Raw genomic sequence first — 72089 nt, 5'->3', positions numbered from 1 at the left:
TTTAAATATATGGTGTCTACATATTTCATCTAGCCTGCAGTTTCTGCTGAAAAATTAGTTGATACTTTATGGAAGTTCTTTTGCATATTATTGCTTGTTTTCCCTTGTTTCTTTTAGAATTGTCTCTTTGTCTTGATTTTTTTTAAATTTTCACCAATCTTTTATTTTATTTTAAATTTTTATTGAGTATAGTTGATTTACAATGCTATGTTAGTTTAAGGTGTACAGCAAAATGAATCAGTTATACATATACATATATCCACTGTTTTTTAAAGATTCTTATCCCAAAAAGGCCATTACAGAGTACGGAGTAGAGTTTCCTGTGCTATACAGTAGGTCCTGAGTAGTTATCTACTTTATATATAGCAGTATGTATATGTCAATCACAATCTTCCAATTTATCCCCCCCTCCTATCCCTTGGTAACCATAAGTTTGTTTTCTACATCTGTGACTCTACTTCTGTTTTGTAGATGAGTTCATTTGTAGCCTTTTTGTAGATTCCACAAATAAGAGATATCATATGATATTTGTCTTCCTGTGTCTGACTTCACTTAGTAATGACAATCTCCAGATCCATCCATGTTGCTGCAAATGGTATTAGTTTGCTCTTTTTATGGTTGAGTGACATTCCGTTGTGTATATGTACCACATCTTCTGTATCTGGTCCTCTGTTGAGGGACATTTAGGTTGCTTCCATGTCCTGGCTATAGTAAATAGTGCTGCAATGAAAACTGGGGTGCATGTATCTTTTTGAATTATGGTTTTCTCTGGGTATATGCCTAGGAGTGCAATTGTTGGGTCATATGGTAGTTCTCTTTTTAGTTTTTTAAGGAACATCCATACTGTTCTCCATAGTGGCTATGCTGCACTGTGCTCAGTTGTGTCTGACTCTTTTTCGACCCCATAGACTAGCCCACCAGGATCCTCTGTCCATGGAATTTTCTAGGCATGAATACAGGAGTGGGTTACCATTTCCTTTCCCAGGGGGTCTTCCCCAGCCAGGGATCGAACCCTAGTCTCTTTTGTCTCCTGCACTGGCAGGTGGATTCTTTACCCCTGAGCCACCCAGGAAGCCCCATAGTGGCTGTACTAATTTATATCTATTTTATTTCATTTTGTTTTTTAGTTTATTTATTTTAATTGGAGGCTAATTACTTTACTATATTGTAGTGGTTTTTGCCATACATTGACATGAATCAGCCATGGGTATACATGAGTTCCCCATCCTGAACCCCCTCCCACCTCTCTCCCCATCCCATCCCTCAGGGTCATCCCAGTGCACCAGCCCTGAGCACCCTGTCTCATGCATCGAACCTGGACTGGCAATCTATTTCACATGATAATATACATGTTTCAATGCTATTCTCTCAAATCATCCCACCCTCGCCCTCTCCCACAGAGTCCAAAAGACTGTTCTATACATCTGTGTCTCTTTTGCTGTCTCACATATAGGGTCATCGTTACCATCTTTCTAAATTCCATATATATGCGTTAATATATTGTACTGATGTCTTCTTTCTGACTTCACTCAGTATAATAGGCTCCAGTTTCATCCACTTAATTAGAACTGATTCAAATGCATTCCTTTTAATAGCGGGTAATATTTCACTGTGTATATGTACCACATCTTTCTTATCCATTCATCTGCTGGTGGACACCTAGATTGCTTCCATATCCGAGCTATTGTAAACAATGCTGCAATGAGCATTGGGGTACATGTGTCTCTTTCAATTCTGGTTTCCTCGGTGTGTACGCCCAGAAGTGGGATTGCTGGGTCATATGGCAGTTCTATTTCCAGTTTTTAAGGAATCTCCACACTGTTCTCCATAGTGGCTGACTAGTTTGCACTCCCACCAATAGTGTAAGAGGGTTCCTTTTTCTTCACACCCTCTCCAGCATTTATTGTTTGTAGACTTTTGGATAGCAGCCATTCTGACCGGCATGAGATGGTACCTTATTGTGGTTTTGATTTGCATCTCTCTGATAATAAGTGATGTTGAACATCTTTTCATGTGTTTGTTAGCCATCTGTATGTCTTCTTTGGAGAAATGTCTGTTAGTTATTTGGCCCATTTTTTGATTGGGTTGTTTATTTTTCTGGAATTGAGCTGCATGTGCTGCTTGTATGTTTTTGAGATTAATTCTTTGTCAGTTGCTTCATTTGTTATTATTTTCTCCCATTCTGAAGGCTGTCTTTTCACCTTGCTATAGCTTCTTTCATTGTTCAAAAGCTTTTAAGTTTAATTAGGTCCCATTTGTTTAGTTTTGCTTTTACTTCCATTACTCTGGGAGGTGGGTCATAGAGGATCTTTCTGTGATTTATGTCAGAGAGTGTTTTGCCTATGTTTTCCTCTAGTTTTATAGTTTCTGGTTGTCTTTTTAATTATAATATATCTTGGTGTGTTGCCCTGGATTCATGTTATGTGAAACACTCTCCACTTCCTAGACTCCAGTGTCTGTTTCCTTTTCCAGGTTAGGGAGGTTTTCAGCTATGATGTCTTCAGTTATATTCTCATCCCCCTACCTGTCTCTCTTCTCCTTCTGGGACCCCTATACTACAATGAAAATGTGTCAGCTTAATGGCATAGGGTCTTTTAAATTGTTTTCAGCCTTTTGGGTAGGGACAGATCTTGGCACTAAAGAGTCAATAGGGCAGCTGCCAAGAGTGTTCATGTGGTTCAAAGTTCCTCAGTATGGTTGCCACCCAGAATCTGTGTCTCCAGGGTGATCTACAATCACCACTTCACCTCTCCAGGAGACTCCAAAATTAGCCAGTAGGGCTGGCCCAGGCTCCTTCCAAATTGCTGCTTTTTCTCTGGATCCTCATGTGAGTGAAATTTTATGTGTGCCCTTTTAGACTGAGTCTCTATTTCCCAAAGTTCTGTGGGATTCCTGAAACTATGCCCTATTGGCCTTCAAAGTTAGGTGCTCTGGGGCTCATCTTTCTGGTACTGGAGTCCTGTGTTCAAGAGCCTGAAGTGGGGCTCTCACTCCTGAAGGAGAATCTCTGCAAGATGATTATTCTCTAGTTTGACAGTTCCCTCACTCACGGTGTATGGGATCTGACGATATTGTGATTTTGCCCCTCCTACCAATCTCCTTGTCTTTCTCTCCTTATGTCTTTAATTATAGAAGACCTATTCCGGTATTTTCCCATCTTTTTCATTGATTGTTTCTCTGCAAGTAGTTTTGGTTTGGTGTGCTCATAAGTGGAAGAAAGCTCAGGGTCTTTCTAAAATTCCATCTTGGCTGTTCTCAAAAGTTATTTCTTTTTTTTTGTTCTTTGTTGGAATATATTATTCCCTTCCAATAGTATCTTTCTTTCTTTCTTTTTTTAAATTTATTTTTACTTTATTTTACTTTACAATACTGTATTGGTTTTGCCAAACATTAACAAGAATCTACCACGGGTGTACATGAGTTCCCAATCATGAACCCCCCTCCTACCTCCCTCTCCATATCATCTCTCTGGATCATCCCTGTGCACCAGCCCCAAGCATTCTGTGTCCTGTATCGAACATAGACTGATGATTCGTTTCTTACATGATAGTATACATGTTTCAATGCCATTCTCCCAAATCGTCCCACCCTCTCCCTCTCCCTCAGAGTCCAAAAGTCCGTTCTATACATCTGTGTCTCTTTTGCTGTCTTGCATACAGGGATATCATTACCATCTTTCTAAATTCCATATATATGTGTTAGTATATTATATTGGTGTTTTTCTTTCTGGCTTACTTCTCTCTGTATAATTGGCTCCAGTTTCATCCATCTCATTAGAATTGATTCAAATGTATTCTTTTTAATGGCTGAGTAATACTCCATTGTGTATATGTACCACAGCTTTCTTATCCATTCATCTGCTGATGGACATCTAGGTTGTTTCCATGCCCTGGCTATTGTAAACAGTGCTGTGATGAACATTGGGGTACACGTGTCTCTTTCAATTCTGGTTTCCTCGGTGTGTACGCCCAGCAGTGGGATTGCTGGGTCATAAGGCAGTTCTATTTAAAATTTTTTAAGGAATCTCCACACCGTTCTCCATAGTGGCTGTACTAGTTTGCATTCCCACCAACAGTGTAGGAGGGTTCCCTTTTCTCCACACCCTCTCCAGCATTTATTGCTTGTAGACTTTTGGATCACAGCCATTCTGACTGGTGTGAAATGGTACCTCATTGTGGTCTTGATTTGCATTTCTCTGATAATGTGTGATGTTGAGCATCTTTTCATGTGTTTGTTAGCCATTCATATGTCTTCTTTGGAGAAATGTCTATTTAGTTCTTTGGCCCATTTTTTGATTGGGTCGTTTATTTTTCTGGAGTTGAATTGCATAAGTTGCTTGTATATTTTTGAGATTAGTTGTTTGTCAGTTGCTTCATTTGCTATTATTTTCTCCCATTCAGAAGGCTGTCTTTTCACCTTGCTTATAGTTTCCTTTGTTGTGCAGAAGCTTTTAATTTTAATTAGGTCCCATTTGTTTATTTTTGCTTTTATTTCCAGTATTCTGGGAGGTGGGTCATAGAGGATCCTGCTGTGATTTATGTTGGAGAGTGTTTTGCCTATGTTCTCTTGTAGGAGTTTTATAGTTTCTGGTCTTACATTTAGATCTTTAATCCATTTTGAGTTTATTTTTGTGTATGGTGTTAGAAAGTGATCTAGTTTCATTTTTTACAAGTGGTTGACCAGTTTTCCCAGCACCACTTGTTAAAGACATTGTCTTTACTCCATTGTATATTCTTGCCTCCTTTGTAGAAGATAAGGGGTCCATAGGTGTGTGGCTTTATCTCTAGACTTTCTATTTTGTTCCATTGATCTGTATTTCTGTCTTTGTGCCAGTACCATACCGTCTTGATGACTGTGGCTTTGTAGTAGAGCGTGAAGTCAGGCAACTTGATTCCTCCAGTTCCATTCTTCTTTCTCAAGATTGCTTTGGCTATTTGAGGTTTTTTGTATTTCCATACAAATTGTGAAATTATTTGTTCTAGTTCTGTGAAAAATACCGCTGGTAGCTTGATAGAGATTGCATTGAATCTGTAGATTGCTTTGGGTACTATACTCATTTTCCCTATATTGATTCTTCCGATCCATGAACATGGTATATTTCTCCATCTATTAGTGTCCTCTTTGATTTCTTTCATCAGTGTTTAATAGTTTTCTGTATATAGGTCTTTAGTTTCTTTAGGTAGATATATTCCTAAGTATTTTATTCTTTTGATTGCAATGGTGAATTTAATTGTTTCCTTAATTTCTTTTTCTGCTTTCTCATTATTAGTGTATAGGAATGAAAGGGATTTCTGTGTGTTGATTTTATATCCTGCAACTTTACTATATTCATTGATTAGGTCTAGTAATTTTCTGGTGGAGTCTTAAGGGTTTTCTATGTAGAGGACCATGTTATCTGCAAACAGTGAGAGTTTTATTTCTTCTTTTCCAATTTGGATTCCTTTTATTTCTTTTTCTGCTCTGATTACTGTGGCCAAAACTTCCAGAACTATGTTGAATAGTAGCGGTGAAAGTGGACACCCTTGTCTTGTTCCTGACTTTAAGGGAAATGCTTTCAACTTTTCACCATTGAGGATAATGTTTGCTGTGGGTTTGTCATATATAGCTTTTATTATGTTGAGGTATGTTCCTTCTCTTCCTGCTTTCTGGAGAGTTTTTATCATAAATGGATGTTGAATTTTGTCAAAGGCTTTCTCTGCATCTATTGAGACAATCATATGGCTTTTATTTTTCAATTTGTTAGTGTGGTGAATTACATTGATTGATTTGTGGATACTGAAGACTCCTTGCATCCCTGGGATAAAGCCCACTTGGTCATGGTGTATGATCTTTTTCATGTGTTGTTGGATTCTGATTGCTAGATTTTTGTTGAGGATTTTTGCATCTATGTTCATCAGTGATATTGGCCTGTAGTCTTCTTTTTTTTTGTGACATCTTTGTTGGGTTTTGGTATTAGGGTGATGGTGGCCTCATAGAATGAGCTTGGAAGTTTACCTTCCTCTGCAATTTTCTGGACGAGTTTGAGTAGGATAGGTGTTAACTCTTCTCAAAATTTTTGGTAGAATTCAGCTGTGAAGCCGTCTGGACCTGGGCTTTTGTTTGCTAGAAGATTTCTGATTACAGTTTCAATTTCCATGCTTGTGATTGGTCAGAACTCTCACTGCTGCAGGAGGACCTCTGCAATATGGTTATTCTCTAGTTTGAGGGTTCCCTCACCCACGGTGTATGGGATCTGATGATATTGCGATTTTGCCCCTCCTACCAATCTCCTTGTCATTCCCTCTTTATGTCTTTAATTATAGAAGACCTTTTCTGGTATTTTCCCATCTTTTTCATTGATTGTTTCTCTGCAGGTAGTTTTGGTTTGGTGTGCTCATAAATGGAAGAAAGCTCAGGGTCTTCCTAAAATTCCATCTTGGCTGTTCTCAAAAGTTATTTCTTAACTAAGCTTTCAAGAAATTGGTGTCAGGTTCTCGAATGACATGTCCGTGTGTCCATAGAGTTTAAGGCTGTATTTAAGTCTAATCTGAGAAAATTTGGGCAACAATGCATGAATTCTGCCTGTCTCCTCCCTTGTTTCCTTTCTTGCTTTGTTTGATTAATATTTAGTAAATGATAAGTTCTAAAGTTTCTCTCCACCCTTCTTCATGAATGCAAAGTGCTGGTGTCAATTTTAGGACAAAATGTGGAGTACAGTTTATGGTTAATAGAAGTGAAATTGAAAATGAAAGTAGGGCAGGATTACTTTGGAATAGGTCTAATGCTAGGAATCCAGCTTCTTATTTTGATTAAAAGAAAAAAAATGTACTGTTTACGTGGGAAACAAACCAAAACGTTGATACCAGGGACAATTGAAACTTTTTGTAAATTGCATATTATATCAAGGTAAATGACGGTCAATTCTTTAAGTTTATAACCTGAAGAAAGTTCATTTTCCCATCTCTCTTTTAGAGTGTCTCTTTCGAGATAGTTGGGCAAATGTACTTTCTCTATTTATAAAACTATTTATGTTTCATGTGTACATCACTATAATTTGACCTCTGTATATAGAAATAAATGATCACTACCACAAATACACTTGTCATTCATCACTATACAGTTGATTCTCTTCACCGGTTTTGTCTACCCCCGGCACCCTTTCCTGTTGTAATTGCCAATTGTTCACTGTATCTATGAGTTCATTTTGTTTTGCTTTGTTTGCTTATTTGCTTTTTCTTTTTTGTCTCCTCATACGAGTGAAATAATATGGTATTTGTCTTTGTCCACTTGATCTATTTCATTCAGCATAATAGTGTCAAGGTCCATCAGTGTTGCAAATGTCAGAATTTCATTCTAGTTTATGGCTGAGTAGTATTTATTGTATTTATATATAAAACATCTTTTTTGTCCATTTATTCATTGACAGGCACTTAGGTTGTTTCCATATCTTGACTATTGCAAATACAACTGCAAAGAATATAAGGGTGCCTGTATCTTTTTGAGGTATTCCCTGGTGGCTCAGATGGTAAAGAGTCTGCCTGTAATGTGGGAGGCCTGAGTCAATCCCTGGGTCCAGAAGATGCCCTGGAGAAGGAAATGGCAACCCACTCCAGTATTCTTGCCTGGAAAATCCCATGGATGGAGGAGCCTGACAGGATCATAGAGTGATCACATGACTGAGTGACTATATTTTTATATCCTTTTTGTTACTTTTCCTATTCTTTGGGTAAATAATCAGAAGTGGAATAGCTGGGATATATGGGGTAATGCTTAGGATTCTTCAAGCTAGGATTCAATAGTACATGAACTGAGAACTTCCAGATGTACAGATTTAGAAAAAGCAGAGGAACCAGAGATCAAATTGCCAACATCTGTTGGATTATAGAAAAAGCAAGGGAATTCCAACAAAACATCTACTTTTGCTTCACTGACTATGCTAAAGCCTTTGAGTGTGTGGATCACAACAAATTTTGGAAAAATCTTAAAGTAATGGGAATACCAGACCACCTTATCTGCCTCCTGAGAAACCTGTATGCAGGTAAAGAAGCAACAGTTAGAACCAGACATGGAACAATAGACTGGTTCAAAATTGGGAAAGGAGTACATCAAGGCTGAATATTGTCACCCTGGTTATTTAACATACATGCTGAGTACGTCATATGAAATACTGGATTGGATGACTCACAAGCTGGAATCAAGATTGCTGGGAGAAATATCAATACTCTCTGATATATGAATGACACCACTCTAATGGAAGAAAGCAAAAAGGAACTAAAGAACCTCTTGATGAAGGTAAAAGAGGAGAGTGAAAAAGCTGGCTTAGAACTCAATGTTCAAAAACCGAAGATCATGGCATCCAGTCCCATCTCTTTATGGCAAATAGATCGAAAAAACTTGGAAATACTGACAGGCTTATTTTCTTGGGCTCCAAAATTAGTGTAGACAGTGACTGCAGCCATGAAATTAAAAGATGATTGCTCCTTGGGAGGAAAACTATGACCAAACTAGACAGCATTTTATAGAGACATCACTTTTACATATAGTCAAAGCTATAGTTTTTCCAGTAGTCAACTACAGATGTGAGAGTTGGACCCTAAAGAAGGCTGAGCACCAAAGAATTGATGCTTTCAAATTGTGGTGCTGGAGAAGACTGTCGAGAGTCCCTTGGACAGCATGGAGATCAAATCAGTAAATCCTAAAGGAAATCAATCCTGAACACTCATTGCAAAGACTGATGCTGAAACTGAAGCTCCAATTCTTTGGCCACATGATGTGAAGAGCCAACTCACTCTGGAAAAGACCCTGGGAAAGACTGAAGGAAGGAGGAGAAAGGGGCAACAGAGGATAAGATGGTTCTATGGCACCACAGACTCAGTGGACATGAGTTTGAGCAAACTTTGGGCGATACTGAAGGACAGGGAAGCCTGGCAAGCTGCAGTTCATGGGGTTGTAATGAGTCAGACATGCCTGAGTGACTGAACAACAACAATGGTAGTTTTATTTCCAGGCTCCCTGACATCTCGGTGGTTTAACCTATGTTCAATTCTGGCTGTAATCATTTCTTCTCAGGGAGCTAAGATGTAAAATTATTCTTCCCCATGAGGGCAATTAGCCTAACAACGGATTACTCAGTTTCCATTTTAGCATGAATTGAACACTGTGAAGTAAGGCTCAGAAAGTTCAGCACGTAATAGCAAATTTTTGCAGTTTTCGTCATCTTATGGGAAAACAAGATTCTCCAGAGGACCATCCTGACCCAGAGATCGAATCCATGTCTCCTGTGTTGAGGGCAGGTTCTTTACCATCTGATTACAGTCTACCTATATATATGTTCTAGTGTTACTTGCTTAGTTGTGTCCAACTCCTTGCAACTCCATGGACTATGGCCCGCCAGGCTCCTCAGTCCTTGGGATTCTCCAGGCAAGAATACTGGAGTGGGTTGCCATGCCCTTCTCCAGGGGATCTTCCCGACCCAGGGATTGAACCCAGGTCTCTGTCATTGGAGGCAGATTCTTTACTGTTTGAGCCATGAGGGAACCCCATGCATGTACTAGGCCTGCTTATTCAATGACATAAAAATGTCCTCTTTTTAAACTGTTCTAAAGAGGAATTTCTTTAAGAGTTTTAGTTCATCAGTAATATGAAGGAATGGAATTTCCCCCTACATTTCATACCTCTTTTCAGATGGCCAAGGTTACTCTCTGTAGAGAAATTTTGGCATGTTGATTGTGAATAACTCAATTCATAATAGGTACAAAACTGTTCTTTTATGAAAACATTTATACATCAATAATAAACACCTGAGAATCTTGAAAATTATGTATTCCATTATAACCAGCATTTCTAGCTCACTGTTAGAATTATAGTTTATTATTTTTATACTTTTGTGTCCATAGTGAATATTTTTCAATATTTTTGAATTCCTTTATAATCATAGTAGAATCGTAGAAGAACACACACAACTGGAAAGTAAGTACTTCTCCTTTGAAAAAGAGAAATCATTTATTTCGAAAGAAAATTTTCTGCTAGGTGATGGGTATTGGAATCCATTGTCACATATTTGCTGCTACTGCTGCTAAGTGTCTGTGCTTTCATCCACTGTTAGTCTCATTCTGTGTTGTCCATTGTTCTGAATTTTTAGGATCCACATGTACTTTACCAGGAATGGTTACCTTCTCACTCATTTCCACTACTTTTTAAGAATATTGGAGCCAATAGTCATATCACAATTGTATTATAATGTAATTGTATTTGTATTGTACAATGTAATTGTATTACATATTATAGTTGTATTTATATATAATACATATATGTAACACATATATTCAGAAAACTAAGATCATGGCATCTGGTCCCATTGCTTCATGGGAAATAGATGGGGAAACAGGGGAAACAGTGTCAGACTTTATTTTTGGGGGCTCCAAAATCACTGCAGATGGTGACTGCAGCCATGAAATTAAAAGATGCTTACTCCTTGGAAGAAAAGTTATGACCAACCTAGATAGCATATTGAAAAGCAGAGACATTACATTGCCAACAAAAGCAGAGACATTACATTGCCAACAAAGGTCCATCTAGTCAAGGCTATGGTTTTTCCAGGGGTCATGTATGGATGTGAGAGCTGGACTGTGAAGAAAGCTGAGCACCGAAGAATTGATGCTTTTGAACTGTGGTGTTGGAGAAGACTCTTGAGAGTCCCTTGGACTGCAAGGAAATCCAACCGCTCCATTCTAAAGGAGATCAGCCATGGGTGTTCTTTGGAAGGAATGATGCTAAAGCTGAAACTCCAGTACTTTGGCCACCTCACGTGAAGAGTTGACTCATTGAAAAAGACTCTGATGCTGGGAGGGATTGGGGGCAGGAGGAAAAGGGGATGGCAGAGGATGAGATGGCTGGATGGCATCACTGACTCGATGGACATGAGTCTGAGAGAACTCTGGGAGTTGGTGATGGACAGGGAGTCCTGGCGTGCAGAGTCAGACACAACTGAGTGACTGAACTGAACAAGTCCTAAGGGCATATATGTGCCTTTGCAGACCTTGTTTTCTTGGGAGCAGAATAAAAGCACTGTTGTTGTTGTTGTTATTCAGTCACTAAGTCGTGTCCAGTGCTCTTGCCTGGAGAATCCCATGGACAGAGGAGTGTGGCAGGCTACAGTCCATAGGGTCTCAAAGAGTTGGATTTTCTATTTGCATTTCTAATGAGTTCTGACAATCTATCTGCAACACTAAAGAATTTCCTTAATAAATACATTCTGTGAGGACTGTGTAATACCCAGTCAACAGGGAAGGACCCTCGTGAGCACACCATACACAAGTCTAAGGAGAAGTGGAAAGGAATGTAGTAATGTCCAGAGAAGCTCACTCTTCCTGTACTATGTGAAAAAATGTTTGTCCTGCTGTCTTCCTCCAGAATTGTTCAGCAAGTACTTGTGTAGAAGTTTGATTCTATCAGTAATTTAACAAATATTTATTAATTATAAAGTCGGGAAGAGGCCTGGAGCCTTGTCTTAAGATGTGTATACTTTATTCCAACAGACGACCACTTGGGACTGAACATCAGAGCAGTGCAGGTTCCTTTCTCTCTGCTTGAACAGTCCTTTCCCTCACTCCTGACCCCTTCCTTTCTCTAAGTCACGATCACTTCATGGCACAAATGTGCGTGCCTGTTTCTTGTTTGCATTACTTGTCATGTGTGTCGGGAAGATTTGATGGGGAAACAGAACTTCTCACTGCCCCCTCACCCCCTTTACCAGACCATCCAGACTTCCGGTGTTCAGGATATTCCTCTGATGACACCAGAGGGTCTTTGGGGACTGGACCAGCTGAAGGCTTTTCCAGAGACTTTGGTCAGAGAAGTGGCAATTGAGCATTAACCCTGAACCCTTAATAAAGCAGAATCATCCTATAGACTCCGCAGTTTGTCAGCATATGGGTGGCCTGTTCAGTGAGAAATGGATCCTCCTCACATCGAAAGCACAGTTTTATTTCAATAGACATTCCTTGAACTGGTAACAGTTATGGTGACAACATGAATTTTGCCAATTACTGGCTCTTTTTTTTTTTTTTTTTTCTCTATTTTAAACAATATTATTGTTCTGTGAGCCAAATGTGGTGGCTTCATTGCTGGGCAAGTCTCCTGGGAGAGAAACTGGAGGAACTCAGAGCACATGGGTTGTTCAGTCTCTCCCAGAGAGAAGTGGCAGGTTCAAATGGGTGTGTGTGTACTTTCTGCCTGAATTCTTTCAGTACCAGTTCCTAAAATTGTGCCCTTTATTTTGAGAACCCTAAGCAGCAATTAATGTAGTAAGGAAGTGGTAATTTGGGCCCCTGATGGGTGGAAGCTTATGTATTTATTCGTGTGTATTGTTTGAACACCTGAAGCTTCAGTGGTGGTCTTTGTGGTGGGAGCGAAGTATACAGTGACGATCATCTAGTAGACACGATCATGAGGTGGTAGAGGAGATAAAATGTAAACAGGTCATTTCAATGTCAAAATTATATAAAAATCCTGTGCTCTGAGTGAAACATGGTACAATGGGGGCACAGAGAAGGGACACCATGCCCAGTTAATTTTAAGCACAAGGTCTAGCATTAGACAGCTGAGAAAGATTCTTAAATGTTGTGTTGAAATTGAAGAAAACCTCTTCTTTGAACACACTGTCTTCATAAGGTGTAGCAGGAATTAGGAGGTCATAACATTCCAGCAGATATTATACCTAAAAATAACTTAGGGACTAGAAGTTCAAAACCTTAATGACAACAACAGTATGATACACATCTGGTGCTTTGTGCTTCCTGCTCTAATAAGTAGATTCCTCCTGTGGAGTTGACTTTTTATTTCTCACAGTATTCAACACTTGCATCTTGTCATAAGAACTATTCCATCCCATGTATTATTATTTCTTATTTAATGTTAATAATTCTATTTATGTTTGAATAGCTGATAAATCATACAAAATATAAAACCCACAGAAGAATATGTCATGTTATTTTTGGTCTCAAATATGCAGGTCCATTCCTATTTTGCTCATGGATACCAATTTCTTTCGTATTTCCAGAGATAGAAGATAATATATTCATATATTGATTATGTTTTAAATCAGTAATGCAACTCACACACTTTCGGCATCTTTATTTTTATTTTATTTTTTTACTTATGATACATCTTGGAGATTTTCTCACATTACCACAAATAGAGTTTCCCTTTTCACTTTAGTGATATAGAGCATTCCTGGGTAATTGCATCTCAGGATTTACCTCACTAGCATGTGATAAGGGAACTTTGAAGATGTTTCCAGTCTTTTGGAATTACAATCCTTCAATAAATGTACCACCATACATTCCATATTCAGCTTGGGTTCATAAATGTTTAAGATCAATCCCTAAGTGAGAACTTGCTGAATCAACAGTATTTACATTTAAATTTTGGTATACATCTGTAACAATCTGCACTCTTCCTAGCAAATATCAGGCTGCCAATTTCCTGTAACCCTTGCCAGTGTCCTGTCAAAACTATACTTCTTGGCCCACTGAGAGTGACACAGTTATCTCCTAATTATACTTTGCATATCTTTTATAATCAGCAAAGTCAAACATTTTAATTATCTTCTTATATGTTTACCCATTTAAAAAATGTGGTTGTTGCCCTTTCCTTGCTGATTTATGAGGGCTTGTTAGATCGAGTCTAAAGAAACTCTCTCTGTGTCTATATCGTAGGTGACTGTCCCTTCTATTTATGCTTTGCTTAAAACTTTGCTATGAATCAATCATTATCTTTTAACTCATTTTCCATTTCTTTAAATCTGCCAAGTCAATCAAACTTATGTAGATATTTGGATATCAGGCCCTGATTCTTTGGTAAGAACTTCTTATTTTTAAACTTTTCTTGATTGAAACTACTGTGACATATACTTCAAGGTTTAGCCACCCTTGCATGAAGGTTTTTTTTTTTTTTTTCATGTACTTAACAGGAATTGTCAGCTCATTTAACAACTCACCTGAGATTCATCATATCTATACACGGTTTAAAAATCTAGATCGTGAGGCCACTAATATAAGGCCAATTTGTGCCACCATCCTTAAACTTTCAACGAGCCTATCATCTTTAATTCTTTCGATTTCCTTTTGTAGTTGATGTATCTCTTTATGTAATTCATTGGCTTTCCTTTTAAATCCTTCAGTAAGCATTTCTTCCTGTATCTGTAAAAAGAAGACAGTGTCCTGTTGAAAATATCCAACTATCAGAATTTTATATCTAACAACTACAGGAGCTCAGCACCTGTGTCTATTTCTGTATGGCCTTAGATGCTTTTTGATGAGTTTGTCCAATATTTCTAAATGTTTGGATGTGGGTGGGTAGAAAGAGTATTCAGAATTTATAGCTTCCCAGGATTGACCTATACCAGTGACCCCAACATTTTAGGCACCAGGAACCAATTTTGTGGAAGACAGTTTTTCCACAGACCAGAGTAGGGGGGAATGGTTTCAGGATGATTCAAGCATATTTTATTTATGTGCACGCTATTCTTATTATATTATAAAGCAGAATCAGAGGGAGCCCCAGGCTTGTTTTCCTGCAACTAGATGGTTGCGTCTGAGGGGATGGGAGACAGTGATCCTGAAGTGTGTTGCTTATGTCCAGTCTACTAGGTAATCTCATTTCAGTTGCTGTTACTGCAAAAAACCCTGCTTCATGAAGACAGGATGTTGAAATGGAAGCAGGCTTTTCAGTGCTTTTGTGGCAACCTCGGGATATTTCACATTGACGTTAACCTGGAAAGTATTTGACATTTGAAGCTGTCTCAAACATACTTTTAAGGCCACTGTCGTTTGGGATTTCATGCAAATTCATCCTGTTCTAGCACGGATAAAGTTGATTCATTTGGTTTATTCACAAATGGCTCTCGGATCCTTTCCTTTCCAGTTTAGGGGTCTTTTGTGTTTGGGAAGTGATGTTCAAACTCTTTTGAAAGCTGAGATAGGTGTTCACACACCAGTTGGGAGAAAGAGGCCCTGGCTTAGTCTTTTTCAAAATCTCTGCTAATGTTTGAAACATGTCAAAAATCCCGGTGTTCATTCATCATCTACATACTTACAGTTTGCCTTTGAATGCAGCCATTGTATCTGCTGACTTGAACACAGTTGTCATTCTCCCATGAATTTGACAGATTGAGTTTGTTGAATATGTTACACAAGGAAGCAAGTTTGAGTCACAACCCATTCTGTGTCACTGAAATGTGCTGCCAGTGGTGACTGTCTTTCTGAAAGGAATCTCTGGAGTGGCTCTCTTAACTCAAAAACTCTGGCCAGGGACCTACCTTTAGAAAGCTATCCCACTTTTGTGTATAAGAGGAGATGTGTGTGCTCTGCATCTGTTTCCTCACAGAGCTGGGCAAACAGACATGAGCTAAGGGCAGATACTTTAATGTGGTTGACAATTTTAATCAGATCGTGCAAAATGTTACATTCAGGTGATATTTTTCATCTAGTCAGCATTTCTCTAAGGATAACACAGTGGGTAGACTCACATTCAGAAGTGAGCTCTTTGACCTGAATAGTGAATCAAGAAAGCCATTCAGTCATGGCAGCCACTCCGTCCATGCACGTACCAACACAAATGCCCGATTCAGGTGTCCTGATATGTAATCATTCAAAGACTTGAATAGTTCTGTCGTTGTGGCGTTGGTTGGCAGCACAACTGCACATAACATATCCGCATGCACATCCTCTGAGAAATAGATTCCTCAAAAACAAGATTGTTGCTTTGTTGCCAACATTCATAGACTTGTCAGCCTGGATTGCATACCACCGTGACTCGTTAACCTCTAACAATTGTGCCTCAATGTCCTCTGCTATTTCATCAATTCATCTAGTTATAGTGCTAGCCGGAAGAGGAACACGTGCCACCTTCTGAACTTCAGCCTCTCCTAAAAGTTCCTGACAAATGTCCTTGGCAGTTGGCAACATCAACTCCTCACCAACTCTTCTTAGCTCTAGCATGTGGTTAGCCACTAAGAACGATGCTTCCAGTGCAGACACGTTTGATGAAGTGGTGGCCTTCAATAATTGCTTCTGTTCCTCTTGTTCACATTTTTTTCTTTTGAAAAACTGCAAAAGCGTGTCCTTTAATACAGAGGGCTTGGTTTCTATGTGGTGAATCAGTTTTGAAGGTTTCATGGCTTTGATGTGTAGCTGGTCACCACATATTATGCAAAGTGGGTTGGAGAATATGAACCACCTATTGCAATGGACCTGTAAGTTAAGTAGGACTTTTGGTATTTTCTTTTAAATGCAACTTTCATTTTGTTGGCAGTCTTAGAGTCTTTTGCTGTCTCATCATTGGGTCTTTCCCCCTTTTCAAGGAAGCTCTCCAGTGACCTTTTTTTTTTTTTTTTAAATTTATTTTGGCTAGGCTTAGCTTGTGAGCTCACCAAAACTGTGACTGAGACAAGCGAGCATTGTGGAAAAGAGGCGGGGACAGAAGTGACAATTAAAATAATCAATGGGCCATGTATGGACTAAAATAAGTGTTGGACTCTTACTTGAAACCTGCAACCAGATGTACAATTGAAGTACATCAACTCACTTGCCAGTATAGAACCTGCCACTAGATGCAGCTTAATTGTCACTTGCCACTCACCGATAGGCAATGGAGAAGGCAATGGCAACCCACTCCAGTACTCTTCCCTGGAAAATCCCATGGACGGAGGAGCCTGGTAGGCTGCAATCCATGGGGTCGCTAAGAGTTGGACACGACTGAGCGACTTCACTTTCCTTTCACTTTCACTCACTGATAGGGTTTTGATATGTCTGCCAGCAATTGATTTATGATGGCTCTGTGCAGTCAAACCTCTCTGCTAATGATAATCTGAATTTGCAGTAACTCCCCAGCATCACTGCCTCAGCTCCAGTTCAGATCATCAGGCATTAGATTCTCATGAGGAACATGCAACCTACATCCTTCGCATGCACCGTTCACAGTAGGGTTCAGGCTCTTCTGAGAGTCTAATGCCGCCACTGATCTGACAGGAGGCAGAGTTCAGGCAGTAACGTGAGTGATGGGTAGTGGCTGTAAATACAGATGAGGCTTTGCTCACTTGCTTATCACTCACCTCCTGCTGTGTGGCCCAGTTGCTAATAGGCCACAGACTGGTAGCAGTCTGTGCCTGTGGGCTGCGGACCCAAGCTCTACACCATCTCCCTGGGCAGGGAGGATCTGTGCCTCAGTCAGGCCTTAAAGCTATACCAGTAATGTGTTCCAGCCCTAAAAATGCACTCTGAGAGGGAATGTAGGTGAATTCTGAATATTTCTGAGTTCCCCTGAGATAAAACGACCACACTTATGTCACAAATAATGAGATCTGCTGACCCTCTTTAGGACACTGACTATCAAACTCTAGGTTTGAACCAAGAATATATTTACTCTACGTGTATAAAATGAATCAGACAGATCTGGAAACAAATACAGCAGATTTTAGAGCTTTCAGCATCCCATATATTATACCAGGCACAATCTTCAAGAGCGGATGGAACTATTCCCCGTCTCTGATGGTTGTACCAAAAATTCTAACGACTCTTAAGACCAAAGTCCTATTCATGATGGGGTAAATATGACACTGTAATCACCACAAACAGCAGTTCAGGAGCCTGGGCCATGTTATTTTCCCTTCCAAACCCTAACACTACAGAAGGTGCTGAGTCTTACAGAGATGAGTTTTCAGCATGATCCACATCTCTTTGATGTTTACATGAAACATATGTCTTTGGATTTCTCTCTGGGATCTGACTTAAGGTTGAAGTTCTGTCCCTTTATTACTGAGAAACTAGCATTTTATCCATCCGACTCTCAGTTCAGTTCAGTTCAGTCGCTCAGTCATGTCTGACTCTTTGCAACCCCATGAACTGCAGCATGCCAGGCCTCCCTGTCCATCACCAACTCCCGGAGTCCACCCAAACCCATGTCCATTGAGTCAGTGATGCCATCCAACTATCTCATCCTCTGTCGTCCCCTTCTTCTCCTGCCCTCAATCTTTCCCAGCATCAGGGTCTTTTCAAATGAGTCAGCTGTTCACATCAGGTGGCTAAAGTATTGGAGTTTCAGCTTCAACATCAGTCCTGAAATGAACATCCAGGACTGATTTCCTTTAGGATGGACTGGTTGGATCTCCTTGCAGTCCAAGGGACTCTCAAGAGTCTTCTCCAACAACACAGTTCAAAAGCATCAATTCCTTGGTGCTCAGCTTTCTCCACAGTCCAACTCTCACATCCATACGTGACCACTGAAAAAACCATAGTCTTGACTAGACAGACCTTTGTTGGCAAAGTAATGTCTCTGCTTTTGAATATGCTATCTAGGTTGGTCATAACTTTCCTTCCAAGGAGTAAGTGTCTTTTAATTTCGTGGCTGCAATCACCATCTCCAGTGATTTTGGAGCCCAGAAAAATAAAGTCAGCCACTGTTTCCACTGTTCCACCATCTATTTGCCATGATCTTTGTTTTCTGAATGTTGAGCTTTAAGCCAACTTCTTCATTCTCCTCTTCCACTTTCATTAAGAAGCTCTTTAGTTCTTCTTCACTTTCTGCCATAAGGGTGGTATCATCTGCATATCTGAGGTTATTGATATTTCTGCTGGCAATCTTGATTCCAGCTTGTGCTTCTTCCAGCCCAGCATTTCTCATAATGTACTCTGCATACACGTTAAATAAGCAGGGTGACAGTATACAGCCTTGACGGACTCCTTTTCCTATTTGGAACCAGTGTGTTGTTCCACGTCCAGTTCTAACTGTTGCTTCCTCACCTGCATAAGATTTCTCAAGAGGCAGGTCAGGTGGTCAGACTCTGCCCATGCCCAGTTAGACTTACCTTCAGCTTGTGTGCCAGCACTGCTTCCTGCTCTCTTAGAAGGTTTTCTCTTTCCGTCTTAAACTTCTCTTTCAGTTGGGCCATATTTTCCTGGTGGCTTCTCTCTTGGGCCTCCAGTTTTTGCTTCTTATCTTTCAGTTCCTGTGTTAGCAGATCCTGTTTCATCTCTGCTGCTTGTCTCTTGGTACGTTCCTCTGTTTCACAAAAGTTTTAAAGAAATAACAATTATGCGGAGCTATATCTTCCTGAGCTCAAAGACTAAAATGGCATTAAATTGGTGGGAAGGATTCTGTCTGTTCCTGCTACCACACCCTGCTGCCACATCAGACAACCTGCTTCAGCATATGAGGTAGAAGCCCTGGTTGGATGTACATAAAACCCAAACTCCCCTGGTTATTTCCACATGTGGCAGAGAGGTTCCATAGAAGAAGAGGAAGCTCTGGTTCCAGGAAGTGTTTGTTCCCACACCTTCCAAAGGGCAGCACAGGAGCCACCTTCCCCTCTGAGAGCTCAGTCCTGTCTGTACCTGCCACGGCCTTGTCCGCATCCTTGAGGGCCTGGTCTGCCTGCAGGATGGCTGCCTCTACTTCTGCCTGTGACTGCAGGAAGCTCTGGAGGACCTGGTTTGCCTGAGAAAACAACAAGAAGCAAAGACTCATCAGGCAGCAAAGACGTAGTGTCTTGTTATGGAAATTATTGTTCAGTAAACCTACAGATTGGACCCTATAAGTTCTTCATCCTTCTTGGGGCCCCACAGTGGTTAAAGACCCTGTAATTCTGTGCAGTTGTACAAACACCAATCTTCTACTGCTTTCAACTGTAGTCTCTGCACATTGTTTTTCTTCTAATGCTCATCTACTCTTATTAAGATATCATTCACTGACACTCCAACTTGTGGCCTTTACCTCCTCTTCCAGGAAACATTCTTCAGCTTTATTCTGAGTTCTGAATGGCTTCCAAGAGCATAACAGCTGCCCTGTAAGCACTACTACTTGATAGTTTCGTGAACTTGGGCAACTTAGTACATTCTCCCCATGTCATATTTCTCAACTTTATAATAAAGATGATAATATCTCATTTATATTATTTTGAGGACTAAATTGATAATCCAACCAAATCACCTAAGGTACAGTTGATGTAGCGAGTGCTTAACATACATCAGCCATCATCATCATCGCTACCACCATCACTGTCACTTATCCCTATCAATGTATATAATAACCATTGTCCCACCATATCCATTGACTATTTACATGTCCTTCTCAGGTAAGACCATAAGCTTCTTGAAAATAGCAGCTTTTCTTTAATTTTCCCTATTCTTTGCAGAAAGCCCATTTGAGGGAAATTTCTTTTAAAAATTTTGTTATTTTATTTTCATACAATTTTTAAAGGTTACACTGCATTTAAAGTTACTACAAAATATTGGCCATATTCCCTGTACTTTGCAATACATCTTAGTAGCCTATCTTACACCCAATCATTTGTACCTCACACCCTCCCTCCTGTATTGCACCCACTCCACATTAGTAACCAGTAATTTGTCCTCTGTCTGTGAATCTTCTTTTGTTATGTTTACTAGTTTGTTGTAGCTTTGGACATCAAATATAAGTGATATCATCAGTATTTGTCTTTGCCTGTTTAACTTATTTCTCTTAGTTAAAGTCAATCCATGTTGCCACAAATGGCAAAATTTCATCCTTTTATTTTTTTAATAACTGAGTAAGTAGCATTCATATATACGCACACTCCACATCTTCTTTATCATTCATCTGTTGATGGATATTTAGGTTGCTTCCATATCTTGGCTATTGTAAATAATGCTGCTATGAACCTTAAGATGCGGGTATCTTTTTGAATTAGTGTTGTGCAAAACCTAGTACATTGTTTGAATAAAAGGAATATTCCCTTTCTTCTAGATCCTTGACAATAAGTCCCATCTTTGGGTAGAAATATTTCTGGTTTGTTGAAGAGTAGCTAACAAACTGTAGATATAAAAGCTGAACATGTAAAGATATTGCCATGCTCTCCTTTCTCTACAAAAGTTATGCTATGGTCTTAGAATTTCAAAAGAACCAACAAAAACCCTTGGTCTCCAATCTGTTATTCTTTCCCAATCCCTTTACTCCTCACCTTAACTCCTTTCCTGGGGACCAGTTTATAGTCTTGTTCAAACTTGTTCCTTGCTTCTAAATAGAGACTGTATCCTCCAGGGACAAAGAAAGTTCCCTCTGAAATTCTCGTCGCTAAGGGCTCTGAAAGCTTTCTGAGCTCAGCCTGACAATATCTGACAGATGCTTCTTCATTTTGCAACAAGAAATCGTCTTTCTTTTTCATGATCATGATCTGTTGAAAAAACAAGGAGAAATTCAATAGAAAGGAGCTGTTAGAAGAAAGCATCCAACTGTGATCCTCTTGAAGGAAGCAATGGGACAACATCAGTGCACGTGAGACACAGAATAATAGACACAGAGTCAGGAGACTGGTTCTTTCCCAGGTGTGACCAACACTGTGTGACTTCTAGGAAGTCCCTTACCTTTCTTGTCTCAGTCTCAGCATCTGTGAAATGATGGGTTGGCAGTTGTGAATTTCATTGTTCCTTTAACAGTAGTAGGATTAATAGTGATAAATCCATCAACAATGAAAAATAGCAAGTTCGATTATGATTTGAAGTAGGCTTTCTTAGGCATACTATGTGCTTTAGATAAAATATATACATAGCAAATCAACTGCCTAACATAATGAGTGAAGTATACACTGAACAGAGTTTTGAACTTTTTCTGAATTCTTGTTTCATTGAGGGTTTGATTGTGTGAGAATATAGCAACAGAAATTTCATACTTGTCCTTATAAATTACAGTTGGGCTGGTTTTCCTCTAAGAGATTTTTGTGACTTGTAGGATGGACAAAGGTAGACTGAAAGACAAGGTTTCAGTGATGGTGCAAATGGTATGCAGAATTATGAACTCTGAGAATTCTCTCCCTTGGTGTTCACACTGCATAGTCCCTGGACCTATGAACATGATGAACGTCGATCCTGTGTTTAGATTATGTCATACGGCACAGGCTACTTTAAGAAAGTGAGATTACCCAAGTGGGCATTACATAATCACACAAGCCCTTTCCATGCAGTCTTCTCTAGTTGGTGGCAGAAGAGGTAATTGGAGTGATTGGAAACAAAAGAATACAATGCACCATTGCTGGCTTGGAGATGAAGGGGGGTTCCGCAGAGCCCATATGAGTTCTGATAAAGATATATGCACATATTTACATATGGGGAGGACACTCTGGCTTATACATGATTTAAATTAAACTTTATGCTAACTACAATAACCTGCTTTGTGGCCTATCAAACATGCACATCTGCTCTAACCATTAAAAAAGAATGCACTTAAAAATCACAGTGGAGAGGGACGGGATAAAAATGGCGGAGGAATAGGACGGGAAGACCACTTTCTCCCTCACAAATTCCTCAAAAGAACATTTCAACGCCGAGCAAACTCCACAAAACAACTTCTGTAGGCTGGCAGAGGTCATCAGGCAACCAGAAAAGTAGACCATTGTCTTCAAAAACAGGTAGGAAAAAATATAAAAGACGAAAAAGGAGACAAAGGAGGTGGGGAGGGAGCTCCGTCCCGGGAAGGGAAGCCCGTCCCGGGAAGGGAATTTTAAGAAGAGAGGTTTCCAAACACCAGGAAGCACTCTCCCTGCCGAGTCTGTGGCGAGTCTTGGAAACACAGAGGGCAACATAACAGGAAGGAAAAATAAAGAAATAATTAAAACCAAGAGATTACAAGCCCAACAGTAACTCCCCCAGCGGAAAAGCGGCACAGACGCCTGCATCCGCCATTGGGAAGTGGGGGCAGGGCAGGGACGCGCGGGAGGTGCGGGCTGCAGTGCTTTGTAAGAATCGGGCAGGAACGCCCCACGCGCAACCAGAACGATCTAACTTGCGCTAGCAAACCAGACTGTGGGATAGCTACCGCACGAAAAGCTCGAACATAAGACACCGCCAGGACCGAGCACAGAACAAAGGACGGAACGGAAAAAGCCGGCTGCAGACCATCCCCCGCCGGGGACAGGCAGCCAGAGCCGTAAGGACTGGAAAGGGGCAATTGCAGACCCGGAGAGACTTTACTTACCTAACTGCAAGCAGGCCTCTTTGCTAAGACTTCTGGGGGTGCTGGACACTCACAATCTGCCTCACGGGGGACGCCAGCGGTCCACCCAGAAAGCTGAGCAGCAGCGGCAGAAAAGGTGACACGCCGCGGCGATCGCGCTCGCCAAACTCCTGAGCTACTCGGACCTGGGAAGGGCACAAAACGCAGTCCCAGCCGAATCTGTGCCTCTGAGGGCGGCCTGAGCGCCTAACCTGAGCGGCTTGGACCGGGGAAGTGCACGCAGCCTAGGGCCGGCCCCAGATGGTTCCCGGCTGAGCATCGTAGAGCCAGAGCGGTTTGTGCGCCGCCAGAAGGGACAGGTCAGGCGGGGCTGAGACACTGTGCACACGACAGTGCTATTTGTTTGCAGCATCCCCCCTCCCCACAGCGTGACTGAACTAGTGAGCCTAAAAAACCAGCAAACAGAAGAAGTTAAACAGAGGGAACCACCTTGGAAGTGATCCCACACGGCCCAAAACATCAGAGAAGGGCCAGATATATTTTTAATAATTTTAAAATCATTCCCTTTTTTTTTCTAACTTTTTTTTAATTGTTAAGTCTTCTATTTCTCCTCTAATTTTTATTTCTATAACCTACTATTATAGGTTATAGAAAAAAGTCTTTTTTTTTTTTTTTAAGTCAAACACCATATATAGCCTTTGGATGGTTGTTGGTGGTTTTTTGGTTTTTTTTTTGTTGTTGTTGTTGTTGTTTGTTTGTTTTTTAAATAATTCTTGTTTTTTTTTCTTTCTTCCTTTTTCCTTCTGCTTCTTTTCTTTAATATTGTATTTTTTAAAATCCAACCTCTACTCTAGATTTTTAATCTTTGCTCTTAGGTTTCTGTTGTCAATTTTGTACTTTTAAAAACCCAAACTTCACTACCCAAGTTTACCTGAGAGCAAGATTACTGGCTTGACCACTCTCTCCTCCTTTGGACTCTCCTTTTTCTCCACCAGGTGGCCTCTGTCTCTTTTCTCCCCCATCTCTTCTCTATCCAACTCTGTGAATCTCTGTGTGTTCCAGATGGTGGAGAACACCTAAGGAACTGGTTACTGGCAGGATTTGTCTCTCTCCTTCTCATCCCTCTCTCTTATCCTCCTGGTCACCTCTGTCTACTTCCTCCCTCTCCTCTTCCCCGTATAACTCCGTAAATACCTCTGAGTGGTCCAGACTATAGAGCACACATAAGGAAGTGACTACTGGCTAGCTTGCTCTCTCCTCTTTTGATCTCACCGCATCTAATTCCAGTTACCTCTAACTACCCCCTCCATCTTCTCTTCTCCTTGTAACTCAGTGAACCTCTCTGAGTGTCCCTCAATGTGGAAAACTTTTCATCTTTAACCTAGATGTTTTATCATCGGTGATGTATAGATGGAGAAGTCTAGAGGCTACTGTAAAAATAAAACTGAAAACCAGAAGCAGGAGGCTTAAATCCAAAGCCTGAAAACATTAGAGAACTCTTGAATTCAGGGAACATTAAGCAATAGGAGCTCATCAAATGTCTTCATACCTACACTGAAACCAAGCTCCACCCAAGGGCCAACAAGTTCCAAAACAAGACATACCACTCAAATTCTCCAGCAACACAGGAACACTCCCCTGAGCTTCAATATACAGGCAGCTCAAAATTATTCCAAAACCCTTGATGTCTCATAACCCATTACTGGTCACTCCACTGCACTCCAGAGAGAAGAAACCCAGCTCCACCCACCAGAACTCCAACACAAGCCTCCCTAACCAGGAAACCTTGACAAGCCACTGATAGAACCCCACCCACAGTGAGGAAGCTCCATAATAAAGAGAACTCCACAAACTACCAGAATATAAAAAGGCCACCCCAAACGCAGCAATATAACCAAGATGAAGAGACAGAGGAATACTCAGCAGGTAAAGGAACAGGAGAGTTGCCCACCAAACCAAACAAAAGAGGAAGAAGTAGGGAATCTACCTGAGAAGGAATTCCGAATATTGATAGTGAAAATGATCCAAAATCTTGAAATCAAAATAGAATCACAGATAAATAGTCTAGAGACAAGGATTGAGAAGATGCAAGAAAGGTTTAACAAGGACCTAGAAGAAATAAAAAAGAGTCAAAATATAATGAATAATGCAATAAATGAGATCAGAAACACTCTGGAGGCAACAAATAGTAGAATAACGGAGGCAGAAGATAGGATTAGTGAAATAGAAGATAGAATGGTAGAAATAAATGAATCAGAGAGGAAACAAGAAAAACGAATTAAAAGAAATGAGGACAACCTCAGAGAACTCCAGGACAATATGAAATGCTCCAACATTCAAATTACAGGAGTCCCAGAAGAAGAAGACAGAAAGAAAGATCATGAGAAAATCCTTGAGGAGATAATAGTTGAAAACTTCCCTAAAATGGGGAAGGAAATAATCACCCAAGTCCAAGAAACCCAGAGAGTTCCAAATAGGATAAACCCAAGGCGAAACACCCCAAGACACATATTAATCAAATTAACAAAGATCAAACACAAGAACAAATATTAAAAGCAGCAAGGGAAAAACAACAAATAACACACAAGGGGATTCCCATAAGGATAACAGCTGATCTTTCAATAGAAACTCTTCAGGCCAGGAGGGAATGGCAAGACATACTTAAAGTGATGAAAGAAAATAACCTACATCCCAGATTACTGTACCCAGCAAGGATCTCATTCAAATACGAAGGAGAAATCAAAAGCTTTCCAGACAAGCAAAAGCTGAGAGAATTCAGCACCACCAAACCAGCTCTCCAACAAATTCTAAAGGATATTCTCTAGACAGGAAACACGGAAAGGGTGTATAAACCCGAACCCAAAACAATAAAGTAAATGATAACGGGATCATACTTATCAATAATTACCTTAAACATAAATGGGTTGAACGCCCCAACCAAAAGGCAAAGACTGGCCGAATGGATACAAAAACAAGACCCCTCTATATGCTGCTTACAAGAGACCCACCTCAAAACAAGGGACACATACAGACTGAAAGTGAAGGGCTGGAAAAAGATATACCACGCAAATAGAGACCAAAAGAAAGCAGGAGTGGCAATACTCATATCCGATAAAATAGACTTTAAAACAAAGGCTGTGAAAAGAGACAAAGAAGGCCACTACATAATGATCAAAGGATCAATCCAAGAAGAAGATATAACAATCATAAATATATATGCACCCAACATAGGAGCACCGCAATATGTAAGACAAATGCTAACAAGTATGAAAGGGGAAATCAACAATAACACAATAATAGTGGGAGACTTTAATACCCCACTCACACCTATGGACAGATCAACTAAACAGAAAATTAACAAAGAAACGCAAACTTTAAATGATACATTAGATCAATTAGACCTAATTGATATCTATAGGACATTTCACCCCAAAACAATGAATTTCACCTTTTTTTCAAGTGCTCATGGAACCTTCTCCAGGATAAATCACATCCTGGGCCATAAATCTAAACTTGATAAATTCAAAAAAATTGAAATCATTCCAAGCATCTTTTCTGACCATAATGCATTAAGATTAGATCTCAATTACAGGAGAAAAACTACTAAAAATTCCAACATATGGAGGTTGAACAACACACTTCTGAATAACAAACAAATCACAGAAGAAATCAAAAAAGAAATCAAAATATGCATAGAAACTAATGAAAATGAAAACACAACAACCCAAAACCTGTGGGACACTATAAAAGCAGTGCTAAGAGGAAAGTTCATAGCAATACAGGCATACCTCAAGAAACAAGAAAAAAGTCAAATAAATAACCTAACTCTACAACTAAAGCAACTAGAAAAGGAAGAAATGGAGAACCTCAGGGTTAGCAGAAGGAAAGAAATCTTAAAAATTAGGGCAGAAATAAATGCAAAAGAAACAGAAGAGACCATAGCAAAAATCAACAAAGCCAAAAGCTGGTTCTTTGAAAGGATAAATAAAATTGACAAACCATTAGCCAGACTCATCAAGAAGCAAAGAGAGAAAAATCAAATCAATAAAATTAGAAATGAAAATGGAGAGATCACAACAGACAACACAGAAATACAAAGAATCATAAGAGACTACTATCAGCAGTTGTATGCCAATAAAATGGACAACGTGGAAGAAATGGACAAATTCTTAGAAAAGTACAATATTCCAAAACTGAACCAGGAAGAAATAGAAAATCTTAACAGACCCATCACAAGCACGGAAATTGAAACTGTAATCAGAAATCTTCCAGGAAACAAAAGCCCAGGTCCAGACGGCTTCACAGCTGAATTCTACCAAAAATTCTGAGAAGAGGTAACACCTATCCTACTCAAACTCTTCCAGAAAATTGCAGAGGAAGGTAAACTTCCAAACTCATTCTATGAGGCCACCATCACCATAGTACCAAAACCTGACAAAGATGTCACAAAAAAAGAAAACTACAGGCCAATATCACTGATGAACATAGATGCAAAAATCCTCAACAAAATTCTAGCAATCAGAATCCAACAACACATGAAAAAGATCATACACCATGACCAAGTGGGCTTTATCCCAGGGATGCAAGGAGTCTTCAATATCCGCAAATCAATCAATGTAATTCACCACATTAACAAATTGAAAAATAAAAACCATATGATTATCTCAATAGATGCAGAGAAAGCCTTTGACAAAATTCAACATCCGTTTATGATAATAACTCTCCAGAATGCAGGAATAGAAGGAACATACCTCAACATAATAAAAGCTATATATGACAAACCCACAGCAAACATTATCCTCAATGGTGAAAAATTGAAAGCATTTCCCCTAAAGTCAGGAACAAGACAAGGGTGTCCACTTTCACCGCTACTATTCAACATAGTTCTGGAAGTTTTGGCCACAGCAATCAGAGCAGAAAAAGAAATAAAAGGAATCCAAATTGGAAAAGAAGAAGTAAAACTCTCACTGTTTGCAGATGACATGATCCTCTACATGGAAAACCCTAAAGACTCCACCAGGAAATTACTAGAGCTCATCAATGAATATAGTAAAGTTGCAGGATATAAAATCAACACACAGAAATCCCTTGCATTCCTATACACCAATAATGAGAAAGCAGAAAAAGAAATTAAGGAAACAATTCCATTCACCATTGCAACGAAAAGAATAAAATACTTAGGAATATATCTACCCAAAGAAACTAAAGACCTATATATAGAAAACTATAAAACACTGATGAAAGAAATCAAAGAGGACACTAATAGATGGAGAAATATACCATGTTCATGGATCGGAAGAATCAATATAGTGAAAATGAGTATACTACCCAAAGCAATTTACAAATTCAATGCAATCCCTATCAAGCTACCAGCCATATTTTTCACAGAACTAGAACAAATAATTTCAAGATTTGTATGGAAATACAAAAAACCTCGAATTGCCAAAGCAATCTTGAGAAAGAAGAATGGAACTGGAGGAATCAACTTGCCTGACTTCAGGCTCTACTACAAAGCCACAGTCATCAAAACAGTATGGTACTGGCACAAAGACAGACATATAGATCAATGGAACAAAATAGAAAGCCCAGAGATAAATCCACACACATATGGACACCTTATCTTTGACAAAGGAGGCAAGAATATACAATGGAGTAAAGACAATCTCTTTAACAAGTGGTGCTGGGAAAACTGGTCAACCACTTGTAAAAGAATGAAACTAGATCACTCTCTAACACCATACACAAAAATAAACTCAAAATGGATTAAAGATCTAAATGTAAGACCAGAAACTATAAAACTCCTAGAGGAGAACATAGGCAAAACACTCTCAGACATAAATCACAGCAGGATCCTCTATGATCCACCTCCCAGAATTCTGGAAATAAAAGCAAAAATAAACAAATGGGATCTAATTAAAATTAAAAGCTTCTGCACAACAAAGGAAAATATCAGCAAGGTGAAAAGACAGCCTTCTGAATGGGAGAAAATAATAGCAAATGAAGCAACTGACAAACAACTAATCTCAAAAATATACAAGCAACTTATGCAATTCAACTCCAGAAAAATAAACGACCCAATCAAAAAATGGGCCAAAGAACTAAATAGACATTTTTCCAAAGAAGACATACGGATGGCTAACAAACACATGAAAAGATGCTCAACATCACTCATTATCAGAGAAATGCAAATCAAAACCACAATGAGGTACCACTTCACACCAGTCAGAATGGCTGCGATCCAAAAATCTGCAAGCAATAAATGCTGGAGAGGGTGTGGAGAAAAGGGAACCCTCCTACACTGTTGGTGGGAATGCAAACTAGTACAGCCACTATGGAGAACAGTGTGGAGATTCCTTAAAAAACTGCAAATAGAACTGCCTTATGACCCAGCAATCCCACTGCTGGTCATACACACCGAGGAAACCAGAATTGAAAGAGACACATGTACCCCAATGTTCATTGCAGCACTGTTTATAATAGGCAGGACGTGGAAACAACCTAAATGTCCATCAGCAGATGAATGGATAAGAAAGCTGTGGTACATATACACAATGGAGTATTACTCAGCCATTAAAAAGAATTCATTTGAATCAGTTCTGATGAGATGGATGAAACTGGAGCCGATTATACAGAGTGAAGTAAGCCAGAAAGAAAAACACCAATACAGTATACTAACACATATATATGGAATTTAGAAAGATGGCAATGACGACCCTGTATGCAAGACAGGAAAAAAGACACAGCTGTGTATAACGGACTTTTGGACTAAGAGGGAGAGGGAGAGGGTGGGATGATATGGGAGAATGGCATTCTATCATGTATAATATCATGTAAGAATTGAATCGCTAGTCTATGTCTGACGCAGGATACAGCATGCTTGGGGCTGGTGCATGGGGATGACCCACAGAGATGCTATGGGGAGGGAGGTGGGAGGGGGGTTCATGTTTGGGAACACATGTAAGAATTAAAGATTTTAAAATTAAAAAAAAATAAATAAAAAATAAATTGGAGATTAAAAAAAAAAAAATCACAGTGGAGTAACCGTTGGGCAGAAATTAAAACTTGAGCTTGGTGGCCATTGTGGATGTAGTTTCAGAACATGTTTTGGCCTCCCTGAGAACTTGAATCTTCTGAACTGTATCAAATCCAAGGATGCCACCATCCATTCTCAGAAGAGTGTCTGCTAGTAACTGGGAGCTGCAAACTTAGGAACTCAAAGTGTACCATTGTAAATATGTGATAGTTTCAGACCCCAAACAATCCTTCTTTAACAAGCACTCTTATTCCTTTCCAGCTACAATCTTAATTCTTGACAAATAATACAGGTAATTTTGTAGGTTTTGCCTATAGTAAGGGTTCCCCCCATCCTGCATTTTGTCACGCAACAGAACAGAATTCAAGTTCTTCTTCAAACTGTATCTTCTGGGCTCTAGTCCTCATTTGGCTCAAATAAAACTTTTTTCTTATCCTGAGAAAAGTTGTTTACGATTATTCTTGTTGGTATTGCTAAACCCATCTGAACCTTGCTTTTGTTTTCAGCTTGCTGTACTCCAAGCACATCACCCATACACACCCTGCACTGGCATGTGACCTGAAAAAGTGTGAGCTAAAAACTGTGTGTTGTTTTAAGCACCAAAGTAAAGGGTAGTTTGTCTACAGTAGAAAATAAAGCAGCCAGTTTTTAGGAAAAAAGCAGGAAAGTAGCCTGTAGAGTCCTGTCATTCACAACAATCCAAACTCCTTTTACAATGAGAAGCATATGAATCATAGGTGAATAGAGGGATCCTAAGAACATTTCTTATCCTCTGCAGAGGATGAGATGGTTGGATGGCATCCCCCACTCAGTGGACATGAATTTGAGCAAACTCCAGGACATAGCGGAGGACAGAGGAGCCTCGTGTGTTGCAGTCCATGGGATCAGAGAGTCGGGCATGACTGAGCTACTACTGAACAACAGCAACAACAAAGCACATTTCTAGAACCACAGGAATCAGGAAGGAAGGATATATTTTAGGCCACATTACCGCAAGCTTCATCTGGAAATCCTGATTTTCATCCTTGAAAGAGCGCTCCATGAAGACTGCAATGGCTTCCCTCTCACAGGCTGCGTGCACCTCCAGCAGCTCCTGGAGCGTGTCTGTGGGGAGGCTCAGTCGCTGGGCCATCTGCTCACTGTAGTGGTCAGCTGCCTTCTGCATGGCTGCTGAGTTCTCCAGCTGGGCCAGAGTTGTTACTGCGTTCTCCAAACAAGGAACTGATCCACTGTTGATGGCATTTACATAGGCCTCCACCAGAGGCCCAAGCCCTGAATAATATATTATATTGTGTTGTCCAAAATTTCATTTAGATTTTCCTATAAGATGCTACAGAAAAATCCAAACAAACTTTTTGGCCAATTCAATATTTTGAAAATAGAATGTTTTCATTCATTTTATGAACCTTAGATCATTATCTTAAAAATCGCTAAAATTTTATTGAGTTTGAAATTTTCTTTCCTTCTCTTTCTTCTCCTCATCTTCATATCCTTCTCCTTTTCCTCTATAATTTTCTTATAATAACATCAGTGTCTCCTATTCACTCTCTTTTATGGTTCTCAATTCATCACAATACAATATTAACTGAATGACCTCAACAATATGTTCAAAGATCTCCTGGAACACTTTCCCCATTGTAGCAAAATACGGAGAACTTACATATGTAAATAAATTGTGTATTTTGTGGGTACTATTTCCAAATGAAAATGCAGTGCCCTATGCAAAAATGTCATCAAGAATTTCCAGACAGTGACAAACACATTAAAACAGACAGGGCATATCTCAGCACAGGGCACTGTGAGACTGCTCAGGTAGCCTGTGCATGAAGCCAGCTCTGTTTATAAGACTGTATTTACATTTGTTTCTCAGATTTTCAATGAGTTTACATGGATTCCTGGTGTACTACTTATTTCCTGATTCATGTGAACTCACAAAATAACTTCTATATCCTTACTAGAAACACTTATCCACCGGATGGCTCATCATAATGAATATTTGTATCCTTAACATACCTTCAGTGTAATATTGGGTTGGCCAAAAAGTTCGTTTGGGTTTTTTCATAACATCTTACTGAAAAACTTGAAAGAACATTTTGGCCAGCCCTACAGTTTCGTGAGATATGACAGTCATCCAAAAACCCTCATGTAGGGAAATTTTAATGAAGTAACATGCACTTCTATGTGGGACATAAATATGGTTTTCCAAATTATATAGAGAAGACACAATTACTGAAAAAAAGAAAACACAATTATCGGCAATCCCAGAGATTATTCACAATTTCCACTCCACCACACATTCCTCACCCACACTGAATCACAGAGAGACATCCTGTAACAAAGGAGGCTCACTTTTCCCGGTGACAGTGATTCCTTCTTTTAAGGTCTTGGTCTTTGCATGGGCATAGATATATGAACAGAAATATTTTGATTGCTTCTGGAAATTCTCATCCAGTTGATTATCTGGCATTTCCTCAAGATGGAGTAATTGTTTTTTGTTGCTTGCAGGACGGTCAAAGACAAAACACTTCCGTTTGGGAAAAAACTTCCTGATACACTCTCTGGGCAAGTTGAAATTTTGCATTTGGGGACCTTCATCTGCAAAAGTGGAAAAAGAACAATCACAGAAGCGACAGACTTCAGATAAGGGGGCTGAGGACTTTCATTTCCAGGGATTTTTGTATCACTCTAATTCCTGTGCCTGTAAATCGTTTTTAGTCTTATGGTAATCTACCATGGAAACTGTTTTTGTACTGAGCCAAGAGTTAAGAAAGTACTCCTGGGGAGGAAGAAGAAGCATCCATCCCAACTGAAGAAACCTGTGGTTGTTTTCCTCAGCCATTGCATAGTATGCCATGGATTAATTATTTATTAAATGAAAACCTCATACAGCTTATGGCAGAAACCCTGTTGGGGATTTATACAGATCTGCCAATGAACTTCCCTTGTGGCTCAGATGGTAAAGTGTCTGCTTACAATGCAGGAGACCCAGGTTCAATCCCTGGGTCAGGAAGATCTCCTGGAGAAGGAAATGGCAACCCACTCCGGTATTCTCACCTGGAAAATCCCATGGATGGAGAAGCCTGGTAGGCTACAGTCTATGGGGTCCTAAAGAGTTGGACACGACTGAGCAACTTCACTTTCTTGAAAGATAAACTGGAAGGGTGGTCCTAAGATGGCAGAGGAATAGGATGGGGAGACCACTTTCTCCCCCACAAATTCATCAAAAGAACATTTCAACGCTGAGTAAATTCCACAAAACAACTTCTGAATGCCGGCAGAGGACATCAGGCAACCAGAAAAGCAGCTCATTGTCTTCAAAAACAAGTAGGAAAAAAATATAAAAGACAAAAAAGGAGACAAAAGAGGTAGGGAGGGAGATTAGTCCCAGGAAGGGAGTCTTAAAAATAGAGAAGTCTCCAAACACCAGGAAACACTCTCACTGCCGAGTCTGTGGCGAGCCTTGGAAGCACAGAGGGCAACATAACAGGGAGGAAAAATAAATAAATAATTAAAACCCACAGATTACGAGCCCAACGGTAACTCCCCCAGTGGAGAAGCAGCTCAGACACCTGCATCCACCACTATCAAGTCGGGGCTGGGCAGGGAGGCGAAGGCTGCATTGCTTTACAAGGATTGGGCCCAAATGCCCCAAGTGTAACCAGAGCAAGCTAAATTGGGCTAGCAAACCAGGCTGTGGGATAGCTACCATGTGAAAAGCTCTAACATAAGACACTGCCAGGACTGCACACAGAACAAAGGACGGAACAGAATTAGCCAGCTGCAGACCATCCCCCTCAGGTGACAGGCAGCCAGAGCTGGAAGGGCAGGAAGGGGGCAATCAGCCCCAGAGAGACATTAACTCCCAAACTGCAAACAGGCTTCTTTGCTAACTAAGACTTCTTGGGGTTCTGGACAGTCATCATCTGCCTCAGAATATATGCCAGCTGTACACCCAGAAAACTAAGCAGCAGGGACGGCAGAAGCAATAAGTTGCAGCGACCACACTTGCCAAACACCTGAGCTACTCGGACCTGGGAAGGGCACAAAATGCAGGCTCAACCAGTCTGTGCCTCTGAGGACTACCCGAGTGCCTGAGCCTGAGCGGCTTAGACCTGAGAGGTGCATGCAGCCCAGGGCCAGCCTCAGACGGTTCCCAGAAGAGCAACCTAGAGCCTGAACTGTGTGTGCCATGAGCGGGGGCAGGCCCAGCGTGGCTGGGACACTGTGAGCACTCGCCAGTGTTATTTGTTTGCAGCATCCCTCCCTCCCCACAGCACGACTGAACAAGTGAACCTAAAAAAAACTGTCCACCACCGCCCCCCTTGTGTCAGGGCGGAAGTCAGACACTGAAGAGACCAGCAAATAGAAGAAGCTAAAACAGAGGGAACCGCCTTGTAAGTGACAGGTGCAATAGATTAAAGTCCTGTCGTTAGTACCCACTACATAGGAAGGGGCCTATAGATCTTGAGAAACATAAGCTGGACCAAGGAACTATCCAAAAAAGAACCGATCCCACACTGCCCACAACAACATCAGAGAAAGTCCTAAATATATCTTTACCATTTTTACGATCATTCTGTTTTTTGATGTTTGTTTTTTCTTCTTCTTTTTTTAACACTTTTTAATTCTTAAGTCCTCTATTTCTCCTTCAGTTTTCATTTTTATAACCTACTATTACTCCCCCCCCCAAAAAGACCCTATTTTAAAAGCAAACTTCATATATATATCAACTTTATTTATTATTATTATTATTTTTTAATAATTCTTGTGACTTTTTTTTCTTTTTTCTTCTTCTATTTTTTAATATTGTATTGTTGAAAATCCAACATCTACTCTAGATTTTTAATCTTTGCTTTTTGGTATTTGTTATCAATTTTGTACCTTCAAAAACCCCTCCAGTACCCATTTTTACTTGAGAGTGAGATTACTGGCCTGACTGCTCTCTCCTCCTTTGGACTCTCCTTTTTCTCCACTAGATCACCCCTGTCTCCTCCCTCCCCCTTCTCTTCTCTACCCAACTCTGTAAATCTCTGTGTGTTCCAGACGGTGGAGAACTCTTAGGAAACTGATTACTGGCTGGATCTGTCTCTCTCCTTTTCATTCCCCTCTTTTATACTCCTGACCACCTTTGTCTCCTTCCTCCCTCTCCTCCTCTCTGTATAATTCCATGAACATCTCTGAGCGGTCCAGACTGTGGAGCACTCATAAGGAAGTGATTACTGGCTGGCTCACTCTCTCCTCTTTTGATTCCACCTCATCTCATTCAGGTCACCTCCAACTCCCCTGGTCCCACTTCTCTTCTCCATGTAACTCTGTGAACCTCCCTGGGTGTCCCTCAATGTGGAGAAACTTTTCATCTTTAACCTAGATGTTTTATCAATGGTGTGGTATAGAAGGAGAAGTCTTGAGACACATGTAAAAATAAAACTGAAAACCAGAAGCAGGAGGCTTAAGTCCAAATCCTGAGAACATCAGAGAACTCCTGACTCCAAGGAACATTAATCGATAGGAGCTCATCAAATGCCTCCACACCTACACTGAAACCAAGCATCACCCAAGGGCCAACAAGTTCCAGAACAAGACATGCCACACAAATTCTCCAGCAACTCAGGAACACAGCCCTGAGCTTCAATATACAGGCAACTCAAAGTTACTCCAAAACCACTGACATCTCATAACTCATTACTGGACACATCATTGCACTCCAGAGAGGAGAAATCCAGCTCCACCCACCAGAACATTGACACAAGCTTCCCTAACCAAGAAATCTTGACAAGCCACTGATACAACCCCACCCACAGTGAGGAAACTCCACAATGAAGAGAACTCCACAAACTGCCAGAATACAGAAAAGCCACCCCAAACGCAGCAATATAAACAGGATGAAGAGACAGAGGAATACCCAGCAGGTAAAGGAACAGGATAAATGCCCACCAAACCAAACAAAAGAGGAAGAGATAGGGAATCTACCAGACAAAGAATTCCAAATAATGATAGTGAAAATGATCCAAAATCTTGAAATCAAAATGGAATCACAGATAAATAGCCTGGAAACAAGGATTGAGAAGATGCAAGAAAGGTTTAAGAAGGACCTAGAAGAAATAAAAAATAGTCAGTATATAATGAACAATGCAATAAATGAGATCAGAAACACTCTAGAGGCAACAAATAGTAGAATAATGGAGGCAGAAGATAGGATTAGTGAAATGGAAGATAGAATGCTAGAAATAAATGAAGCAGAGAGAAAAAAAATGAATTAAAAGAAATGAGGACAATCTCAAAGACCTCCAGGACAATCTCAGAGACCTCCAGGACAATATGAAATGCTCCAACATTCGAATTATAGGAGTCCCAGAAGAAAAAGACCAAAAGAAAGACCATGAGAAAATACTTGAGGAGATAATAGCTGAAAACATCCCTAAAATGGGGAAGGAAATAATCACCCAAGTCCAAGAAACCCAGAGAGTCCCAAACAGGATGAACCCAAGGCAAAACACCCCAAGACACATATTAATCAAATTAACAAAGATCAAACACAAAGAACAAATATTAAAAGCAGCAAGGAAAAAACAACAAATAACACACAAGGGGATTCCCATAAGGATAACAGCTGATCTTTCAATAGAAACTCTTCAGGCCAGGAGGGAATGGCAAGACATACTTAAAGTGATGAAAGAAAATAACCTACATCCCAGATTACTGTACCCAGCAAGGATCTCATTCAAATATGAAGGAGAAATCAAAAGCTTTCCAGACAAGCAAAAGCTGAGAGAATTCAGCACCACCAAACCAGCTCTCCAACAAATTCTAAAAGATATTCTCTAGACAGGAAACACAAAAAGGGGGTATAAACCCGAACCCAAAACAATAAAGTAAATGGCAACGGGACCATACTTATCAATAATTACCTTAAACGTAAATGGATTGAATGCCCCAACCAAAAGACAAAGACTGGCTGAATGGATAAAAAAACAAGATCCCTATATATGTTGTCTACAAGAGACCCACCTCAAAACAAGGGACACATACAGACTGAAAGTGAAGGGCTGGAAAAAGATTCCACGCAAATAGAGACCAAAAGAAAGCAGGAGTAGCAATACTCATATCAGATGAAATAGGCTTTAAAACTAAGGCTGTGAAAAAGACAAAGAAGGACACTACATAATGATCAAAGGATCAATCCAAGAAGAAGATATAACAATTATAAATATATATGCACCCAACATAGGAGCACTGCAATATGTAAGATAAATGCTAACAAGTATGAAAGGGGAAATTAACAATAATACAATACTAGTGGGAGATTTTAATACCCCACTCACATCTATGGATAGATTAACTAAACAGAAAATTAACAAAGAAACACTAACTTTAAATGATACAATAGACCAGTTAGATTTGTTGATATCTACAGGATATTTCACCCTAAAACAATGAATGTCACCTTTTTCTCAAGTGCTCACGGAACCTTCTCCAGAATAGATCACATCCTGGGCCATAAATCTAGCCTTGATAAATTGAAAAAAATTGAAATCATTCCAAGCATCTTTTCTGACCATAATGCAGAAAGATTAGATCTCAATTACAGGAGAAAAACTACTAAAAATTCCAACATATGGAGGCTGAGAAACACGCTTCTGAATAACTAACAAATCACAGAAGAAATCAAAAGAGAAATCAAAATATGTATAGAAATGAATGAAAATGAAAACACAACAACCCAAAACCTGTGGGACACTATAAAAGGAGTGCTAAGGGGAAAGTTCATAGCATTACAGGCATACCTCAAGAAACAAGGAAAAAGTCAAATAAATAACCTCACTCTACACCTAAAGCAACTAGAAAAGGAAGAAATGGAGAACCTCAGGGTTAGCAGAAGGAAAGAAATCTTAAAAATTAGGGCAGAAATAAATGCAAAAGAAACAGAAGAGACCATAGCAAAAATCAACAAAGCCAAAAGCTGGTTCTTTGAAAGGATAAATAAAATCGACAAACCATTAGGCAGACTCATCAAGAAGCAAAGAGAGAAAAATCAAATCGATAAAATTAGAAATGAAAACGGAGAGATCACAACAGACAACACAGAAATACAAAGGATCATAAGAGACTACTATCAGCAATTATATGCCAATAAAATGGACAATGTGGAAGAAATGGACAAATCTTAGAGAAGTACAAGTTCCAAAATTGAACCAGGAAGAAATAGAAAATCTTAACAGACCCATCACAAGCACAGAAATTGAAACTGTAATCAGAAATCTTCCAGGAAACAAAAGCCCAGGTCCAGACGGCTTCACAGCTGAATTCTACCAAAAATTCTGAGAAGAGCTAACACCTATCCTACTCAAACTCTTCCAGAAAATTGCAGAGGAAGGTAAACTTCCAAACTCATTCTATGAGGCCACCATCACCCTAATACCAAAACCTGACAAAGATGCCACAAAAAAAGAAAACTACAGGTGAATATCACTGATGAACATAGATGCAAAAATCCTCAACAAAATTCTAGCAATCAGAATCCAACAACACATGAAAAAGATCATACACCATGACCAAGTGGGCTTTATCCCAGGGATGCAAGGAGTCTTCAATATCCGCAAATCAATCAATGTAATTCACCACATTAACAAATTGAAAAATAAAAGCTATATGATTGTCTCAATAGATGCAGAGAAAGCCTTTGACAAAATTCAACATCCGTTTATGATAATAACTCTCCAGAAAGCAGGAAGAGAAGGAACATACCTCAACATAATAAAAGCTATATATGACAAACCGACAGCAAACATTATCCTCAATGGTGAAAACTTGAAAGCATTTCCCTTAAAGGCAGGAACAAGACAAGGGTGTCCACTTTCACCACTACTATTCAACATAGTTCTGGAAGTTTTGGCCACAGCAATCAGAGCAGAAAAAGAAATAAAAAGAATCCAAATTGGAAAAGAAGAAGTAAAACTCTCACTGTTTGCAGATGACATGATCCTCTACACAGAAAACCCTAAAGACTCCGCCAGAAAATTACTAGAGCTAATCAATGAATATAGTAAAGTTGCAGGATATAAAATCAACACACAGAAATCCCTTGCATTCCTATACACTAATAATGAGAAAGCAGAAAAAGAAATTAAGGAAACAATTCCATTCACCATTGCAACGAAAAGAATAAAATACTTAGGAATATATCTACCTAAAGAAACTAAAGACCTGTATATAGAAAACTACAAAACACTGATGAAAGAAATCAAAGAAGACACTAATAGATGGAGAAATATACCATGTTCATGGATCGGAAGAATCAATATAGGGAAAATGAGTATAGTACCCAAAGCAATCTACAGATTCAATGCAATCCCTATCAAGCTACCAGCGGTATTTTTCACAGAACTAGAACAAATAATTTCACAATTTGTATGGAAATACAAAAAACCTCGAATAGCCAAAGCAATCTTGAGAAAGAAGAATGGAACTAGAGAAATCAACTTGCCTGACTTCAGGCTCTACTACAAAGCCACAGTCATCAAGACGGTATGGTACTGGCACAAAGACAGAAATACAGATCAATGGAACAAAATAGAAAGTCTAGAGATAAAGCCACACACCTATGGACCACTTATCTTCTACAAAGGAGGCAAGAATATACAATGGAGTAAAGACAATCTCTTTAACAAGTGGTGCTGGGAAAACTGGTCAACCACTTGTAAAAGAATGAAACTAGATCACTTTCTAACACTGTACACAAAAATAAACTCAAAATGGATTAGAGATCTAAACATAAGACCAGAAACTATAAAACTCCTAGAGGAGAACATAGGCAAAACACTCTCTGACACACATCACAGCAGGATTCTCTATAACCCACCTCCCAGAATATTGGAAATAAAAGCAAAAATAAACAAATGGGACCTAATTAAAATTAAAAGCTTCTGCACAACAAAGGAAACTATAAGCAAGGTGAAAAGACAGCCTTCTGAATGGGAGAAAATAATAGCAAATGAAGCAACTGACAAAACAGCTAATCTCAAAAATATACAAGCAACTTATGCAGCTCAATTTCAGAAAAATATATGACCCAATCAAAAAATGGGCCAAAGAACTAAATAGACATTTCTCCAAAGAAGACACACAGATGGCTAACAAACACATGAAAGGATGCTCAACATCACTCATTATTAGAGAAATGCAAATCAAGACAACAATGAGGTACCATTTCACACCAGTCAGAATGGCTGCAATCCAAAAGTCTACAAGCAAAAAATGCTGGAGAGGGTGTGGAGAAAAGGGAACCCTCTTACACTGTTGGTGGGAATGCAACCTAGTACAGCCACTATGGAGAACGGTGTGGAGATTCCTTAAAAACCTGGAAATAGAACTGCCTTATGACCCGGCAATCCCACTGCTGGGCATACACACCGAGGAAGCCAGAATTGAAAGAGACACATGTACCCCAATGGTCATTGCAGCACTGTTTATAATTGCCAGGACATGAAAGCAACCTAGATGTCCATCAGTAGATGAATGGATAAGAAAGCTGTGGTACATATACACAATGGAGTATTACTCAGTCATCAAAAAGAATACATTTGAATCAGTTCTAATGAGATGGATGAAACTGGAGCCGATTATACAGAGTGAAGTAAGCCAGAAAGAAAAACACGAATACAGTATACTAACACATATACATGGAATTTAGAAAGATGGTAACAATAACCCTGTATGCGAGATAGCAAAAGAGACGCAGATGTATAGAACAGAGTTTTTGACTCTGTGGGAGAGGGAGAGGGTGGGATGATTTGGGAGAATGGCATTGAAACATGTATAATATCATATAAGAAATGAATCGCCAGTCTAGGTTCGATGCAGGATACAGGATGCTTGGAGCTGGTGCACTGGGATAACTCAGAGGGATGGTATGGGGAGGGAGGTGGGAGGGGGATTCAGGAGTGGGAACTTATGTACACCTGTGGCAGATTCATGTTGATGTATGGCAAAACCAGTACAGTATTGTAAAGTTAAAAAAAAAAAAGAGAGAGAGACTACTGGTTTATGTGAAGAAAATAAAAAATAAAAAAAGAAAGATAAACTAATACAAATAATTGTCAGAAATACTTTTCTGATCTTACAGTTTCCATTTCAGATATGAAATGTGGGCTCAAAAGTAAAGAAATCATAGAAATTAGGATATTCACAGTATTTCTGGGAAAGAAACCACACGGGAGACAAATGATATGCAAGGCAGTAAAGTTTTACAAAATCAGAGTAAAAAAATGCACATCTTATAAATATGTTTTGAGATTACTTGAGCATACGAAATCTCATCGTAAGATTGGCCTAAATGAAACTAGGACACCTCATTAGCCTTTTGCATCATTTTCTGTTGGAAGTGACAGTACCATCCAGAGAGATTCTGGGCATATATCTGCAGTTCAATAAATATTTATTGAAAGGGTAAATAAATGATTAAACAAACAAAATGAATATTTCTTCTAAGTACCACTCATTATTCTCTCTGCTAATTATAATCTGTTATAACTAGTTATATAATATGACATACCATGTAAGGCTCTAGAATAAAGAGTGTGAGGTTAGGCAAAAGCATTTGAAGACCTTTCACAGTCTCAGTGAAAGGACATAGCAATGCTTTTCTTTGGAACTAATTAAGGTATAAACATTCTGTCTGTGAAGAATGTATCTATATAAGATAGTAAAATACACCGTGTGAAATGTATTTAAAAATTAATTATTTTGCTTACCTTATGATTCTGTATTTACTAATTTCAATTTGATGGGTAATATTTCTCAAACAGAAGAGAAGAAACACTTAATATGACACACAGTATATGAGCCTTTCTTTTTCATGGTATTAATTTTTCTAAAGTCATTCAGTAGAATACTGGATTCTAAATTTCCTCTGTGAGCTTAAGTTCTGGTTGCTGGGGTTTTCCCAGTAACAATAATGACTGAAGCCACCTCCCAGTCATTCACCAAGTACCATTAGCATGACCTCAAATCCGACTTCAAATCAAGTTCTGACATCAAGGGCTCTGTTGACCCCACCTCCTACTGAGCTTCCTACCACCCCGGCCTTGCTCTGATACCTGGACTCAACTTCAAGGCATTCTCCAGGTACTCATCTTCAGTGATGGAGTTCCCGTCTAACTCCAGCTCCAGCGTGAAATCCCGCACAGTCCAAATAAAGTCTGGAAAGAAACTCACAAATTGGGCTGAATCCTCTACTTCGTCAGAGCTGGGAGATGATTTGGTTCTGATCAGCTCTGTTAATTCAGTCACATAGCTGGAATCTTAGCTAAGGAAAAAGAAGTACTCTCCAACACAGTTTCCAGATCTCACCTCAAAACAAGTTTTATCATCATTCCCTTTTGCCCCATTTTCCATCTTCAACTATAAGAATGAAGTCATGGGCTAGAAAAAACAGTGTCAGTTGCTATTCCCATAAACTCAATGAAACATGGTGGTTCAGTTCTTGAAAGGATACTGCAGCTGCTGCAAGGCCTGATGGTTGATGCTGTTCATGCTGTTGTAGATAAAGGTGCTGCTCAGGAGCACAGCCAGGGCAAAGATCCACAAGTCATTCTTGGAGTCCTCCTAGAATGTATGTTAGAGTGAGGACACTACTCCTCATGCTCTCATTCAGGTGTTCATTCACTGTAACAGCTGTACTGTAACTCAGTTGTAAGTAAATAAATTTTCAAGACAATGATAAATTCAAACTTTCTGGTATTGACATTTTCCCCTTCAAGTGCTTCAATGTGATTCGCTATTAACAGACGTGAATGACATCTTATATGTGATTAAAATGTTTAATAGAATGCCTGGAACATAGAAGTTGTACAATAGTAAGTGGGCAGTGATTGCTTTGCAAGTTTTTCTGGATCACAATGTATATTAGAGACAGAAATACTATTTAATTAAATTCATCAACTGCTGACTACATCTAGATAGCACAGGATACTTATTTGCTTACGAGGATATAAAGTTCCACATGATAACACCCACCCTAGAGAGATGGCTTTCTTGAGGGGCAGATATACATGGGAACATACACATCTATCCACAATGATAAACAGCCTGGCATGGAACCAAATGTTGTATTGTAAAAGACAAAGTGGCAACTCCCAAAAGACAGAAAAAAATACTCTGTGCATTCAGAGCCAGAATTAATTATGTCTGATAGTAACATGATGGCATCAGGTTGAAAGGAACTGGGCTTTCAAAAAATGGACAGAATGTGGATTTGTGGAGTTACAGGGACTCTGCAGGAAGAAGGGCTCACAGAAGCTGATCACAATTGCCAGAAAATGTGGTCGTATAGAGAAATCACAATGTTATTTTGTTTGACTGAAGTAGTTTTACCCATGTAGTAGTAGATGTTGAGGCTAAAAATGAGATTTGGAAGGTCATGAGTGACTTTGGAATTGATTTTATATATATATATATATATATATATATATATATATATATATATATATATGCACATGCACTACAGAAATGGGCTCCCTGCCTGCCAATGCAGGGGACATGTGTTTTATCCCTGAGTCAGGAAGATCCCCTGGAGAAGGAAATGGCAACCCAGTCAAGTATTCTTACCTTGAAAATCCCATGAACACAGGAGCCTGGCAGGCTACAGTCCATGGGGTTGCAGAGTTGGACACGACTTAGTGACTGAGTACACGTGCATACTACAGAGATACATGACAAACAGTGAGGCAGCAAGGAGTTCTGCTGTGCAGACACAATGTATTCCAAGTGATGAAAGGTGAGAACCAACAAACAAGAATACTCTACCCACCAAGACTCTCATTAAGATATGATGGAGAAATAAAATGCTTTCCTGACAAGCCAACAATTAAGAGAATTCAGCATCACCAACCCAGCTTTGTCAGCAACAGCAACAGTTGCTCAGTAGTGTCCAACTCTGCAAACCCCATGGACTGCAGCATGCCAGACTTCCCTATCCTTCAGTGTCTCCCAGAGTTTTCTCAAACTCGTGTCCATTGAATCGGTGATGCCATCCAACCATCTCATCCTCTGTCACCCCCTTCTCCTCCTTCATTCAATCCTTCCCCTCATCAGGGTTTCTTCCAATGAGTCAGCTCTTTCTATCAGGTGGCCAAAATATTCAAGCTTCAACTTGAGCATTAGTCCTTCCAAAGAATGTTCAGGGTTGATTTCCTTTAGGATTGACTGACTTGACTATCCTTGCTATCCAAGGGACTCTCAAGAGTCTTCTCCAGCACCACAGGTCAATAGTATCAGTTCTTCGGTGCTCAGCCTTCTTTATGGTCCAACTCTCACATCCATACATGACTACTGGAAAAACTATAGCTTTTACTAGATGGAGACTTTGTCAGCAGAGTGATATCTGTGTTCTTTAATACAACTATCTAGGTTTGTCACAGATTTTCTTCCAGGAACAAACATTTTTTTAACTTCGTGGCTGAAGTCACCATCTGTAATGATTTTGGAGCCCAAGAAAATAAAGTCTGTCACTGTTTCTATTGTTCCCCCTTCTATTTGCCATGAAGTGATGGGACCAGATGTCATGATCTTCATTTTTTGAATGTTGAGGTTTAAGCCAGCTTTTTCACTCTCCTCTTTTATCAAGGGGCTGTTTAGTTCCTCTTTGCTTTCTGCCATAAAGGTGGTATCTCAGCATATGTGAGGTTATTGATATTTCTCCCAGCAATCTTGATTCCAGCTTGTGCTTCATCCAGCCTAACATTTCTCATGATGTACTCTACATATAAGTTAAGTAAGCAGGGTGACAATATGCAGCCTTGACATACTTCTTCCAAGTTGAACCAGTCTGTTGTTCCATGTCCAGTAAGAATTGTTGCTTCTTGTCCTGCATACAGGTTTCTCAGGAGGCAAGTAAGGTGATCTGGTATTCTCATCTCTTGAAGATATTTCCACAGTTTGTTGTGATCCACACAGTCAAAGGCTTTAGCATAGCCAAATGAAACAAAAGTCGATGCTTTTCTGGGATTCCCTTGCTTTTTCTAACAGATGTTGACATTTGATCCCTGGTTCCTCTGCCTTTTCTAAATCCAGCTTGTACATCTAGAAGTTCACGGTTCATGCACTGTTGAAGCCTAGCTTGAAGGATTTTGAGCATTACCTTGCTAGCATGTGAAATGAGTACAATTGTGTGGTTGCTTGAACATTCTTTCACATTGCCCTTCTTTGGGACTGGAATGAAAGCTGACCTTTTCCAGCCCTGTGGCCACTGCTGAGTCTCCCGAATTTGCTGATATATTGAGCACAGTACTTTAATAGCATCGTCTTTTAAGATTTGAAATGGCTCAGCTGGAATTCCATCACCTCCACTAGCTTTGTTTGTCGTTATGCTTCCTAAAGTCCACTTGACTTCACACTCCAGAATGTCTGGCTCTAGGTGAGTGACCACACAATCATGGTTGTCTGGGTCATTAAGACCTTTTTTGTGTATTTCTTCTGTGTATTCTTGCCACCTCTTCTTAATCTCTTCTGCTTCTGTTATGTCCATACTGTTTCTGTCCTTTATTGTGCCCGTCATTGCATGAAATGTTCCCTTGTATCTCTAATTTTCTAGAAGAGATCTCTAGTCTTTCCCATTCTATTGCTTTCCTCTATATCTTTGTATTGTTCACTTAAGTGAAAGGCAAAGGAGAAAAGGAAATATATACTGATCTGAATGCAGAGTTCCAAAGAATAGCAAGGAAGGATAAGAAAGGTTTCTTTTCTTTTCTTTATGTTTTTAATTGAAGGATAATTACTTTACAGAATTTCGTTGTTTTCTGTCAAACCTCAACATAAAGGAAAGGCCTCTTAAGTGAACAATGCAAAGAAATAGAGGAAAACAAGAGAGTATGAAAGACTAGAGATTTCTTCAAGAAAATTAGAGGAACCAAGGGAAAATTTTATGCAAAGATGGGCACAATCCAGGTTTACAAATATTAAAGGAACTTCTCTAGGCAGGAAACACAAGAGAAGAAAAGGACCTACAAAAATAAACCCAGTAGAAGTAAGAAAATGGCAACAGAATTATATATATCAATAATTACTGTAAATGTAAATGGATTAAATGCACCAACTAAAAGGCATAAACTGGCTGGGCTGATGAAAACATGTGCATGTATGCACTTCCACTTACCACATCACTCTACTTAAGCCCCCAAATTGTATGTAATTATTTTATATTGTTAGGTTAATCATGTTTTATTCTGGCTTGCAATTGTAATTATCTTTTATTTTTTGTCTGGCTATCTTTTATCATTTATTTTTTGCCCCATAGATGGCAGCCCATCAGGCTTCCCCATCCCTGGGATTCTCCAGGCAAGAACACCAGAGTGGGTTGCCATTTCCTTCTCCAGTGAATGAAGGTGAAACGGGAAAGTGAAGTCACTCAGTTGTGTCTGACTCTTCATGACCCCATGGACTGCAGCCTACCAGGCTCCTCCATCCATGGGATTTTCCTGGCAAGGATGTTGGAGTGGGTTGCCATTGTCTTCTCCATATTGTATCATGATTAGTCAACAACAACAACAAAAAACCAGAATTATATATCAGTACAATTACCATTTAATAGAAAACCTGTAATCACTTTTTACAGGAGAAAAACTATTAAAAATTCCAACATATGGAGGCTGAGAAACACGCTTCTGAATAACTAACAAATCACAGAGGAAATCAAAAGAGAAATCAAAATATGCATAGAAATGAATGAAAATGAAAACACAACAACCCAAAACCTGTGGGACACTATAAAAGGAGTGCTAAGGGGAAAGTTCATAGCATTACAGGCATACCTCAAGAAACAAGGAAAAAGTCAAATAAATAACCTCACTCTACACCTAAAGCAACTAGAAAAGGAAGAAATGGAGAACCTCAGGGTTAGCAGAAGGAAAGAAATCTTAAAAATTAGGGCAGAAATAAATGCAAAAGAAACAGAAGAGACCATAGCAAAAATCAACAAAGCCAAAAGCTGGTTCTTTGAAAGGATAAATAAAATCGACAAACCATTAGGCAGACTCATCAAGAAACAAAGAGAGAAAAATCAAATCGATAAAATTAGAAATGAAAACGGAGAGATCACAACAGACAACACAGAAATACAAAGGATCATAAGAGACTACTATCAGCAATTATATGCCAATAAAATGGACAATGTGGAAGAAATGGACAAATCTTAGAGAAGTACAAGTTCCAAAATTGAACCAGGAAGAAATAGAAAATCTTAACAGACCCATCACAAGCATGGAAATTGAAACTGTAATCAGAAATCTTCCAGGAAACAAAAGCCCAGGTCCAGACGGCTTCACAGCTGAATTCTACCAAAAATTCTGAGAAGAGCTAACACCTATCCTACTCAAACTCTTCCAGAAAATTGCAGAGGAAGGTAAACTTCCAAGCTCATTCTATGAGGCCACCATCACCCTAATACCAAAACCTGACAAAGATGCCACAAAAAAAGAAAACTACAGGTGAATATCACTGATGAACATAGATGCAAAAATCCTCAACAAAAATCTAGCAATCAGAATCCAACAACACATGAAAAAGATCATACACCATGACCAAGTGGGCTTTATCCCAGGGATGCAAGGAGTCTTCAATATCCGCAAATCAATCAATGTAATTCACCACATTAACAAATTGAAAAATAAAAGCTATATGATTGTCTCAATAGATGCAGAGAAAGCCTTTGACAAAATTCAACATCCGTTTATGATAATAACTCTCCAGAAAGCAGGAAGAGAAGGAACATACCTCAACATAATAAAAGCTATATATGACAAACCGACAGCAAACATTATCCTCAATGGTGAAAACTTGAAAGCATTTCCCTTAAAGTCAGGAACAAGACAAGGGTGTCCACTTTCACCACTACTATTCAACATAGTTCTGGAAGTTTTGGCCACAGCAATCAGAGCAGAAAAAGAAATAAAAAGAATCCAAATTGGAAAAGAAGAAGTAAAACTCTCACTGTTTGCAGATGACATGATCCTCTACACAGAAAACCCTAAGGACTCCGCCAGAAAATTACTAGAGCTAATCAATGAATATAGTAAAGTTGCAGGATATAAAATCAACACACAGAAATCCCTTGCATTCCTATACACTAATAATGAGAAAGCAGAAAAAGAAATTAAGGAAACAATTCCATTCACCATTGCAACGAAAAGAATAAATACTTAGGAATATATCTACCTAAAGAAATTAAAGACCTGTATATAGAAAACTACAAAACACTGATGAAAGAAATCAAAGAAGACACTAATAGATGGAGAAATATACCATGTTCATGGATCGGAAGAATCAATATAGGGAAAATGAGTATAGTACCCAAAGCAATCTACAGATTCAATGCAATCCCTATCAAGCTACCAGCGGTATTTTTCACAGAACTAGAACAAATAATTTCAGAATTTGTTGGAAATACAAAAAACCTCGAATAGCCAAAGCAATCTTGAGAAAGAAGAATGGAACTGAAGGTATCAAGCTGCCTGACTTCAGGCTCTACTACAAAGCCACAGTCATCAAGACAGTATGGTACTGGCACAAAGACAGAAATACAGATCAATGGAACAAAATAGAAAGCCCAGAGATAAATCCACACACCTATGGACCCCTTATCTTTGACAAAGGAGGCAAGAATATACAATGGATTAAAGACAATCTCTTTAACAAGTGGTGCTGGGAAAACTGGTCAACCACTTGTAAAAGAATGAAACTAGATCACTTTCTAACACCATACACAAAAATAAACTCAAAATGGATTAAAGATCTAAATGTAAGACCAGAAACTATAAAACTCCTAGAGGAGAACATAGGCAAAACACTCTCTGACATAATTCACAGCAGGTTCCTCTATGATCCACCTCCCAGAATACTGGAAATAAAAGCAAAAATAAGCAAATGGGATCAATTAAAATTAAAAGCTTCTGCACAACAAAGGAAACTATAAGCAAGGTGAAAAGACAGCCTTCTGAATGGGAGAAAATAATAGCAAATGAAGCAACTGATAAAGAATTAATCTCAAAAATATGCAAGCAACTCCTGCAGCTCAATTCCAGAAAAATAAACGACCCAATCAAAAAATGGGCCAAAGAACTAAATAGACATTTCTCCAAAGAAGACATACGGATGGGTAACAAACACATGAAAAGATGCTCAACATCACTCATTATTAGAGAAATGAAAATCAAGACCACAATAATGTACCATTTCACACCAGTCAGAATGGCTGCAATCCAAAAGTCTACAAGCAAAAAATGCTGGAGAGGGTGTGGAGAAAAGGGAACCCTCCTACACTGTTGGTGGGAATGCAACCTAGTACAGCCACTATGGAGAACAGTGTGGAGATTCCTTAAAAAATTATAAATAGAACTGCCTTATGACCCGGCAGTCACACTGCTGGGCATACACACCGAGGAAACCAGAATTGAAAGGGACACGTGTACCCCAATGTTCATCACATCACTGTATATAATAGCCAGGAGATGGAAACAACCTAGATGTCCATCAGCAGATGAATGGATAAGAAAGCTGTGGTACATATATACAATGGAGTATTACTCAGCCATTAGAAAGAATACGTTTGAATCAATTCTAATGAGATGGATAAAACTGGAGCCGATTATACAGAGTGAAGTAAGCCAGAAAGAAAAACCCCAATACAGTATACTAATACATATATATGGCATTTAGAAAGATGATAATGATATCCTTGTATGCAAGACAGCAGAAGAGACACAGATGTGTAGAGCGGACCCTTGGACTCTGAGGGAGAGCGTGGGATGATTTGGGAGTATGGCATTGAAACATGTATACTATCATGTAAGAAATGAATCACCAGTCTATGTTCGATGCAGGATACAGGATGCTTGGGGCTGGTGCATGTGGATGATATAGAGAGATGATATGGGGTGGGAGGTGGGGGGGGGGGGGGGGGGGTTCATGTTTGGGAGCTCATGTACACCCATGGTGGATTCATGTCAATGTATGGCAAAATCAATACAATATTGTAAAGTAAAATCAAGTAAAAATAAAAATTATTTAAAAAAGAGAAAGATTGAAAAAATAAATAAAATAAAAGCTGGAGTATAAAAAAATAAAATAAAATAAAATCCAGATGCATATCAGAATTATCTTCGAATTTTTTGAAAAATACAAATGCCCTGATATTGCTTTTTTTCTCCAAAGCTTTAGATGTGTTTCTAATGAACAGTCACATTTAATAACAACTGGACTTATGATGATATTTTACTTTTCTCTAGTTTGTTTTACTTTTTCTATTTCATATTCAGTGCTCCCATTTGGTTTAGTTTATGCTTCCCAATTTCTCTGTCTTTTTTTTTTTTTTTATGTTTCTTCTAAAGTCCTTATCAAGAACAGTAGAAAAGATTTTCTATATATATGTATATATACATATTATACATAATGTGTATTATATATATGCATGTTTTAGAAAACATAAATTTTTGTGTGGCTAAAAATTATGACATTTTGATTCCATTTGTTTGACTTAGTATGAATAGAGTCCTAGATTTCTAATTTATAGTCACTCAACACTGATATATTTCCATGTATTTTGGCATCTAGTAATACTGCTAAAAGTCTTGTGTGCTTATTTGCTCAGTCATGTCCTACTCTTTGCTACTTTATGCCTTCCAGGTTACTCTGTCCATGAAATTCTCCAGGCCAGAATACTGGAGTGGGTAGCCATTCCCTTCTCCAGGGTATTTTTCAGATACAGGGATTGACCCAGGTCTCCTGCATTATAGGCAGATTCTTTACTGTCTGAGTCACCAGAAAAGTTTATTATCTTAGTTATTTTTTTAAAAAGAAGTTTTTTGAATGAGGCTTGAAACTTCTAATCCAATCCTGAGAATATAAAGAAATACTATGTTGTAAAACAAAATAGCAATTTAACATGTAATATAGTATTATTAACTAACATTCAGATTTGGTTCAAATTTTACAGAACTTTATGCTGTGCCCCTTGTTTTCATATCTTATTCAAAATTCTACATTGTATTTAACTGCATTGAGCAGCTTCAGCTGCATGTAACAAACTCTGGTAAATTCTCTTTTCATTTTTATTCTATTACAAATATTTTCTAGTTTTCCTTGTAATGGCCTTTTGGATATACCCATTATTTAAAAGTGGACATTTAATTTCTAAACCCATGGAATTTTTAAAGTATCTTTGATATTAATTTCTCATTTTGATATTAATTTCTCATTTTGATATATATTTCTCATTTTGATATATATTTCTCATTTTGATATATATTTCTCATTTAAATGCTTTCTGCTCTTCAATTACCCTCTGTGTTGTCTTCAGTCTCCTAACTTTCTTGGACAGCAAGGAGATCCAATCAGTCCATTCTGAAGGAGATCAGCCCTGGGGTTTCTTTGGAGGGAATGATGCTAAAGCTGAAACTCCAGTACTTTGGCCACCTCATGCAGAGCTGACTCATTGGAAAAGACTTTGATGCTGGGAGGGATTGGGGGCAGGAGGAGAAGGGGATGACAGAGGATGAGATTGCTGGATGGCATCACTGGCTCGATGGACGTGAGTCTGAGTGAACTCCGGGAGTTGGTGATGGACAGGGAGGCCTGACCTGCTGCAATTCATGGGGTCGCAAAGAGTCGGACATGACTGAGCGACTGAACTGAACTGAACTGAACTTTATTGAGGATCTCAATGGCTAAGTCAAATATCTCTCTTGGTAAATGTCACAGTGCACTTATAAGTATGTGGGTTATTTTAACATATCTTTTGATATTGGTCTCTAACATAATTCCACAATGATAAAAGAACAGACTCTATGAGTTCAATACCTTTAAACCATGACTCTTTCGCACCTGATCTTATGTCCCTGGATAAGTTTCAGTGTCTCCTGGTTTATAATCTATGGGAACTTGGATAGAATTTGTATTCTACTGTTGTGTGAAATAACACACACAACAGTGTGTATAAATTGCATAATTGTGTGTATAAATCTTAGTTATGTTGAACTGGTTCATAGTGCTTTTCAGGTCAACTATATCCTTCTCCTTCTCTGTATATTCATTCCATTATTTTTTGAGAGTTTGATATTGAAACTCCAACTAAAATCCTATCTACATAAAATTAATTATAATATATAGTCGTACTAGATGTAGCTTTCTTCTGTATTTTCCAGGTCTCCTGCAAGTGTGTTATCATATTTTCACAATTTAAAACATAAAAAAGAAAGAGGAAAAAGAGTAAAGAAGATTCCTTGCCTTACCTTCTCCACATTGCCCAGGCCCTCAGTGTCCAGAAGGACCAGGGTGTGGTTCTCCTTGGAGGGATGGGGCACACACCACATCCAGATGCCTTTGGTTTCCGACCGCACTGTGGAGCCCAGACGGAAACCTGCGCAAAAGGAAGAATGCACCACACAATAAGAGCACATAGTCCAGGCTGACCATGGATTACTTTGGGTGAACTTGTTGAAATGTGAGTGCATGGCTGGGGGAAATGTCCTTCATTTCAGCAAGGACTGTCAGTTCCAATGTTTACACATGCTCAGGACCTACCCAAGAAATATTTCTTGTCCCCTATTCACCTCATAACGTTAATGGCTCATACTGTGTCACATTCCAGAATTAATGTGAACTCTATTAACCTTTCTATTTTTATCAGTTCTATATACTCCACTTTCTGATAGAGTCCCAACAGTGGGAGGTACCAACAAGAGAGCGGAAGTCAGGTGCCTGTTCCCTTGGCTTTCACCCTGGTGAGCCGTGGTGTCCTAGTACCTCTGTTCCTCTGCCTTCGTCACATCTCCTTTCATTTAGCTCCATCCAGTTGTTCTGGTCTCTGTCACATTCTGGAATCCACTAATTGCCTCTTCACCCTACAGGAATTATAAAGGCTCCCTGGCCATTGTTTCTGCCACCCTCTGAGTGCTTCTGCTTCCTTCAGAAAAATGGAGTGGTTCCTTTTGCTCTGCTTGCTGCTGCTAAGTCGCCTCAGTCATGTCCGATTCTGTGCGACCCCAGAGACGTCAGCCCACCAGGCTCCCCCGTCCCTGGGGTTCTCCAGGCAAGAACACTGAGTGGGTTGCCATTTCCTTCTCCAATGCGTGAAAGTGAAAAGTGAAAGTGAAGTCGCTCAGTCATGTCGACTCTTAGCGACCCCATGGACTGCAGCCTACCAGGCACCTCCGTCCACGGGATTTTCCAGGCGAGAGTACTGGAGTGGGGTGCCATTGCCTTCTCCGTTTGCTCTGCTTGGGCCCTTGTAATTGTCACTCCATTAATGGTTACCTGTTAAGTGGATCCTCTGTTTCCTTCCAGGTTCTGAAGTAATACACTAGCTTTTGTTAAATTGATTTTTCCCTCCTCATTTTCCCTGTATCTTCCTCATTTTTGTTCTCTTCAAAAAAGGATGAAATCTTTGTTCATTGACTTGGGTGGGGATAAAATAGCAGGGGATTAGAAAAGACCTGTGAGAATTGTTTGCCCTTCTTTCTAAGGCTTAAACCAACAGAAAGTGATTATGTGAGGTAATGGGCTTCCCTGTTAGCTCAGACGGTAAAGAATCTGCCTGCAATGCAGGAGACCTGGGTTAGATCCCTGGGTTGGGAAGATCCCTTGGAGAATGGAATGACAACTCACTCCAGTGTCCTTGCTTGGAGAATTCCATGGACAGAGGAATCTGATGGGCTACAGTCCATGGATCACAGAGTTAGACAGGACTGAGCAACTAACACACATATGTGTAAGAAAGCAAAACAAGTCTTATCTATAGTCCAAGATTTTGACTGTCTGCCAGATGCCAATGCTCCCTTAAGTTGAGAATAGAAATGGATATGATGAAATGCCTAGGAGAGCATGGCTTAGACCATTCAATTGCCATGTTCTCTGTATTCTGCTCTAGCAGGTATAAGACCTGAGATGATCAGCACTCTTCTACATCATGATGGCATTTGATCGCTTTCTGATTAATACAGAGCAGTCTGAACTCCCAGTTCCCCCAGGGAGAAAGGCAGGGTATAACTGAAGTTCTTTACAGTCAGTTATGTGAGGTAAAGGAGAGACAAAGAATCATAAGAAGGTGACAGTAGTGAGCTGCTTCTGTTAGTGAACTTTCACTGGTCACCAATTTTGCTTGTTTGTTTGTTTTTGTTCTTCCTGTCATTTAATTGGGATAGCAGTGCCACAATTCAGGTTCTTTAAAACATAACCAGGTGAAGGATTTCCTTAGTAATGGAAATCACCTCCTTATTACCTGATGTTATCTTGAATAAAATAAAAAGAAATATTGTTGAAACACCTTGACTGTTGAAACATCTTGACTGATATTGTTTCTTAGAGTTCTCAAATCTTTAATCACCAAAAAAATGACCTATTAATTATTTTAGCCTGGCAAAGAAAAAGTGCTCTCCCCTGACTAGTTGTCAAGAATTCTTTAAAAGAAAGACAAATATAAAAAGTTTTATCTGAGGCCAGTGGGAGACTGCAAGCAAAAAGAAAGATGAAGACAGGAAGAAGTCTATCTACAAGTACTATTTACCTGCAGTGAGGCAAATAATGTGCAACTGTACAGACACCAGGTCAGCCAAAGCTAAAAAAAATTATTACCGAATTTTTATGATGATGTGGAGAATTCCAGTTACTGCTAATATGCACATAAATTGCACATAAAACTTGAAACACTGTTTGATATTATCTTGAAAGCCTGAAAACATATGGACTGCATGACCCAGCAATGGCACTTCTGAGTATATCAAACAAGGTTAGCTAGTGTACACATGCACCAGGATATAGATACAAGAATATTCACAACAGTGAACCCATAAAAGTTGGAGCTACACATAATACCAATGTTCATCATCAATGAGTGAATAAATAAAAATTCCTATCCTCCATCAATAGCATACTATACAGTGGTGAATATACATGAATTATAGATGTGTATGACAAAGTAGATGACCCTCATAAACTTCCTGTTGAGCTAAAGAAGCAAGATCCCCATGACTGTCATAATGTAACTCCCTTTATATTAAGTTTGAGCAACGCTTAACAAATGCAGAAACATAATATAAAGCCATTTTTAAAAAAGGAAGAATGAAAGAATGCACCATGGAAGTCAAAACATTGGTAAGATCTAGTGAAGGTATGAGAAGGCATGATTTGGGCTTTTGGGTGTTGAAGTATCTCTTGATCTGTGTAGTGATTACACAGGTGATCACTTTAAGTTTACCAACTTTATTGTGTGCATATATATACATATATATATATATATATATATGTCTTATGTACTGTTCTATATGTATTATAGTTCAGATAATAGAAAAGACTAAGTAAAGAAACAGGGGTACAATTTACCAAAGCTTGGAAATAAAGAAATTAAATGAAGCAAAAAAAAATAATGGATGGTAGACTCATTGAGATATGAGAGTTTTAGGAATTCATCTGTGTGTATTTCTTTACATCTCTTCTAAAAAACAGAGCATGTTGAACAACATTTGTGTGCTATTTGAAATAACCCTGTGGTTTAGGGCAAAAGTGATGAAGGAGAAAGGAAGGGAGTAATTTTTGAAGATGACCCTTGAGAAGATGGCAGTGGATGGGATTGGGACAAATAAGACGGATATTTTGATGGGCCTGTGAACTCTCCAGGGATAAAAGAGGGAACATTGTGGAGAGACAGGTTTGGAGTTACAAATTCAGTGGTGAGAATTAAGAAGTTGTTTTCAGTGGGGTGAGTTAGGCTCTTACTTAACAGGGCACTAGAGGAGGATGATCAGCAGCCTGTGTTATCACTGCTTCCCAGCAAATGGTCCTGAACAATACTCACCGTGGTTCTGTCCTGCCAGGCGGTTCATCAGGTAGGACTTTCCTGTCCGATACAGCCCTACAACGGCCACCACCACCAGACGCTGAGATATCTGCTCAAGAATCTTCAGTGCTTTAGCATTTACTGACAGTTGATTTTTCCGGTTTTCCACCAAACAGATGGGGTCCATTTTGGTAGATCCAGATGCCATGGGAACCTGTAACCCAGAGGAAGAACTCAGTAGACTATACAATCTGGAAGTCTTCTCTCACAGTGCACATCAGCCTTCTGCCTGTGGAACTTATATATCAATTCTCCATGCTTTGCATGTTTCTAAAAGGTAAGTATTTAGCCAACCTGTGTCAAGGCCTGTACAGGTAAATTATGGAAATTATTTTATTGATCTTTAAACGAACTCTAAAACAACCTTGCCCGCATGAGCCCTCCAGTGAACAGAATGAGAAAACAAAGTATTGATGATGGAACCTTGAAAACACTAACATTTGGGGGGTAAGTAGAGGCAGATGGGACATGAAGGAGATGAGGAGTGATCAGAGATGATTTTTGGAGTGTCAGAATGATTTGGTCACTCATTAATTGCACAAATATTCACTGAGAACCTACCATATGCTGAACACTGCTTTAGGGGCTCAGTATCAAACTGAAGAAAATGGATAGAAATCTCTGCCTCACGGTACTCTATTCCAGTGGAGGAAACAGATAATATAGAAAGTAAAACCAAAATACATATATGTAAGGCTTGCACATGCTCAGCCATATCCAACTCTTTGCCACCCCATGGACTGTAGCTTGCTAGGATTCTCTGTCCTTGGGATTTTCCAGGCAAAAATACTGGAGTGGATTGCCACTTACTACTCCAGGAGATCTTCCCAGCTCAGGGAGCAAACCCATGTCTCCTGCATTGGTAGGCAGATTCTTTAACACTGAGCCACCTGGGAAGCCCTATATGTACATGAGAGGGTAGTAAAGTATCAGAAGGAAATGAACAAGCAACGGCCTATGGAACACTGGGGGCTGAATTTATGCAGAGAGTATCCAGGGAAGACCTTGACAATAAAGGAAAGATGAAGGTGATCAGTGTCCTCATCCTTTGATGAGAACAGACAGATGCAGGGAAGCAGTGGGAGCAGGAAGAGGCTGGAAGAGGAATGACTGTGACAGAAAGAAATTTAGATAAAGAATGCAGCTTCCTCTCAAACAAACACAACAGAATTTAAGGTACCTACACAATGCTGTGCATGTAAGAATTAATTTATTAACAGAAATTATAGGACATTTCTTAAGCAGATAGAGAAGAGAAGTAAGCAACCAGGGTGTTGTCAGATCTGCCTAGATATGTCAGAGTGTCATATCTGGGCTAGCTTCTACTTTAAATAATTTCATTACAATGAGAGGGAGTTTCATGATCTCAAGAGACAGACTGCAGTAGCAGTCAGAGAGCTTGGATTGTCCCTTTATTTTCTCAAAGACAATACTAAGCAACATCCAGATGTTGCCATACTTTACAAACTGTGTGATGACTGGGAAGATTAATTTCTCTGTGCCTCAAGTTTCTCTTCTGTAAAGTGATGACATGAAAAGTAAGGATAAATCTGTCATTAAGATCGTTGTTGTTCAGTTGCTAAGTTGTGTCCAACTACAGCATGCTAGGCTTCCTTGTCCTTCACTATCACCTGGAGTTTGTTCAAAATCATGTCTATTGAGTCCGTGATGCCATCTAAACATTTCATCCTCTATCATTCCTTCTCCTCCTGCCCTCAATCTTTCCCAGGATCAGGGTCTTTTCTAGGCGGCATTTTGCATCAGGTGGCCAAAGTATTGGAGCTTCAGCTTCAGCATCAGTCCTTCCAATGAATATTCAGGGTTGATTTCTTTTATTGACTGGTTTGATCTCCTTGCAGTACAAGGGACTCTCAAGAGTCTTCTCCAGCACCACAATTTGAAAGCAAAAATTTTTTGGCACTCAGTCTTCTTTATGGTCCAACTCTCACATCCATGCATGACTACTGGAAAAACCATAGCTTTGACTATACACACCTTTGTTGGCAAAGCGATGTCTCTGCTTTTTAATATGTTGTCTAGGTTGTCATAGCTTCCTTCTAAGGAGCAAGTGTTTTTGTAATTTCATGACTGTAGTCACTACCTGCAGTGATTTTAGAGCCCATGAAAATAAAATCTGTCACTGCTTCGACTGGATGCCATGGTCTTAGTTTTCTGAATGTTGAGTTTTAAGTCAGCTTTTTCACTCTCCTCTTTCATCCTCATGAAGAGACTCTTTAGTTCCTCTTCAATTTCTGCCATTAGAGTGGTATCATCTGCTTATCTGAGGCTGTTGATATTTTTCCTGGCAATCTTGATTCCAGCTTGTGATTCATTCAAGCCAGCATTTTGCATGGTGTACTCTGCTTATACATTATTAATAAATAAGCAGGGTGTCAATATAAAGCCTTGTCATTATCCTTTCCCAATTTTGAACCAGCCCATTGTTCCATGTCCGGTTCTAACTGTTGCTTCTTGCCTTGCATATAGGTTTCTCAGGAGGCATTTAAGGTGGTCTGATATTCATGTCTCTTGAAGAATTTTCCATGGTTTTTTATGATGCACATAGTCAAAGGCTTTATCATAGTCAATGAAGCAGAAGTAGATTTTTTTTTGGAATTCCCATGCTTTTTCTATGATCCAACAGATGTTGGCAATTTGATCCCTGGTTCCTCTCCCTTTTCTAAATCCAGTTTGTACATCTGGAAGTTCTCATTTCATGTACGGTTGAAGCCAAGCTTGGAGGATTTTGAGCATTACCTTGCTAGCATGTGAAATGAGAGCGACTGGACTGTAGTTTGAACATTCTTTGGCATTGCCCTTCTTTTGGATTGGAATGAAAACTGACCTTTTCCAGTCCTGGGGCCACTGCTGGGTTTCCAAATTTGCTGATATATTGAGTGCAGCACTTTAATAGCACCATCCTTTAGGATTTGAAATAGCTCAGCTGGAATTCCATCACCTCCATTAGCTTTGTTCATAATAATGCTTCCTAAGGCACACTTGACTTCACACTCCAGGATATCTGACTCTAGGTGAGTGATCACTCCATCGTGGTTATCTAGGACACTAAGTTTTTTTTGTGTGTAGGTCTTCTGTGTATTCTTGCCACCTCTTCTTAATCTATTCTGCTTCTTTTATGTCCTTACTGCTTCTATCATTAATTGTGCCCATCTTTGCATAAAATGGTTCTCTCGATTTCTCAATTTTCTTGAAGAGGTTTCTAGTCTTTGCCATTCTATTATTTTCCTCTATTTCTTTGCATTGTTCACTTAAAAAGGCCTTTTTATTTCTCCTTGTTATTCTCTGAAACTGCATTCAGTTGGATTTATCTTTTCCTTTCTCCCTTGCCTTTCACATCTTTTCTTTTCTCAGCTGATTGTAAGGCCTCCTCAGGCAACCATTATGCTTTCTTGCATTTCCTTTTTTTTGAGGGGGAGGGATTATTTTTGTCATTGCCTCCTATACCGTGTTATGAATCTCTGTCAAAAGATCTTCAGGTATTCTATCAGATCTAATCCTTTGAATCTATTTATCACCTCCAGTGTATAATCAAGGGCTTCCCTCATAGTGCAGTCAGTAAATAATCTGCCTGCAATGCAGGAGATCTGCATTCAATTTCTGGGTTGGAAAGATCCCCTGGAGAAGGAATTGGCAACCCACTCTAGTATTCTTGCCTGGAGAATAATCCCATGCACAGAGGAGCCTGGCAGGCTACAGTCCATAGGGTCACAAACCAAACCAGTGTATAATCATAAGGAATTTTATCTAGATCATATCTAATGGGTGAGCAGTTTTGGTACTTTCTTCAATTTAAGCCTTATATTTTTCAATAAAGAGCTCATGATCTGAGCCACAGTCAGCTCTAGGTCTTGTTTTTGCAGACTGTATAGAGCTCTTCCAATATGGGCTGCAAAGAATATAATAGGTCTGATTTTGATATTGATTATCTCGATTAAGGACAGAAATGGTATGGACCTAACAGAAGCAGAAGATATTAAGAAGAGGTGGTAAAAATACACAGAAGTGTACAAAAAAGTGTACACAAAAGTGTACATGAGCCGGATAATCACGATGCTGTGATCATTCATCTAGAGCCAGACATCCTGGAATGTGAAGTCAAGTGGGCTTTATAAAGCATTACTGCAAAGCTAGTGGAGGCGATGGAATTCTAGTGGAGCTACTTCAAATCCTGAAAGATATGCTGTGAAAGTGCTGCACTCAATATGCCAGCAAATTTGGAAAACTCAGCAGTGGCCAAAGGACTGGAAAAGGTCAGTTTTCATTCCAATCCCAAAGAAAGGCAATGCCAAAGAATGCTCAAACTACTGCACAATTGCATTCACTCACATGCTAGTAAAGTAATACTCAAAATTCTCCAAGCCAGGCTTCAGCAATACATGAACCATGAACTTCCAGATATTCAAGCTGGTTTTAGAAAAGGCAGAGGAACCAGAGATCAAATTGCCAACATCCACTGGATCATCTAAAAAGCAACAGAGTTTCAGAAAAACATCTATTTCTGCTTTATTGACTATGCCGAAGCCTTCGACTGTGTGGATCACAATAAACTGTGGAAAATTCTGAAAGAGATGGGAATACCAGACCACCTAACCTGCCTCTTGAAAAACCTATATGCAGGTCAGGAAGCAACAGTTAGAACTGGACATGGAACAACAGACTAGTTCCAAATAGGAAAAGGAGTATGTCAAGGCTGTATACTGTCACCCTGCTTATTTAACTTCTCTGCAGAGTACATCATGAGAAATGCTGGGCTGGAAGAAGCATAAGCTGGCATCAAGATTGCTGGGAGAAATATCAATAACGTCAGGTATGCAGATGACACCCCCCTTATGGCAGAAAGTGAAGAGGAACTAAAAAGCCTCTTGATGAAAGTGAAAGAGGAGAGTGAAAAAGCTGGCTTAAAGCTCAACATTCAGAAAATGAAGATCGTGGCATCTGGTCCCATCAGGTCATGGGAAATCAATGGGGAAACAGTGGAAACAGTGTCAGACTTTATCTTTTGGGGCTCTAAAATCACTGCAGATGGTGATCGCAGCCATGAAATTAAAAGACGCTTATTCCTTGGAAGGAAAGTTATGACCAACCTAGATAGCATATTGAAAAGCAGAGACATTACTTTGCCAACAAAGGTCCGTCTAGTCAAGGCTATGGTTTTTCCAGTTGTCATGTATGGATGTGAGAATTGGAATGTGAAGAAAGCTGAGCACCGAAGAATTGATGCTTTTGAACTGTGGTGTTGGAGAAGACTCTTGAGAGTGCCTTGGACTGCAAGGAGATCCAACCAGTCCATTCTAAAGGAGATCAGTCTTGGGTGTTCGTTGGAAGGAATGATGCTAAAGGTGAAACTCCAGTACTTTGGCCACCTCATGCGAAGAGGTGACTCACTGGAAAAGACTCTGATGCTGGGAGGGATTTGGGGCAGGAGGAAAAGGGGACAACAGAGGATGAGTTGGCTGGATGGCATCACAGGCTCAACGGATGTGAGTTTGAGTGAACTCCGGGAGTTCGTGATGGACAGGGAGGCCTGATGTGCTGCAATTCATGGGGTCACAAAGAGTCGGACATGACTGAGTGAATGAACTGAACTTAATTGAATGTCCCTTCACCATGACAAGGCTGGATTCCATGTAGGGTATTGGGGTCATTAGGAGGATTGCATATCTCATAAAGCTTACCATACTCTTAAAGTTATAGAAGCACATAGTCAATTCTATATAATTTTACAATTATGTGTCTCTGAAGACTGGGAGGGTAATTTCTGAATGAAAGGGGAGAGTTGGCTTTGGCCTGAGAAAGTGACACTTCCTTCCCTGGTGGCACTCTGGGAAGACACAGCCCAAGAGGAAGATGAGCAGGCTGGGAGGCCCAAGCAGTAACAACTGAGAGGGAACTTAGCAACGGGGGAAGAGTCAGCCTGGAGGAGCTGAAAGCTGCCCCGAGGTGTCCACGTACAGGTTCTGGAGTTGGGCTGCCAGGGATCCAACCTGAGGGTTCAAGTCACTTATTGTCTGTTGAAACCTTGAAAAAGAAATTTACGTGCAAAGCCTCCATTTTCTTACTAGTGTTATAGGAAAAACAGTAATTCCTGCCTGATTCATTACTATACAAATGGTAAGATATAAGTTCTCAGGAAGTTTTTAAAACTTTTCCTGCATTAATGTATGGCTTTAACAGTAAATAAGTTGGACAATATTTTATAATGTGTTGGTGGATTCTGTAAGTTGCAATTTGCCAAGAAATATAAGTTATCTAGAATCTTTCAGTCAGGAAAAAACATGAATTTGCTCAAAGGAATTCCACTCTAAAATTTCTCCTTCTCTTGCACTCTCTTGTTCTTTTTTTTTCTACAGTGGATTGGGAGCAGAGATAGAGCAGTAAAATGACCTTTTACTGCTGTGTTAGGTGAAAATTAATAAAAGGAAACTTCAGTCAAATGGAATCAGCAGGCCAGAAAGAAGAGCTCTCACACAGTACCACTGGAGATCAGTTATGAGAGTTGACAATCACAAACCCCAAGGAAAAAAATCTTCAACAGGAGATTCTCCAGTGAGAGTCCCAATAGGAAAAAGTATACCTCACATCTCCTAGAAGAACCCAGGAGTACCCCAGCAACCCAGCCAAGGAAAAGGGTCATTACCTTGAACTCTCACTTTTCTCCAATGCACTTTATTTTAAAACAATCCTTCCCAACTTACTACTTTTCTCTATAAAATAGACAGAGAAACTGCCTCTTTTTCTTGGTTGAATTTGCCCCATGTCTTTTGCTACAGCCTGCTTGTCCCAAATGACAATTACCTTGCTCTTTCTGAGTAAAAACCCTATTTTACTTGAAAAATCACTATTTTTAAGGTGAACAGTTTTAAGCAACAGGAGTAGTAGCATTCACTTCTGAGTCAGAATACTGATGAAGCTTTGGTAGGAGTTCATAAGTTTACCGTGTATTTTTTTAAATTAAAAATATTCTGAGGTTTTCCAACCGAGAAACTTCAAAACGAAATAACTAGAATGAAATAGTGTTACTAGATGGCAGAGGATGATGAACAGTTTCCAATGGTTACTATTCAGTGGAGTTATCTGAAGTGATAGTTAAAAGTACCCCACACTCTGTATTTTCAGCAAGCATCAGAAGTTATAAGAGGCAGTATTTGCATCGGCCAGGTATTAAAAAAAAATGCATGGTAAATAAACAAGAATAGGCTTACAGTAAGTATTTTTCAAATTAAGAATGAGATTAAATTATTTCAAATAATAGTTTTGTATTATTCAGAATATTGAATGTTAAGAAAAAAAAATCCACTGTTAATCTGTTAGGATTTAAATTGTCTGTGGACTACCACCAGTGCCCAGTGGGGTGTAGTCATGATGGAGGGGCTGAAGGAGGAGACTGCACCAAGAGCTTCTGCGAGGGGGCTGGGAGTTTGGACCCTCAGTCCTAAGAAGGACTTCAGCCCCTTTTTCTCAAAAGATGAAGCATACTCTCCTCCTTGTCCCATGCCAGACTTTTTGCTCCAGCCCTGCTTAGGGGGTTCCCTTGTACAACAAGGAGATCAAACCAGTCAATCCTAAAGGAATCCAATTCTGAATATTCATTGCTGAAGTTAAAGCTCCAATATTTTGGCTACCTGATGTGAAGAGCCAACATATTGGAAAAGACCGTGATGCTGGGAAAGATTGATGGCAGAAGCAGAAAGGGTGACAGAGGATGAAATGGTTGGATGGCATCATGGACTCAATGGACATGCGTTTGAGCAAACGCCAGGAGATAGAGGAGGCTAGGGTGCTGCAGCCCATGGGGTCACAAAGAGTCGGACACCATCTCAGCAGCTGAACAACAGCAACTGCTACATGCTCCAGGAGGAGCAGAGCATCAGGGTGACATGCCTCAAAGCCAACCAACTCTGAGCTGCTTGAGCTATGCTCTGACCCTACGGGGCCATCCTCACCTCCCCTCCCCCAGGATAGGGCCTGCACTGGGGAATTTTATTGTCCTTATTTAACAGAAGAGTGCTTGGAAGGTCAAGCTTAGGAGCAAACTTACATGGAGCAGATGCTGCAGCCGGGAGTCAAGTCAGCTGCTCTGGATCGTCCCTAGGGCTCCTCTTGACTCTGGCTCCTCTGGAAACTGCTCTTATATTCAGAAGCTGAAAAGCCAGTAACTAAAAGTCATCCAGTTATGGGTGGGGTTTATGAGAATCGAAATTGAAAGGACACAAGGACTTGTTTTTTTTTCTTTTTTTCCTTTCCTGGAGACAGTAACCTAGATGCCTTCCAGGAAAGCCAGGGAGACAAAGGTTCCTCCCTGCCTGGCTGGGTAAACCCAACTTCATCCCTCCTCCACATGTGACTCAGGCATTCCTGACTCCACAGTGAATGGGACCCAAATAATGGTTGGATGAGACTTCAACAGCCTGTCTCTCAGGGGTGTTTTTGTGAAAGAAGGGGTTTGTTTATTAATTTTTCTTCAGTTGAAAAGTCATTTATTCGTTTGTTTTTCCCTCCTTTCGTTTTTAAAAAAGTATATTCTTTTTAACTCTGTGATTTCTTTCTTCACTGGAGAAGGAAATGGCAACCCACTCCAGTGTTCTTGCCTGGCGAATTCCATGGACAGAGGAACCTGTGTATTTAATCCTTGATTTTATAGCCCAGAAATATTCACCTGTTTTTTTTTTTTTTTTTCTGTTCTTTTTCTAAGGTGGATCCACCTTTTGGGTTTGGGTGTTGATTGAGATTCTTCCATTCTTTTCTGTATCCTAAGGTGTTGTACTAATGTAAAAGTTAAAAGTTTAACTGCTGTTGTTAGGGAACCAGGTTCTTTAGCCCAGGGAGCTACAAGCCAAAACACTGAGACACCAAGGTTTGCAGCAGAGGCAACCCAGTAAGGAGGCAAGAGAACAAGTCTCAGGTCTGCTTCCCAGGAAGAAAGGTGCTTAGAATATTAACAGGAGCAAGAAGCAGAATGGTCATAGGTCTTGGATAAAGGTGATTGATGGTAAGGAAAAGTGAGATAATTGGTGTTCTGTGCAAGTTTATCTTGGTTACATGCTTCTTCATGTCAGTTAAGCTCAGTTCAGTTGCTTAGTCACGTGTAACTCTTAGCAACCCCATGAATCACAGCATGCCAGGACTCCCTGTCCATCACCAACTCCCAGAGTTCACACAGATTCACGTCCATCAGGTCAGTGATGCCATCCAGCCATCTCATCCTCTGTCGTCCCCTTCTCCTCCTGCCCCCAATCCCAGCCAGCATCAGAGTCTTTTCCAATGAGTCAACTCTTCGCATGAGGTGGCTAAAGTACTGGAGTTTCAGCTTTACCATCATTCCCTCCAAAGAAATCCCAGGGCTGATCTCCTTCACAATGGACTGGTTGGATCTCCTTGCAGTCCAAGGGACTCTCAAGAGTCTTCTCCAACACCACAGTTCAAAAGCATCAATTCTTTGGCACTCAGCCTTCTTCACATTCCAATTCTCACATCCATACATGACTACTGGAAAAACCATAGTCTTGACTAGACGGACGTTAGTTGGCAAAGTAATGTCTCTGCTTTTGAATATGCTATGCAGGTTGACCATAGCTTTCCTTCCAAGGAGTAAGCATCTTTTAATTTCATGGCTGCAGTCACCATCTGCAGTGATTTTGGAGCCCCCCCAAAATAAAGTCTGACACTGTTTCTACTCTTTCCCCATCTATTTCTCATGAAGTGATGGGACCGGATGCCATGATCTTCGTTTTCTGAACGTTGAGCTTTAAGCCAACTTTGTCACTCTCCTCTTTCACTTTCATTAAGAGGCTTTTTAGTTCCTCTTCACTTTCTGCCATAAGGGGGGTGTCATCTGCATACCTGATGTTATTGATATTTCTCCCAGCAATCTTGATGCCAGCTTGTTTCCTCCAGCCCAGCGTTTCTCATGATGTACTCTGCATAGAAGTTAAATAAGCAGGGTGACAATATACAGCCTTGACATACTCCTTTTCCTATTTGGAACTAGTCTGTTGTTCCATGTCCAGTTCTAACTGTTGCTTCGTGACCTGCATATAGGTTTTTCAAGAGGCAGGTCAGGTGGTCTGGTATTCACATCTCTTTCAGAATTTTCCACAGTTTATTGTGATCCACACAGTCGAAGGCTTTGGCATAGTCAAGAAAGCAGAAATAGATGCTTTTCTGGAACTCTCTTGCTTCTTCCATGATCCAGCGGATGTTGGCAATTTGATCTCTGGTTCCTCTGCCCTTTCAAAAATCAGCTTGAACATCAGGAAGTTCACGGTTCATGTATCGCTGAAGCCTAGCTTGGAGAATTTTGAGCATTACTTTACTAGCATGTGAGATGAGTGCAATTGTGCAGTACTTTGAGCATTCTTTGGCATTGCCTTTCTTTGGGATTGGAATGAAAACTGACCTTTTCCAGTCCTTTGGCCACTGCTGAGTTTTCCAAATTTGCTGGCATATTGAGTGCAGCACTTTCACAGCATCATCTTTCAGGATTTGAAATAGCTCAACTGGAATGCCATCACCTCCACTAGGTTTGTTCGTAGTGATGCTTTCTAAGGCCCACTTGACTTCACATTCCAGGATGTCTGGCTCTAGATGAGTGATCAAACCATCGTGATTATCCAGCTCATGAAGATCTATTTTGTATAGTTCTTCTGTGTATTCTTGCCACCTTTTCTTAATATCTTCTGCTTCTCTTAGGTCCATACCATTTCTGTCCTTTATCAAGCCCATCTTTGCATGAAACGTTCCTTTGGTATCTCTAATTTTCTTGAAGAGATCTATAGTCTTTCCCATTCTGTTGTTTTCCTCTATTTCTTTGCATTGATAGCTGAAGAAGGCTTTCTTATCTCTTCTTGCTATTCTTTGGAATTCTGCATTCAGATGCTTATATCTTTCCTTTTCTCTTTCGCTTTTTGCCTCTCTTCTTTTCACAGCTATTTGTAAGGCCTCCCCAGACAGCCATTTTGCTTTTTTGTATTTCTTTTGCATGGGGATGGTCTTGATCCCTGTCTCCTGTACAATGTCATGAATGTCCGTCCATAGTTCATCAGGTACTCACTCTATCTATCAGATCTAGGCCCTTAAATCTATTTCTCACTTAAATGGCAACCCACTCCAGTATTCTTGCCTGGAGAATCCCATGGATGGAGGAGCCTGGTGGGCTACAGTCCATGGGGTCACAAAGAGTCGGACACGACTGAGCGACTTAACTAACTAACTAACTGGTGTATAATCATAAGGGATATGATTTAGGTCATACCTGAATGGTCTAGCGGTTTTCCTTACTTTCTTCAATTTAAGTCTGAATTTGGTGATAAGGAGTTCATGATCTGAGCCACAGTCAGCTCCTGGTCTTGTTTTTGTTGACTGTATAGAGCTTCTCCATCTTTGGCTGCAAAGAATATAATCAATCTGATTTTGGTGTTGACCATCTGGTGATGTCCATGTGTAGAGTCATCTCTTGTATTGTTGGAAGAGGGTGTTTGCTATGACCAGTGCATTTTCTTGGCAAAACTCTATTAGTCTTTGCCCTGCTTCATTCTGCATTCCAAGGCCAAATTTGCCTGTTTCTCCAGGTGTTTCTTGACTTCCTACTTTTGCATTCCAGTCCCCTACAATGAAAAGGACATCTTTTTTGGGTGTTAGTTCTAAAAGGTCTTGTAGGTCTTCATAGAACTGTTCAACTTCAGCTTCTTCAGTGTTACTGGTTGTGGCATAGACTTGGATTTCTGTGATATTGAATGGTTTGCCTTGGAAACGAACAGAGATCATTCTGTCGTTTTTGAGACTGCATCCAAGTACTGCATTTCGGACTCTTTTGTTGACCGTGATGGCTACTCCATTTCTTCTGAGGGATTCCTGCCTGCAGTAGTAGATATAATGGTCATCTGAGTTAAATTCACCCATTCTAGTCCATTTTAGTTCGCTGATTCCTAGAATGTTGACGTTCACTCTTGCCATCTCTTGTTTTGACCACTTCCAATTTGCCTTGATTCATGGACCTGACATTCCAGGTTCCTATGCAATATTGCTCTTTACAGCATCAGACCTTGCTTCTATCACCAGTCACATCCACAGCTGGATATCATTTTTTTTTAGCTCCATCCCTTCATTCTTTCTGGAGTTATTTCTCCACTGATCTCTAGTAGCATATTGGGCACCTACTGACCTGGGGAGTTCCTCTTTCAGTATCTTATCATTTTGCCTTTTCGTACTGTTCATGGGGTTCTCAAGGCAAGAATACTGAAGTGATTTGCCATTCCCTTCTCCAGTGGACCACATTCTGTCAGACCTCTCCACCATGACCCACCCATCTGGGGTTGCCCTGTGGGCATGGCTTAGTTTCATTGAGTTAGACAAGGCTGTGGTCCTAGTGTAATTAGATTGACTAGTTTTCTGTGAGTACGGTTTCAGTGTCTGCCCTCTAATGCCCTCCTGCAACACCTACCATCTTACTTGGGTTTCTCTTACCTCGCTGCTGCTGCTGCTGCTAAGTCGCTTCAGTCGTGTCTGACCCTGTGCGACCCCAGAGATGGCAGCCCACCAGGCTCCACCATCCCTGGGATTCTCCAGGCAAGAACACTGGAGTGGGTTGTCATTTCCTTCTCCAATGCATGAAAGTGAAACTTGAAAGAAGTCGCTCAGTCATGTCCGACTCTTAGTCACCCCATGGACTGCAGCCTATCAGGCTTTTCCGTCCATGGGATTTTCCTGGCAAGAGTACTGAAGTGGGGTGCCATTGCCTTTTTGGGTGTGGGGTATCTCTTCACGGCTGCTCCAGCAAAGCACAGCCGCTGCTCTTTACTTGCATGAAGGGTATCTCCTCACTGCCGCCCTTCCTGACCTTCAACGTGGGATGGCTCCTTTAGGCCCTCTTGCGCCCGCAGCTGTGGCTGGCGCACTAAGCTCTGGCAGCTGTGGCCTGTGCACTAAGTGTGGCCAGGAGGAGCTACCCCATGTCCGAGGTCAGGGGCGATGGCTGAGAGGAGCTATCCCGCATCCGAGGTCAGGGGCGACAGCCGGGAGGAGCAACTCCACGTCCAAGGAGCTTCTTCATGGGACACGTGCAAATACAGAGGATTATGTGTGAAACAGGTTGGTGAATCTTGGGCTGTGATGACAGTGGGTCGCCTATGGGACAAGCAGGTCTCTTCTGCACAGATTCTGATGAGCTGTATTGGTTTTACCTGGTATCAGCCAGTTTGGTTATGTTGCAATAGGAGTTTTCAACCTGTTCCCTTATCTGCTGTTCTGTAAAAGGAGCTCAAGAATTTCACTTAGTCACCAGTTTCTGTTACAGGTTTTTAACCCTGTGAATCAGGGTTTGGCTTTCCCATCTGTATTTCAGATGGCAATGAGAAGATAGGAAGGACAGGCAGAATGTAGTCTCAAAGCCCTATGGCCAAGACTCCCCAGGAGCAAGTGCTTTGGCACATATTCCCTATGCAGACTTCTCTAGTTGCAAAATCAGCTAGAACAGTATAAAAATCCTTAGTCCGATTGCCATATGCTTATTTTGTAAAATAAAATGATACCATATTTGGAGCTGCAGAGCGTGTTGTAACTGTAAAGGTGCATGTGACAATATCAGGGACAGATTTTTCTAGAATCCTGAGACTACACTGAGTAGATTCAAGGCTTGAACCCAAGTGGGGAAAATTACTGTGGCCCTGTAATTTCTGAGCCACCAAGACTGATTTAGGGGGAGGTTAGGCATATGACCTAAAACCGATAAAGCTAATCATTTCTCAGTTACTTGGATCCAAGAAATTTTTTTTTTTCTCTCTCTTGCTCTTGGTCTTGTTCTGTCTCTCTGGATCTCCTCTCTTGTTTTCATCAACTTTTTGTTGTTGTCAGTGAGGGTATAAAGATTTGTGTTTCTAGATGAAGACTCTAAGGCCACTTAGATATGTTTGGCTCTGGAACATGATATATACTATTACCAAAGTGTCTACAAGTGTTACATGAAAACAGATTACAGTGTGTGTGAGTAATACATACAGCAGCATATAAAAATAGATTTTAAGAGCAAAAATGCCTGTCTATAGGCATGCAGAAAATTGAAGAAAATTTCAGCTTTATAGAAGACATATTATTGTTGTATTTGTATATACCTTGTGGCTCAGCTGGTAAAGAATCCACCTGCAATGTGAGAGACCTGGGTTCAATCCCTGGGTTGGGAAGATCCTCTGGAGAAGGGAAAAGCTACCCACTCCAGTATTCTGGCCTGGAGAATTCCATGGACTATACAGTCCATGGGGTCACAAAGAGTCAGACATGACTGAATGACTTTCACTTTATAATATTGCATCCAATAATTGAGAAATGGCAGAACTGAAAGAATAGGGAAAGTCACAATTTTAAGGACACACTTATCCCACTTCAGAGATTAATTAATAGAACCAACACACAAAATCAGTAATGGTGTTGAAGACTTGAGGTGAAGTGAAGTGTTAGTTGCTCAGTCGTGTCTGACTCTTTGCAACTCCATGGACTGTAACTCATCAGGCTCCTCTGTCCATGGAATTCTCCAGGCAAGAATACTGGTGTGGGTTGACACTTTCTTCTCCAGGGGAATCTTCCTGACCCAGAGGTCAAACCCATATCTCCTGCATTGTAGGCAAATTCTTTAACATCTGAGCCACCAGAGAAGCCCAAAGATTTGAAGAGGATAATTAGCAAATTGAACAAATAGATATTTAATATGTTGATAATTGTGATCAAACACTGTAGAAAACATATTTTTTCAGGTTAACAAATTAGTCAAGCAGAGTATACCAATTTACCATAATACTATGTTAAAAAAAAATTTCCTGGTGGCTCAGATGGTAAAGAATCTGCCTGAAATGCAGGAGACCCAGGTCAATCCTTGGGCTAGGAAGAGCCCCTGGAGAAGGGAATGGCTGCCCATTCCACTATTATTGCCTGGAGAATCTCATGGACAAAGGAGCCTGGCAGGCTATATAGTACATGAGTTTGCAAAGAGCTGGACACAACTGAGCAACTAACACTTTCACTTTTCAATGTTATAAAACAGTGACAAAAAGACAACTGAAGTTTCTTATATTTTTATATTATAATTCTAAATACTATATAGGTCACAAAGAATTTTATTTTGAAAAATATAAAATATGTTTAAATGAGCAATACTTATAATACTATATTTCAGACTTCAAGATGCAGTTTAATCACTAATTTCAGTGAAATTCATATCCTCAAGCCATAAACTAGTAGAGAATTAAAGTAGAAAACAAACTAAATATCAATCTCTTCAAGTGATCCAAATGAGGAAAAAGTAGAAGAAACCAAAATAAAAGCAAAACAGACTTAATGAAGTAGAAAGCCAGTATATAATGGCAGAGTCAAAGCAACCAAACTGGTTGTAAAATTGGTAGTTTATGAAATTGGTATAGATATAGTGACTAATCAAGAGAAATGAGATCCATGTTTCAAACTACTAAGAATCCAAAATGACTCAAGAGAACATTGCTTCAATCTGAAAAGAAAAAAAGGTCCAATAATATATAAAATCATACTTTTAAAAACCCATCCCAAGTGAGGTCACAAAGAGAGAAAGTAAAATTTCAAAGAGTTGCCATCTCTTTTGAGAAGATGAGCCACATAAACAAGTTATCTTTTATCTGATTATAGATATTAGAATAACAAAAATTTTAATAAACTTCCTGCATGTTGCACAATGGCCAGAATCCCCAATAAACCTTGCCATCAGAGAAATTCACACATACTCATATAAAATCTTCCATTGGCCTCCATCAAGTATCATAAGAAATAGTAGATGCAGGGCAGGAGATATGCAATAACCTTTGTTAGGCAGACTGACTGAGCTTTTCAATATTTGAGGTGCAACAAATTTACCTGGAAAACCTAAGAGTATGCAGGCATTCAACAAAGCCTTGCAGTGAGTAAATGAAAACAAGAAACAAAAACAGCAGTCTACCACTGGAATAGGTCAAGGGCACAGAGACTGCCCACAAGACAAGTATGCAGGGTCTGCTAAAGGTTGAGGATGGAACAGGAAAACTAAAAGCATCTTCTGGTGCTTCAGGTCTTCCACTACAAATAGTAGAATTCCGTTGGAGGAATGTGAAGCTTGTGGTGGACTTGATGTAGTGTAGCAACAGCAAAACTCAGCACAGGTGAATTACTACACGTAATAAGTGCCCCCACAATCATCCTAACCAA

At 39.8% G+C, this 72089-nt stretch overlaps 1 protein-coding gene across 1 annotated transcript; it reads right to left on the bottom strand.

Moving 5' to 3' along the window:
* Positions 1-13994: 13994 nt before the first annotated feature.
* Positions 13995-56022, bottom strand: LOC128044661 (guanylate-binding protein 4-like). The gene is made up of 10 exons (XM_052637020.1): positions 55833-56022; positions 52273-52400; positions 42489-42598; positions 42091-42287; positions 32345-32590; positions 30987-31267; positions 20975-21187; positions 19371-19473; positions 18845-19038; positions 13995-14180 (listed from the first exon to the last, which is right to left on the bottom strand). The coding sequence occupies exons 1-10, from the start codon at positions 56020-56022 to the stop codon at positions 13995-13997; spliced, it is 1848 nt and encodes a 615-aa protein (XP_052492980.1).
* Positions 56023-72089: the final 16067 nt, after the last annotated feature.

The sequence above is a fragment of the Budorcas taxicolor genome, chromosome 3 (genome assembly GCF_023091745.1).
Source record: "Budorcas taxicolor isolate Tak-1 chromosome 3, Takin1.1, whole genome shotgun sequence".
NCBI classification, from domain to species: Eukaryota; Metazoa; Chordata; class Mammalia; order Artiodactyla; family Bovidae; genus Budorcas; species Budorcas taxicolor.
This window is presented reverse-complemented; position numbering and strand designations above follow the sequence as displayed.

What these genes read in the sequence shown, in the direction of transcription:
- LOC128044661 (XM_052637020.1), bottom strand. Translation starts at nt 56,022, where the DNA reads ATGGCATCTGGATCTACCAAAATGGACCCCATCTGTTTGGTGGAAAAC. An exon ending in TGCCTTGAAGTTGAGTCCAG is followed by an intron (nt 32,591 to 42,090) that starts GTATCAGAGCAA and finishes CCACTTTTGCAG; the next exon opens with ATGAAGGTCCCCAAATGCAA. An exon ending in TGCTGGCACACAAGCTGAAG is followed by an intron (nt 14,181 to 18,844) that starts GTAAGTCTAACT and finishes TTCTTTTTACAG; the next exon opens with ATACAGGAAGAAATGCTTAC.